The 50,996-nt window shown below is 43.5% G+C and overlaps 1 protein-coding gene and 1 long non-coding RNA gene across 9 annotated transcripts in view; one reads left to right on the top strand and one right to left on the bottom strand.

Moving 5' to 3' along the window:
* Window positions 1–215: 215 nt before the first annotated feature.
* On the top strand, window positions 216–31,171 carry MAPK6 (mitogen-activated protein kinase 6). 3 transcript variants are annotated; one of them, XM_075100349.1, is made up of 6 exons: window positions 216–424; window positions 21,988–23,199; window positions 23,935–24,079; window positions 27,157–27,321; window positions 27,976–28,177; window positions 28,793–31,171. In XM_075100349.1, exons 2-6 carry the CDS (start codon window positions 22,645–22,647, stop codon window positions 29,889–29,891), a joined length of 2,166 nt encoding a protein of 721 aa, XP_074956450.1. In that variant the 5' UTR covers window positions 216–424; window positions 21,988–22,644; the 3' UTR covers window positions 29,892–31,171. The 3 variants fall into 3 exon arrangements, with proteins under 3 accessions (XP_074956450.1, XP_074956448.1, XP_074956449.1); XM_075100347.1 differs by lacking the exon at window positions 216–424 and adding an exon at window positions 15,870–16,010; XM_075100348.1 differs by lacking the exon at window positions 216–424 and adding an exon at window positions 16,238–16,374.
* Window positions 31,172–41,780: 10,609 nt separating this feature from the next.
* The window catches only part of LOC142060301 (uncharacterized), a 15,514-nt gene continuing 6,298 nt past the window's right edge, over window positions 41,781–50,996 (bottom strand). Inside the window, exons 1-5 of one of the 6 annotated variants that reach the window (XR_012661694.1) lie at window positions 50,733–50,996; window positions 49,698–49,761; window positions 48,266–48,340; window positions 43,922–44,016; window positions 41,781–42,773 (exon numbers count right to left, since the gene is read on the bottom strand). The exon at window positions 50,733–50,996 is cut by the window's right edge and continues 6,298 nt beyond it. This is a non-coding gene — a long non-coding RNA (uncharacterized LOC142060301). The other 5 variants (XR_012661693.1, XR_012661692.1, XR_012661695.1 and 2 more) reach the window with 5 other exon arrangements.

The following is a 50,996-nucleotide window of genomic DNA, read 5'->3' as shown; positions in this document are numbered from 1 at the left end:
TTCTTTGGGGACCAGTTTGCCCACTTTTATTCATGAGGGAATGAAAACAAACCTTCCCACTCTATAGCTCCTAATGCTCTTTCTGTATTGGCGGCCTATTTTTCCCCTTAAGGACAGGGAGGGACTGTTGAGTCACACACAATCTCGTGCCCTCCTCCTCTCATTTAAATATTAATGTGATGAATTATTACTAGAGTAACAGCTGTGCACTACTCATATCACAGCAACATAACCTTCCCCTCCTCATCGGAGCACAGCTATTCCTGACTTGCATTTTCTGGTCGACCTTTTCACTTCTTCTGGATGACTTTTTAAAAATTACTTTGTTAGTTCTGGTGTGGTATCATTAGGATAATTGTTTGTTCTGTTCTTTCTGCTTAAATATTTATGATACTGAGGAAGTCAAAAGATAGCTTCAGTAATGGTAAGTTAAATGTCTGTGTGTATTCTCCTGGGAGATCTGTTTGTTTAGAGAGGAAGAAGTATAAAGGATTAAGATCAATCTTTCTAACTAACACTTACAAACATATCTCTGTCTTTGAGAATTACCAAAATAATAATATATTGTGTTTTATATTAAAAAAATTGTATATTAGTCAGCTAGTGTCTCTAGATAATTCAGAGGAATACCTAACATTGTACCTAGAAGTACTAATGCATTGCATTCTCTGTAGATAAAATATTGTAAGAGAGACTGCTAATAAAATCATGAGACAACTCTGTGTATACTGCTGAAAATAAATATTTGGCATCAAACAAAGATAGGGAAGGAATATGAAGGAAAGAGAAAACACCATGAGTTAGCTCAGTACAATTTGAAATACCAAGGTAAAGCATTCCCAGGCAGATTTGGAAATGTTAGTAGATGTTAAGTTTTGTGGGTAAAGGTCCTCCTCTGCTGAGCACCTTTTGCAAGGTTCTTGTGTTTGTGTGTGTGTGTGGTTTACAAACCCACAGGTTGTTTCTCCTTGAAAATGTCACTCATTGGAGCACTTTAATGCTGCAGAAGGCGCAGCTGGGTTTGCTGGTTTCTGGACCACTGTTGTGAAGAACTTAATGCCATCAGGAGTGTGTAGAAATTAGGTTTACTGGATTTGCTCAACTGCTCACATTTAGCCTTGGATGAAACTTTTAACTCACTGCTCTTGTCACTTAGAGGGAAAAAAAAAACCTGAAATGCTTTTACAAAGATCTTAAAATTAAGTGTCCGTATTATGCTTTGAAATTTTTCATTTTGAAATTTTGTTTTAGTAAATCAGTTTTCTTAAAGTCAATCAAAATGCTTTCCATTTGAATAAAATATTCTTTTATTGCTTGTTGGGGTTTTAAAAATAGCTAATAAATATAATGGGGAACCTAAAAAATTAATCCCAATTTTAAAAATGATGCACTACTTTTCCCACTCCTAAAGAAATCAGTAGGAACTTTTTTCCCCAATCAGCCTTTCCAGTGATGAGAAAAAGGGCCACAGGAGGCTCCTACGGCCTGAGAACTCTTCCCATTCGAAATCAGTGTCTAACCCCATGCCCGGTTTAGGGGTTGGAGAGAAGAAAGAGTAAAAAGAGAGTACTGAAAAATGTGTTTCTAAGTCATTGACTGCTCTGATGTAATGCTGAAAGTAGCGATGTTACTTCCTGAATAATTTTTTCCACTTCATTTTTTTCTGAACAAGTACTTGGTGGAAACAAAGAGCCTGATCCTGACTGTTTGTAATTCCCGCTGTAGTCAATAAAAGTAAACTCATGGATTGAGACATGCTCAGTACCATCTATATACATATATAGATATATGTTGAGATTTTTTTCTCCTCTGTGTTCTGTTCCTCCTAAAGTTTCTGGGAGTTGAAAATTATCTTTTTTTTTTTTTCTCAATTTACCATTCACATCAGGGATTTTTTAATTCTTATGCAGGTTACTGTATTGCAAGTTATTTGGCAAAAATGCTGCTTTTATAAAAAGCTGTGATAAACTTGAAGCATATTCCCCAGATAAAACCTCATTTCAAACAGTCCCTTCAGATGATTATCTGCAGTGATTGTGAATGAACCTTGTAGCAATCTCATAACAACTGTCCTCATGGACGGAAGAGAAACCTGCTGTCAGAACTACAAATAATTTATGTAACCCAATTTAAAGCTCTAACAAAGTGTTCCCTTGTTAAGAGGATTGTTATACTTAATGTGTGAGATGAAAATACTTCTTAAAGGTCAGGAATGCACAGAAGATAGATTAGATCTCTCAAAAAGACAAAAAATAGGTTTTTACCAGAAATTTTTCCTCCATCAGACATTTAACTTGGCATTCTTGGAAGCTTATATAAGCACAGCTGTATTCCTGCAAATGCTGTGTTTGCTCTGCAGAGGGAGAGGAGCCTCAGAGCTTCTCTTCTGCACATGGAAAAATATAACTGAAGACAGACTGGGGACTCAGGCTATTTTTTGCGACCACTGGCAGCATAAATGAAAGTTTGTGTTAAAGAACACAAGGGCAGATTCGGAGATCTATTTCCTAGATTCTGCCTGCCGCAGCTGCCAGCATTATGCTGAAGTACCCCAGGTGGTTTGTGTACCTGCTGCAGCTCAGACTGCCACCCCACAGCAGTGGGTGCCCAGGGCTCAGCCCAGCCAAGGTCCCACAGGTGGCGGCAGTGTGGGAGCGGGCGGGCTTGCTGATGTGCAGCAGCATTAACCTGTGCGAGCAGGAGTGGTGGGACTGAGCTGTCCCTTTCTGAGGTCTTCTGCTCGTGACTGTAGCTTGGTAAAGGTCCTGGGAACAGACCTGTCTGTTGCTGTATGACGGAGGGGTGGGACAGACTCTGGTGAGGCTGGAGACGGGGGCTCCAAGAAGTACTTCTAATCCAGGCAAGCCATCAGGGCACTGAGTTGTGCACTTCTGCTGTTGTGACCTGGTTGCTTATGCTCAGTCAGGAGTTAATGCTATCTTCATAAAACTGGCCAACAGAGCCACAAAACCTGAATTTGACGTATTGGAAAACAGCTTTATGAGACCCAGCTTTTCATACTAGGATCTGGGGAATGAGGCAGGTCTTGAAATGCTTTTCACATAGGATACAGTGGAAATAGAAAGAAATTACAGCCTCTGTAACCATAAGAAAGTCAGGCTGATGTTGCTATTGTCCCCATCCCCTGCAAACAATCACATGTGGTTTCTGTCCATCCCTCTAACCAGCCAAAAACTGAGATTATGGACAGGCTGATGATGAAGATTACTTAAACACGGAGCTCCTCATCTCCTTCACTGTTGCATTACCCTAATTCCTGGGGTCCCTTCCTGTAACCCCGGGTCTCCTGCCCGCCCCTTGCATGCCCTGACACCAGCTGCCCTGCAGCCCTGCTAATGGCAGCTGCAGTGAGGGCATGCAGGGCCTGTGCCCAGGATGTAGAAGAAGCAGCAGGGTTTGGGTGGTAGGAGAGGCTGTGTGACTATGTATCAGAGCAAAATAATAGGAAGAAGGTTTGTCCTGGAGAGTGTGATATTTTCTTACAGTAAATGTCCTCTTGTTTTCCACTGCTGAGAGCTTTTTCCCAAAAGACCTTTGCAAAGGGGAAGAGAAGCATGAATAGGGCTCTCTGCATCCCAGCAGTGAGTACCCAGCGCCCCTGTGGGGCTTCCCTATGCCCCCCCAGCAACCTCTCACTGACCCACAGGGAGCACCGACAGGGCCATATCTTTCTCAGAAACTCTCTGGTCCACTTTTTTTTTTCCTAAAGCATTCCTGTGTAGGAAGACCCTTTTACCACCACCTTCCCTGACAGCTAGCAGCTTTCCAGCCCTGGGGCGGAGAAGGTGTGAGTGTGCTTGTTCCTTTGTACAGGTAGAGGAGTGGTCATGGAGAGGGGCTGTACGTGCAGGGAGCAGTGGCATAGCAAAGCAGCTGCTTTGTGGCTTGGGCAAAGCTGGGAAGCCCTTGTGTTGGGATGGCTTTGGTCTCTCAGTGCTTGCCTCATTTTCAATAGACCATGATTTTACTGACAGCTAATTCTTTGGATGGAAACATTTTTATGCCACGTATATTTCCAAATCTGAACTTTGCTGGAACATTTAGCTCAAATATTTTGCCATTTTACAAGAACCAGGATGGAGAAGAGCATTAATTTTGTCCTACTTAAAAACAGGGGCGGGAAAAAAAGTCTTTAAAAGGCTCTTGCCTGTTCCAGAAGAGGAGGGCACTCTTGAAATCCAGAATCAAAGATCTTTGTGGAGAATCTCTTGATGTCTATCAACTGGAGACCTCAGATTTTGCAGACTGGATAGATGTGGCAGCAGATAAATTCCCATGCTGTCTGTCGGTCCTGGGTGTGCTCCAGCCCAGTCAGCTTCTGAACAGAAATTTTCCTGTGACTGCATCCACAGGCTGCTGCAGGCTGTGTTGAATTTGGGCACCTTAATTGAATATAAGTGGACCATTCCTCCCATGCACTGCTTTTAGTCGTTCCTGTTGGCTCCAGTTAAGAAGCTGGAGGTAGCTACCTGACTCATGTGCGGAAGAAAAATGGACCTATGAATAGGTAGGAAATTTTTAAGGAGTAGGTTGGAAGAAAAAGCTTGTAAAATTAGATTTAAATTGGAAAGGAGAAAAGAAAATAGAAACTGGGAAATGGGAGGAGACTTGGAGAAACTAGGTGAGCAGCTGAGAGGGAGTGGAGAGGCTGGTGTGGAGGGTGTGCAAACACAGCTACTTGTGGGCTTCTGGTGGTGGGGAAAATCAGAACTATCTGGACAAAGCCCAGAATATCTTCCAAAAACTGAGAATTCAGAGCTTTGGGGATCTACACTTGGTGCAAGAAGTACCAATCACTTTGAAAAGTGCGTTGAAGAGTTGAACAATGGAATAAAATACCAATCCCTTGCAAAATTCAGTTCTAGCAACGTTAAATTTTGCATCTGCTGTTAAGGGCTACTGTGACCTTGGTCTTTGTGACTCAGTTCTGGAAAATGGAAATTATAATAGCCTGACATTCTTGCAGATTGTAGAAATTAATTTAATGGGTATTTGCAGGGCCCTTAAACCCCGGTGGTTCTGTCCTCAGATCAGGGCAATATGTGATGAATAAGACATAGGGCAGTACACTGATTTTATTTTTTCTTGATATCCAATTACTGGTAATCAGGTGAGCACTCTCTGTCTTGTGCAATGAATGAAGCAGAGGACTGAGCACTTGTGAGGAGAAAAAGGAGTATCTGCTCATGCAGTAAAGCTGTATCAGAGCAGATAGGGCTTGTTCTGATTGCTGTGATTGTCATGTCACATAGGGTTCTCTTCAAAGGTCACAAAAGTTTACTAGCTGACATTAAAGCCCATATTCCTGTGTTCTCCTGCTAGATGAAACATTAGAGCAATGAGGAAAAGAAATCTTCTTGTTCCTCTCTGTGAAAAGGTTCAAGAGTTTCCACTACTACCCAGCTGTTTCACTTCATTTCAGCAGTTACCACATGTTCTTGGTTGAAGTTTTCCTACTTGCCAACAGTCTTGAACGATTTACCATCACCTAGCAATGATTACATTTGTATTGTTTACTAACAAGTATCATTGGACCTAGGATGATAAACATGGGGTACAGGGTAGTACTTTGATCACAAATTGTACATGTAGTACTTGAATCATTTTTACTACAAGCAAATGAATTGCCTTAATTATTTAAACAGGGATATTATCACAAAGCATAATAATCTTGCTTTACTCTCTACTTCTAGGAAGTATTTAGTTAGTCCATGCAGCTGTGGAAATACCAGCTTGGGTAGTCTGTCAGGGAAAAATAAACAGCTGACATCTCGAAATCTTTGCTGGGTTGAAGGGAAAAGCACCAACTTGGTTTTGATGACTATTGTGCTCTCTTGTGAAGTCTTTGCAAAGTGTCTCTGACAGATAGGCTTGTGAGTATTAAGTCCTCCCTGGAATTGCCCTTGGAACAGGGTGGTTTGGGCAGCAGTAATAAGACTCCTAGTCCAGCCTTGGCAAGATGGTTCAACTCTGATAGCAAGAGCTCAAACTTCTGTCCATCCTTGATTTCTGGGATATACCTTTTCCAAGACAGTTTGTAGCTAAAAAGCCTGTTTGTCCTGGAAAAGTTAATATCAAGGACAAGCTGAGATGTTTGTGAGCTGCAGTCTTGCCCCTCTGGGCCGCCATTTCAAGACACAAATCACCAGGAAGGGTCTGCCCACTGTTTCCTGGTGGCTGAAGCCTGATTATTCATTGCTTTGGGTGGCCAAGTAAGATCTCCCACTGCGCAGCCTGACCTTGTCCCAAATAGTCTCCGACTACTGAAGACGAGTGGATGGATTTGTGCACCTAACTTCGGTGACAATGGATGCAAGGCAACAGAGGAAGGTCTTTCAGGTAGCTCGTGGTGCTGTGAGCCACTGGGGACATCAGATTCTAATAGGAACCACATGGCAGCTCTTGCTGTCATCCAGGGCAATGCTGGAATAGGTCGCAGAGCCCATGTAAACACTATGATCATGTTGGAGTCTGTTGAATTGCAGCAATTATGAGATCTAAGTATTGTAATAAGAGTTGGTCCAAAGGTTGAAACTCCTCTTCTTTGAATCACCTTGATTGCTTTTGTTTTGGGAGTGTCCAGATTAAACAGTAAGAAGAAATTTGAGATAATGGTTAGCAACTTCTCTTGTTTACCAAAATAGGTTTATCAGCAAACTATTTTATTTTAACTGAGGCTTAAATGGTTCTCCAGTGTTTCATAAAACACAAAGAATGAGGGAGGAATACTTCTCTTCTCATAAAATATAGCTTTAGAGGTATGTGGTATCTTTTAAGTTTTGGTTTAACAGCTTTTGACCAAATGCAATTGAAAACTGTTTAGAGATATGCTAGAGATAAGAGAATGCTGATGCACTAAGAAGCAGGTTTCTCTACCTCTTTAATCTTCCTTAAGTCCAGCTCACTTGCAAAGTATATCTTACTATTCAGATCATGAAAGAACCTCTAGACATAACTGCACAGTGAAATGTTCACCTGTATGAGATAACTTTCTGGTTTTAGGACTGCTTCTCAGTGGTTTCTCAGCACCAAGATATCCTATGGTGGAGGTATTTCTGAGAAGCAGCCTGCATGAGCCCTGTACAAAACCAGCGTGTCTCTGTGCAGGAGGCTATCCAGTGGTGCAGTGAATAGGCATGTGAGACACATTTCCTCATAGGTCAAGAAGCAAAAAAGATATACAGGATTTCTTTCCAAGTGCAGAAAAGAATGAAGTCTGGGTTTACAGTCTGGGGGGGTGGAGGGAGTTATGCTTGTGGTCATTAAGGACAGTTGGATTTTCTCTTGTACCCTTCTCTCCTGCAAGCACACAGGGTGTGAACAGCCACTAACAAGTGGATTTGCTTTTACGTCCTGGAATGCATACATGGACAGATGTATTCCATTTCTGTTTGCATAGCCTTTAACTGATAAAGTTTGGGATGGCCCAGTTTCAGCACTGTCACACCTCTAATAGAGGTAATAAATCTTATGTTTCCAAAATAACAAAAATTCAGTCAGATTTCATGTCTTCAATAAAAAAAAAAATTGTTCTTTAGATTTACAGAAATTTAGATCATGGGTAAAATCAGTTACTCAGTACAAAAGCTCAGAAAAATTGTTATGTATTATTTACTCCTTTCATAGGTAGGAGCACTTCTAGGCTGTTCTGTCTGTCATGGGAATGGATAACATACAAATGAGGGGCAGAAACCATCTACTCCTGAAAGCAGCAATGCCCCTGAAGTATGGTTGCGAGAGGGATCAAATATGCGATTCTCTGTTAAAGTAAAATCTCAGCAGAAGCCTCAGGCTAGCCTCCCCAGTGCTGGGTCTGCAGGAGAAATCACTGTGGATGGTTATGATGATGCTGCTGTGCAGAGGAGTGGTGTGCTTACACACTCTTGCACTTCTAGTGCCCAGTGCAGAAAGGAGATGGGTACGATGCTTAACTGCATGTCCCCCGTAATGCTTAAAAGCAACGCAGGAACTCAAATGAATCGTGGTCTGGACCAAATGATTCAAAAAGCACATCTGCTGGTGAGGTGCACTATTTCTCACTAATACTTGTAGTCTTCTATAACTAGAGGAACTCATCAGTCACCAGCAGTGTGAAAGCGCGGTGAGGTGCTTGCTGCTGTTATAAAGAGGAGCAACTTAGTATTGGGGGAGAAGGCTGGCGTCACAGCATTGAAGCTAAATCTGTTAAGAGTTTTGCCATGGACTTAACAGAGCTGAGAGTTTATCCCTATTCCAAAGGAAGCATTTATTATGGGATAAATTACTGGGTTTTATCTTCATGGAAGCTGATAGAAAAAAAATGTATTCTGTATTACTATTGCAAAGAGGAACAGATAGTTCTTGGGATCAGTTGAATAGATACAGATTAACCTCTAAGCAACTATTATTGGAGTCCATTTAAGTAGTTTGAGTTGGAAGAGCCTTTGCTGAAGCTAATGGGAAATGCCAGGGTAAGAAGATGATCCCAGTGTTTGGCACCAGTCAGAGTCTGGAGAACCTCCAATGCCTGTGTTGGCATTTATAGCATGTTAGGAGGGGAAAGCTCCTCCTAGAGAGTAAAAGACAAAGCAGCACATTAGACAATTCTGGTCAGTTTTTCCTCTTCAAAGGAAAATTAAATTTTCCTGGTTTTCATTGTAGTGTAGTTGCAAACAAATAGACTTTTTACTTGAGCTGTAATAAGATAGAGATCTTGTGTTTCATAAGCCTGATACTCTCTGCAGTAAATGATGCTTCTGTGCGTTATTATTTTTCTTCCCTGTGTAGTAGTCAGTGATGCAAGTCTCTCTTCCTGAGCACTTCAGATAGTTGCCCTCTGTGAAGTGGCCTGAGATCTTGCATCATTTCCTGTCATCTGTCCAAAGCTATTTATAAAATGTCTGCTGATTCTGGCACATAGGCAAAACCCAGTTTTCATGAGAAAACAAATAGTTCAGAAATGTATTTCCTCCCAGCAAGTGTCTCAAAACTAATGAGAAAACCTGAAATGTCCTAGAAAAATCTTAATGAAAGCTAAGATATAATGGGATTGGGCAATATAGGGGTTTTAATAGTCCCATGTATTTGTAGTGGAAAGCTTTAGAAATAGATGGTGCAACATGCACTGAGAAAAAGTTGCAGGTTATTAAAGGGGAGTGGTTCCAAAATTTATTCATTAGCAAAATAAAAACTTTGGGGTTTGATGTCTGATGATATAACAAATGTGATTCAAGGTAGCTTTTGCAATGCTGAATATTTTCCATTTAATTTGATGGTAGATGTTTTACAAAAAGTTTCTACTTGTCAATATTTCTTAGGTTTTCCATCTCTAGCTTCAGGAGGCTGACTGGGGTAGGAGTCTGGCAGGGACAGTAGGAGGCACTAAGCAAAGCATTGTGCTTCCCACTCAATCTGCTGTTTATAAGTGCTATTTTGGGAATCTTGAAAAAGTGTGTTGGCCACAGACAAAATGCACCCTGAGCAACAGCACTCACATCAGCTTCCCACTGGCCTGCCTTGACCCTGCTGGCACCATGCTTCTTGTCTCTTTATCTTTAGCCATCCAATATGCTGCTTGCTTGTGGAACAGCTGCATCCATGAGCTTTGCCCATGCTGGAGATCTCTGTGTAGGGCAAAGCGAATGGAGGATGGCCTTCGCCTAAGCAGTCACAAAGACACAATTTCTGAATGTGTCTCACAATCCAGCTTGTTTCATCCTGCTTTAACAAACTGCCATAAAAAGTACCACAGTGCCTTAGGTGGCCTAGGTGGGATTGGAGTCCATGTCCCACTCATGAGAGCCTCTACAGGGTACAAATCTAAGGAGAAGTAGAGGTCTGAGACTATTCCACTATGACCAGTTAGTACTGCTTTCCCAACCCCCAAGTTTCTCATGGCAGCAACAGATCATCTTCTTGATGGCTGACAAAGATTCACTTCTGGCCATGCCATTCATAAGTAGTTTATTGCTAAATAATATTTGAAAGTGTTTGAAATGCCTCAACTCACTGCACTGCCCTTCTCCCCCTGTAAGCTTGTAGATAACATTTGTTGCTATTAGATATGTAAAAGTTGTGTAGCCTCAGGCTGCTAGAACAGTGTATTAGCTGATGCCCATGCATTTGTATTGAGCTTTGCCCCCTGTAAATATATTTCAAGAGGATTCTGGTGTTGGTGAAAATGTTAGCAAATGTGAGTCCCTTTTTTTTTTTCCCTGTAAATGACAAGCACTGCAGCACCAGCTGTATTTACAATTGCACAGCAGAGGCTTTATGCAGTAGCAAGCAAAGTGCTGCATGTAGGAAGGTTTACTGTTCTATAGGAATGAATAAGAACAGTTCTACATAGCAATATGAATAGTTCTGCAATTAAATGCAATACTTCTACAAAAATGTATAATTGTTCTACATAAATCCATCATCAGGCCTCTATAACTTCTGCTCAAGAGCTGATGTATTTTCCAGTAGGGATCCAAAACCAAATGCGTTCTTTGCTGAGAGCACCCTGCCCTGCTTCCAGGGCATCTATCCACATTGGAGTACTCAAAGTATTACAGATACTTAAATAACACCTGTACTGTAACGTGCTGCCTTAAAACTCTAGCAGCTCTGCAGCCAATGCAATAACTAGCACAGAGATGCCTTAGATAATTGCTCTGGTGCCACTTCAGTGGGCAGACATGTTTTCCTAAATGCTTCAGTTGAGGGTTTGGAGGTGGGGATGGGAGCGGTGCCTTCCTGCAGGTCTGAACAAGGGAGCACTGTCGCACACAGAATTCTCTTGTACTCTCCCTGAAGTACTGGGAAAACCATTTGGTGCTACTTGTTTCCACTTGATCCTATGCTCTGCCCTGTCAAAAAAAACCCTGTTCCTCTTTCTGTAGCATATTTTTCAGCTGTAGATTCATTCACTGACTGGATCTACAGCCTGGCTCCAGCACACCTCCCATGACCCATGCTGGGAAGTTAGAAGCAACTCAAGAGCACCTGAGTGTGAAAATGTTGGTACTAGCCATCCTTTAAAAGGTGATTCAGCCCAACACATACTGCCTTTATAGCCTACCTTGGTAAATTTTATTACATGTTTGCTATTCTGTGCATGAAATACTGATAGCTATCTCTCTGCAAGGTTAACTAATGAATTAATGAAAGGCTGAGAAACCTGGGAGAGCTCCAGCCCTACAAGTGAATTTCACACAGAGGGCTGATGCTTCCAGTGATGACCCAGCTACAAGGCAAATTTTCTAAGCTTTCCTCTTCTCCCACTATCGCCGTGGCTTTGCCAGCTCCTGCTTTAGGCAGCTGCTCTGTCCCTGTGCTAAGTGCTAGTTAAGGCATAGAAAAAGCAGGCAATGGAGTTGCCTGACTTAATAAAAATGTGTGATATTAAGCAGGGAGCCTGCCTGCAGCTAGCTGTACCAAAGTGTCCTAGATTGCTGATGGTCTACCAAGGTGGAATAATGACTTGTTCTGCTTTAAGTGCAGATTCACAGAATTTCCAAAGTATGTTACAGAACCCATTTATTTCTAACCTCAAAGTTGAACATTTTCTGTGACTTTCTTTTTCCGCCTTCATTTGCCCTTTGTACTTTGCTGCCTTTGATTTGAATTGGTCTCTGTTAATAGTCTATCTTTTCCAGTCTTTCTATTGTTTCACACAGGGATGAAGACCTTAGGGTTTGCCTTTTTGCTTTCTCCTAAGTACCCTAATATTCTCATAGCTTCTTTCCTGATCAGGTGTAGATGGTACAAAGCTTACTCTAGCAAACTCAGTTCCACCAAGCAAATGCACATGAGGTGACAGTATGCTGCCTGTGCCCAGCTAGCTTTGGCTACTGCCAAGTGGACTTTAACTAAAAAAGGATTTTGACACAAAAGTTTGTTAAAAGTTTTTAAGATGGCAACTTCTGTGTGGTTACTTGCTAATAATGCTGGCATGAAGTATACTTCAGGATTTACTGGGAAAACTTTAAAGTCTGCAAACTCGGCAAGCATTCTTTAGGAAAATGTATTTGTGTTAAAAAAACCCACTTTGTCACACATGGAAAGGTGTAGTCTGACCTTTTCCAGGAACCAGAGGTGGCCAAGAAGTGAAGCTACCTGAGCTGTTGGGTTGAGTGAAACTCAGATTTATCTCGACTATTTGTGCTGAACGTGAGCACGATGAAACTGTAAGCTGGGAGAGCAAGGGATTTGTAAGGGTTTTGCTTAACACCTGCAGAGAACTAGGCTAATTGGAGAAGGCAGCAGTTAAAGGAGACCCAAAGAAACTACTAAAAACTCTTGGGAGTTGTGCCAGGAAAACCAGATCATACTTGAGGACCCAGATCACCCTGCAGAACATACGTAAGCAGAAAGAGGCCAAGGAGGAATCAGAAAATGGGTGCTTCTTGAACGTCTCTCCTTTCCCTTCTAATAAGTGGGATTTTCCCCTCTAAACTCATCCCTATCCTCGTGCAAAATGAATCCTAGACTTTGGTAAGAAGCATGGTCAGTCCTTAGAAATGTATCCTAGGATACCTTTCCCTTCCTCTTGGAAGTTGCGGCAGGAGTGGTCTGGCGGACACCTCAGGTACTGTCTGCTGTCAGTCTTCCCCTGTGTGTCTTAGCAGATTCGGCTGCCCAGGGGACTGACCTCACAGGACAGACTAAGAACCAGGTATCAGGTATTAGATACCTTAATCTTCACTGGGGATGAAGGCTGCTTGGTATGAGGTACATACTTAAATTCAGCCTCTTCTGAAAATACCTGGAATCAATAGAGAGAGCTGCATAATGCCAGAAAACAAAGATTTCCCACAGAAAAGCACAGCAAAGCAGTGAACTGAGACAAAACCTGGAGCTGCCAAGTCACCTTGGGCAAACTTTTCAAACCATCTCCAAATCTTTCTTCCTTTGCCAATCATAATGGGTGTGGACACTTAAAAATACTCATTCCCTTTATGCCAAAAGTAAGATTCACACACAGGACTGAAACATTACATTGGTATTTACTGTTTGATCTTTTTGGATATTAAAAAAAATGAATCATTACTTCAGTTCTAATTATTTCTTAATCACTGGGCTTTATGACACTTGAAGTCCAGTTCTTTTCTTACTCTGCATTTTACTGACAGTTAATATCTGCAAATGTTTTAGAATAAGTTGGTATCATATAGCATATCACCCACATGCTATGTAATTGCATTTCTATGGGGAATGGGAAAAAAGTTCTACACAGTAATTTATAGTCTAATCAACAGGATATTAAAAATCTGAGAACAGATTAGCAATTTGTTGGATTAGATAGCTATAAATTGCCATGTGACGCACAATTAAATACTGAGCAACTCTCACACGCATTGTAATTCTACAAATAGTGAGGCTGAAGGAAAGTAACATTCCTGCACCATGCTCTTCCTTGTATGATTTTCTTCTAGACTGAAGGTTCTCATTCACTAGACCCTATCACAGACTATGCTCTTAGAATAGCAAAAAAGAATTTGGAGAAAAAAGAAAGGGGGGGGGGGAAGTAAGTAGCTCTTGATTTATTAATTAGGAACCCAGAAGAATGGTGGTACATCTGGACTGTGTGAGATTTATAAGTGAGCGTGTGCTACCCAGGTGAGGAAGCTTGGCCCTTACTGCAAGCCTCCTCCATGTTCCCTAAACTACTTTTCAAACAGTCTGGGCTGCTGCAGAACAAACTCCGTGGATGTGCAACTTCTCCACCTGACTGAAATGGCAATGTGGGTATTGGCAAATAGTCCCAATGGACACAGTGGGATGATGGGCTCTCCAGGTGCTTGTTGCAAGGCTGTAATATAAAAATTTTCTTATTGCAGCTTGTTTTTTTGTCTCTCATAATGAAAATACTTTGTATGGGTGGAATGATTCTTTAATTAACTAAATAGCTCTGGATTTATTCATGCAATCACTGCTGCTCCTGCCTTTTTTTGAGTCCCAAATCTCTTCCTTTAATGCAAGTAAATACGCCTCTGTGGCTTGGCTCTGGTTGCTGTCCTAACATCACCTCTTCCAAATATGCTCTCCTGCAAGGTTTTTTTATAGACCATATTTAAATACAGGCCTTCTGGAGCAGCCAGTGCTGTAATCTTCCAATTCTGTTTTGCTGGGTGGGCAGAAGAATTGCAACTTCGTTTCTGACTTTTCTCCACTGTTGGCAGCATGGTTAGCTGCCTATAAATTAGCAAATATTGTAATATAAAGTGTCAGTTTGGTTACTGACTTTAGAGAAGCTGGGTAGGGAGCTCCTTAGATGTTGAAGTATGACTTGTTTATTAAAACAATAAAGTTATGTGATTTAAAAGTGCAAAGGTCAATTGGATGCTCCTGTCCAGATGGCAGCAGAGCCTTAGAGCCCTATGCAATGTAACTTCTATCCTAGTAGTAACTACAAATAACCTCTGTTTAACCAGTAGAAATTAGTATTAATTGTTTTAACTTCTTCTGAGTCATCTTGTACTGAAAAGGCAGACGAGGGGTCTAGGGAAACCACACCCTGTCTTGCGAGTTGTACTGAAACTTTGTTAGTGGAAGCATAAGGCTCTTCTGGTGCCTACAGGACTGGTGTTTTCATGCCTCTTTCTCTCTGCTAAGACTGCTGTACAAAAGTCTCATGGGGAAAAATTTAACATTTTAATTATTTTGCTTTATTTTGTTGTATTAGTTAAGGGAAAGTAGATTTTTACTGTCTCTGCCTATGTCTGCTAGGGGAGATGCAATAACAAGAGAGAAATCCTTTCTGGTGTCTACAGGGGTGATAGCAATGGTGAGTAGTTTGTAGATGTTTGCGGGGAGAACATTCAGATCCCCCGAGGCACTAAGACTGCGGAACATCTGAGCCAAAATGTCCCCTTTGGAGAAAGAAAGCCTGCCTCTGTCATTCTCGCCTTCTGCCTTCCAACCGTGTTTTTGTTTCTCTGCCATGAGGGATGTTTAAAGCCAGGATGGCTGAATTGGACCTACACAACCACTTCCCCGCCTGTTGTTGTTGGACCCGCACACGCTGACATCCGCAGGAATGGCGCTTGCCTGGTGGCGACAGATGCTGGGCCTCCTTGTCCTCTTCCTCCCCGCAGCTGTCGCAGGGCCTGTAACCTGGGCATGGAGACATGGCCCAGCTCTCCTCCCTGCATTCCCCCAGCTGCATAAAACCCACGTTTCCCCTGTTCTCTGCCTGTGGGGTTTGTTTTGGTGTGCTGTGTTGTAGCCAAGGGAAATGGTGAGGAAACCAAGCCCTAGGCCTTGCCAAGCAAGGCACTGTCAGGCAGGTTTCAAAAGCTTTAAGTCCGGGAAGCTGTCATGAGGCAGCTGAGATCAAACAGGAGAAAGCAGCAATCCTAACTGAGGCTTTGAGTACTAATGCAATACCAGAGGGCCACCATTACTGTCTGTAGGCCTCTAGTCCACTTTACCTTTGGCGGCAGTGCATGGCCTCTGCACGCACCTCCACTAAGCCCGTTTCTTTGAAGCGTTTGACTCAACTGGACTTTGGGACTCGTGAACTCCTCCGGCTAACTGGCCGTACAGCTACTGGGAGCCACCGTGTCCCATGAGGGCAGGCTCGACTGTGAGGTGACGGCTCAGCGGGAGCGTGTCCCACCGCGACCCCCAGGCCCACCCCGCTGCGGGAAAGGGGTCGGGTGCGCCTCTGCACTTGAGGCTGCCGGCCCGCCGACGGGACGGCCCTGGAGGGCAGGCAGGCCTCGGGGCCGGCCCGATCTCCCACACCGACACCCGGACAGCGCTCCGCCGACCGCTAGCGCCGCCTCCCCGGCCTTCCTTCTCGCCCGCCCCCCTTCCCTGAGGGCCGCCCCGGGCCCCGCCCCGCGGGGGCGGACCGCCGGCGGCCCCGCCCCTCCCTGCCCTCCGCGCCGGGTTACATGGCGGCGGTGGCTGCGGCAGCGGTGACTGCGGCGAGGCGGGAGGGCGCCGGGCGAGAGCCGGTGGTGGGGCCGTGGGGCCCGGCCGTGTGAGCAGCGCAGACGCCGATGAGCCTGGGAAGGCCCGTGAGTGCGGCGGGGCGGCGGCGGAGGGAAAGGGGGTTCTCAGGATGCCGCACGCGCGGGCCCGGCCGCGCCGCACAAAGGCGCTTTGTTCCCTCCCGCCGGACGGCGGCGGCGCCCCCCGGTGTGGCCTGCTCCGCTCCGCCCCGCCGGGGCCCGGCCCCTCCGCACTGCGGCGGCCCGGGGACAGCGGCGGCCCCGGGGCTGAGGGGGGCGAGCGGGCGCTGACAGGGCGGGCTGGGGGCGCTTCCCAACGTTACGGCCCGGGCGGGGCCCCGCCGGGCCCGGGGGTCGCGTCTCCCACCGACGCGGAGCCCGTGGGGCCGGGGCCGGCGGGCTGCGTCCGCGCCCTGAAGGGCGTTTGAAGGTAGGGCGCCTCCGCGCTGCGGCGGCCCCGCGGGGGCGCCGGGTCCGGTGGCTGCGGCGCGTTGAGAGGCGGTGCGGTGGGGCCGAGCTGGCCGCCCCCCGCTGCGGCTGGCGGCGTGGCGGGGGGTCCCCTCAGCCTCGGCGGTCGCCGGTGCCCGGAGGTGGTGTGCGGGAGAGGCGGGACGCTGGCGGGGGAAGTTGGTCGGTCCCTGCGGGGCGCGGGAGGAAGGATGTCCTTCGCCGGGCCGGCGGCGGGCCCGGCCGGCGCGGAGGGAGCCCGGCCGCTCCGAAGTCTGCGGAAGTTTTGCTGCTGCATTCGGAGCCGGCGGGGCCTGACCGGCGGCTCCTCGGCGGGGTTCGGCGCCACTCGCCGCCGCCGTGCCGGGAGACGCGGGGACAGGTACCGCCCGCAGGCCGCCCCGCAGCCGTCGGTGGAAAAAGTGACTTAATGCTTTTCATAAGTAGCTTGAAACGCCCGATGATAATAGCTTGAAGAGAGGCTGCTCGAGTCTCAGAATTTGGGAGAACAGGTACCCTTGGCTAAGTAGGCGGAATGCAAGCGCTTGGCTCCTGCGTGAGGGGTGTCTCTTTCCCTGGCTAATTCAGTGCCATTTTGTATCGGCCCGGTAACGGTGAAGTTAATTGTGTCATGGAGAAAGAACCGGTGGTTGGCGTGTTGTCATATGGCCGGTGCAAATGCTGATAAAAGCGCTGTTGCCAACAAGCTTTAAAAAATATATATATTAATATCTATATGTGTATGTGTGTATATAAAAATAATATTGTGATAGCATGATGTGTTTATAAACTAGTCAAAAATTCTAGAAAGTGGTGGCTTAAAATAGAGGTAGATTTTAGCTTGGTAATCAGGTTCAGAAAAATGTGTGCTGTAAAGCTAAAAGGGGAACTTTGATTTCAGCCTCTCGCTCTGGCTCAGTCCTTGCTTGTTCGGTTGTTATCTTTAATTCAGTCTTGACTGGTTAACTGTTCAGTGGAACAGCAGACGGTAGCAGATCTGCTGAGGTGCAGAAGGCTGTGGTGGGGGAAGTTGATGGTAGGCTTCCTCAGTGGTGAGTTTTCATTGACCAAACCGTTTTTATTTATGATACCAAAAAATGCAGTGGGGTTTTTTGTGTGCTCTTACAGATCCTCCAGAAGACTTATAAACTAATAGTAACATTTGCTGACTGCCAGCACAGAGTTCCCTAAACAGCATGGGGAGCAAGTAGGAGGCATTAGAAAAGCGGCAGTTTCGTGAGCTGGACGATGACTCACTCTGCCTACTGACTGCAACGTGGCTGATCTAAAAAAAAATACTTCTGTGCCCTGTATTTTTATAGTCAAAGGGATAGTACTTAGCAGGTTGTATAATATGTCATTAGTCATTCTTGGTCTTTCTCTTGTGAGTAACGATTTGATCATCATGTGGTCTGCATAATCAAATTAACTGATACCCTTCTGTCTTATTTGCAGTTCTGAAAAAGTAAACGTCTCATACCTGATGGTGTTTCAGTGTACATCCTGTTTCCTGAAAACTGTGATAAATCTATGTGCAGAAGTTGAGTGCGAATAGAAGGGGCTGCTTGCATAATGCATGAAGCTGGTTGTGCGTGGTGATGTCTGCCAGCACTAGAAATAGTTTCAAAGACAACAGCCTTTCTGTGGGTCACTTCTGTTGCCCTCTCCTGAGAACTGATCTGTTTTAAAAGCATAGTTGTAAACCACTTAGGAAACTAGTGTCTTTGTGTTTCCCTCCTTCAACTTTGTGGGACGAAGGAATAAAAGTACCACTTAAAAAAATGGCCGTTTTGGAAAGGTGACAGTTTGCCTAAATGAAAACATCAGTACCTGTATGAATAGCCTATTTGGCACAAACTAGGGTGATAAATACCCCTTTTTATACTGTAGTCCATCATGTGTTGTAAGTGGTTAGAGCATGTTGCACACAACTAGACAAATTTGTAATTTTTGTTTATTTAGTATGTATTTTCAAGACAGAGGGTTGGACTGATGGTTATGGCTTTCATTGAAACTGGAGATGTATAAACTTAACAGGTGTTGATGTCATTCTTCATAAGTATTAATGTTTAAAAAAACCCATCCCATTATTTTCCAAAGTTAAATGACTATAAAATGCAAAGAAGAAAATCTGTACTCTGAACTCATTGTGTCTTGAGAAAAGCCTTGATTTCTCCTAGTGGATTACCGTTTAAGTAATTATCACCTTAGGCTGAAAGTAAGTTTGGGCTTAACTCTTTATTTTTTTATCCTTCCTATCTGCTTCTGGTCCACAGGACTATTTGTCTTAAATGTCTGATTACCGTTAGTTTGTGAATGGGGAAACTAGTTTAGCTGCTTCCCTGGCCCCCAGAGCATCACTCAAGGCAGGGGCCATGGTCCTGGCAGAGGGGCCAGCTCTGGAGTGATGGCAGTGAAGGGGCTGTAGCACATGAGCTAAGGGCTGTGCTAGGTGAGAGATCGAACTGGCATAGTGACAGAAGTGCGTGTTTAATGTGAGAGCACTTAATGTGTGGGGTTAGTTTAGAAGTGTATTTTGTTTTTTAGCCAAGGATATCTGAACCTGCAACAGCATTTCTTCTGTTACGTTTCCGAAGTAGAATTCGCAGTGGCAGTAGATGAAAGATCACTCTCATTTACTGAACCTTAATTTAATTTGTTTTAATAGTGGGGGTGTTTTTGCTACGACAATCTCTAATTGTCCTCACAGTACTCATGTGAGGTACTGTATCTGTTTGGTAGATAGGCTGCCTCCTGGTCTGCTTTCTAGGGCTAGATCCTGTTTTGAATGATGGCTGGGCCCTGCTTTTTGTGGGTTTGGGATTAAGTCATCTGCTCATAGTTACCTAGGGGGTCTGTAGCAGTGTCAGGTCAAACTGAAGGTTGTAACGGGTTGCTTATGTTGTCGACATTTGTTTTCTTATGTAAATCACTCTGACTCTGAAAATCATTATGTACCTTCTGAAAATGTTGCAATTAGTGGTCACCTAGTGGAAGGATGTAGTATAAGCTGATGATTAAAAGTGCATCATTTCAGGGATGCAGAATGAAAATCTTAAGACTCCCACTTCAGTAAGCAAGTGGGCCATAACTCCCTTTCTACTGCTCTCATGTTGTAGTACTGCTGCTGCCTTCTTTTAGTCGTGGTGGTAAGGGGTAGGATTCAAGTTACAGTGAAGAGATCAGCAGATCTTGCTCCTTGCTACTGATGAGCATCTTTCTGTATCTGCTCCCGTGCTGTTTAATGACTAGCTAAAAGAGAGGTTCCAGATGTGTCACCCAGCTGGTACAAACAGATTCTGTATGGCTGCATGTTGAAGACATCAGCAATGTGAAACAATAGGCCTAATTATGGGGAAGAAGACAACTAGTTTTAGATGGTCCCAATGATATAAAATACAGCTTGTTGCATGGTATTTGAACAGAAGTGTTGGACCTTGAGTTAACATGAAAATTAAAGTGTGACTGTAAGCTACAAAAATGAATTTCTATAACAATTTTTTGAGGGGGAGGGTGGGGAATGAAAGGGCAATGGTCTGGAGTGATGTAAACTTTTTTACAGGCAGCAGCTCAGAACGAGTGAGACTGAAAATGCTGCATGTGGATGAGAAAATACTTTTAGGTTTAAAAAGAGTTAAAAATAAAGAGGCTAGACTTCTAGTTTTTATAATTGTGAGCAAAGAGTTGGGATTGTCACTGATGCTATCCTAATTAACTCTAGGATGAAACTTATATTTGTTCTTCAGTTAATGAGTATGATAAGAAGGGGCCTCACACTGATATCTTAATATGGATATAAATTCAAGTTAGTTTTGGGAAACGTAACAGTGTTACCTCATTATGTTTGTAACTAAGGTTGTAATAACCCTTGTAAAACACTGTCTAAAATTAGCACTCTTGGCAATGTGTGAAGAAAGGAATCTCAAGGCAATAGTTATATGTGCTGAGTAAAGAAAGCTCTGAAGATCATCCTATTGGCAACATACTATACCACATCAGTGGAGGGCAGCTCAACACTTTTCAGTGTAGAAGTACTACGTTTGGTGACCTTTATTTAAAAATAAAAACCCAGCAGGGGATAGCATGTGTTTCCTTCTTTCCTGTGTTTGTCACATGGCTGTACAAATACCGTGAGGCAGGTGGTGTGTGGCAGGAGGGAGCAAGCCAGGGCACTGGGGTTGTGCATAACAGTCTTCTTTCTGTTTGCCATTGTGCCTTTCTGTGTTGTTTTTTGGTTTGGGTTGGTTTTGGTTGTGGGTTTTCTTTTTTTTCTGCATGCAGTTCTGATTAGTTCAGTGAATTGAGACCATTATTTAGAATATGTTAATAATTTGTCAGCTGCTCTTGCTGCCCTGTTAGGAGACTTGTTTTGCCTGGTCCCAGTTGTCCCACTGAAGTGCTAGCACGGTTTGTAAGGGAAAACACTCATAAAATTAATTCTCAAGTGTTGGGATAGTTTGGAGAACTTTATGTTTATTTAGAATGCTGGGTAAAGAGCTGAAGTGTGTTAATCAAAGAGAAGACATTTAGTGGTTCAATGTGACCTATAGCTGTTGGGCAAGAACATACAAATGACTAGTAATGGATTGCCCAAATCTTACCACACTGCGTAAGGTATACCTTTGACTCTTCTCTTTGTGGTGTCTTTGAGCTTTTAAAAGAAATGAGGATGTGGTGCAAAAATGCAACATATGGCCTTTAGGACTGCACTCTGCTGCTGCAGACAGGAAAACTTACTGAGAAAATTACCACTTTTGTTTTCAAAAATAGTAGTTGCATTCATTAGACTATTAAAAAATAAATTATGTCTGAAAGTGCCCATATGTTAGGGGAAATGGTTATAGACTATATCAATTACTGTATTAAAGGTACTCACTGTTAGTTTTTCTCTGTAATCTAGATTGGATATGTGTAGAAGTAATTAATAATATTTGTCTAATATGTAGGAATTACCCCTGTGATTCCTGTAACAATGACTCTAGAGAGGCAAAACTATGATTTGAGATGTTAGCAAACTTTACCCAAAATCACAAGGATTTAAGGTTTTTAAGTGGCACTGGATGGGTGTAGTACATTCTGGGAAGTCAGCAAATACTGGGAGGGTACAAACCTTACCCTTTTGCCATGAACAGTACCCGGTTATCTCTTATTATGGTGAAATATTTAAAACCCTGACTTCATCTTTGAGTAAAAGTTTAGTGGAAATAATTATTCAAGAATTTAGTGACTGAGGTGAAGGATATTATTGTTACTAACTAGTCTCTTAACAGCTGTTTTGCAGAATTACCAAGCTTTTTGTGGTATTCCCTTCTTTATTAAGAATCAGTAGGATTTTTCATTGTGTGCTTTATTCTCAATAGATTTTATTTAAAACTCTCACAATATATGTTTAGAAAGGGTGGAGGAAAACTGACAATCGTCACCAACCACAAGTATGAAAAGTATATGTAATTTCTAGTTACTTTAGCTTTTGTGATTTCTTATTTTGTAACTGGACACTAAATAAGTTGTATATTAAGGACAACTTAAGGAATTGGGGGAGAAGGAAGACTTCTGTGTGTGCTGGAATACTGATGTATTTTTCTCTCCTTTTCAGGTTGTCACGGAGTAAAATGGATGGTAGCTTTGATTGTGATTGTGGTGAGCTGGAGCCACCTGATCATTAACAGAAGGCATCTTTTGTAAATCAAGAGCTGCCAGTTTCCCATTTAACTAGACTGTAAACAAAGGAGAGAAAAAAGAGGAAGAAGGAAAAAAAAAAAAATAGTGCTTACCAGCACCATAGAATGACGCTGCTCAGGACCAGTCCAACACTGAATGTATCTGCACTGTGAGGAGGAGGATGTTAATAGAAGCCTATTATGTGCATATTTATTCACATTTTTGTTAAATGTTAACCAGTTAAGCACAGTAGAGCTGAGTGCATAGTATGTCATTTCATTCCATTTGAGTTTCTTGTATTTTCTTTAACATCTGCAGAAATGCTGCACCTCTCTTGAACTATGAATGCTGCAATCTTTCTATCTTATGCTCGGTTTGCGTTCTAGAGATTACAGGCTCTAAATTCAAGGGGACACAACAGGCCTGGTTGGCTCACAATGAAATGAGAGTGTCAAGAAACCATCTTGCAGTCAAAGCCGAGTGTTTCTTCTCCCTTTCTGTAAGACCTTTCCTTCAGATACCAGTGGAAGTGTCTCCGTGTGTTTACAGAAGTTTAGTAGTTTGAGGAAAAAGAAACTTAAAGAATTCAAAAATGGCAGAAAAATTTGAAAGTCTCATGAACATTCATGGTTTTGATCTGGGCTCTCGGTATATGGACTTAAAACCACTGGGCTGTGGTGGAAATGGCTTAGTTTTTTCTGCTGTCGATAATGACTGTGACAAAAGAGTGGCTGTCAAGAAAATTGTCCTTACAGATCCCCAGAGTGTTAAACATGCTCTACGTGAGATCAAAATTATTAGAAGACTTGACCACGATAACATTGTCAAAGTATTTGAAATTCTTGGTCCTAGTGGCAGCCAGTTAACAGATGACGTGGGCTCCCTTACAGAATTGAACTGTGTTTACATTGTCCAGGAATACATGGAGACAGATCTGGCTAATCTGCTAGAACAAGGCCCTATACTGGAAGATCATGCCAGACTTTTCATGTACCAGCTGCTACGTGGGCTCAAGTATATTCACTCTGCAAATGTTCTGCATAGAGATCTCAAACCAGCTAATCTTTTCATTAATACTGAAGACTTGGTGCTGAAGATTGGAGACTTTGGTCTTGCACGGATCATGGATCCCCATTATTCTCACAAGGTATGTGAAGAATGAGAATATTTAAGCGTTATGCTCACAACCTTGCTTTCTTAAAATAGCATCTTTCTCCCTTTCGCAGAGGTAGATAGCCTGTGGAAGGCCTCGTTAGCAGGTGGGACATCATGTTACGGATCATACAGTAGAACTGGAATGTTTGCAAACAGAGTAAAACAGATCTCTGGGTGACATGTTTTGTCTCAGATAGGACTACTGCAAGCATAAAATTAAACTTTCTTTTTTACTAGATGTGTTTAGAAAAGCAGGGTTTTTTTAACAGTGAATACAGAACCTGAGATAAAGAGCAGCATTTAAAGGCATAACTATAGAAGCCTTAGATAAGTTTATAAGTGGTGCATTCATAGTGTGCAAGTGTGGCGACTTCCTGGGATTGATTCAGAGATATTGTTATCCTGGTTTAGATGATGTTTCATCAGACAGTTCATTATTATCTCTGCATTTATTTGATATCTGGTAATAAGGAAGTTTTGCTGCAGTACCTCATTTGGTTACTAAATGCTGTCATACCTCTATATTCTTGTTGTTCACTCATAAAGATATTGCTGTTCCATTTTAAAATGTAGAAAGGCTTATAAGGGGCACATGATACTATCCTTAGGACCTTGAGACCAAAAAAGTCTTGTAGCAATGCATGAAAAAACTAAGAAGCAAGTAATTTTAAAAAGTACATCTTAAAAATCTTAAGTAGGCTTTTTTCTTTTTAATTAATTTCATTAGGGCCATCTTTCTGAAGGATTGGTTACTAAATGGTACAGATCGCCCCGTCTTTTGCTTTCTCCTAACAACTACACTAAAGCCATTGATATGTGGGCTGCAGGTTGCATCTTTGCTGAAATGCTGACTGGGAAAACCCTCTTTGCAGGTGGGTGGAATAAAAATGTGTGTGTATACTCCTAAAAGAAGCGGTACTGCTTAATTATGTTCCTAAATAAAGGTTAATTCCCATGGCTATTATCAATAGTCACTGACTATCAGGATGTACTATGTTGTTATGTGGTTATATAAGCAAACTATAAATGGATGTATTTGAAAAGCAGGTGTTTCAATTTTGTTACTCATACTGGTGTGTATTTAGATAAATATCACAATTTAATTTGGTACTCACATACATGGTAGGTCTGTAATTTGGTTAAGCTAAATTTATTGGGTGCCCAAGAAGTGTTCTAAATGTACATATTAGTGAATTCAGGTACCCAGGGAGTATTTAAGGATTATGAATGCCCTGAGTATCTTATTCATAAAGGTTTTTTTAATATAGTCAGCCTAATCCCTTCTTGCTTCTTTGTATCTTAAATTATGGAAGTGCAGCCCTTCTTCCCCCATTCCCAACTTTTTTGTCATGTAAAGACTCTTTTGACCTGACCTTTGTTTCAGTGCTATAGGGATGTTTAAAATTTAGTGTGGCCTACCAAGGAAATGTGTAACCTCCAAGTCTTTCTGGTAAGATAGGGAGCAGTACTCTGGTCTTGTTGGGTGTATCTACGTTAGCGCTTTGGTTAGGATCAGGAGCAAATTCTTGAAGCAAATCACTTCATGGGCAACCTGTACCTTATTGCTGCTTTAGCTCAGTGCACAAACTGGAGTCTTTTTAGTTAAACTGCCATTTGTATTGTAGATCACCCAATGTACTCCACCTGCTGATAGGCATTTAGTCCATGGGAGCAGATGAGCTAGTCTAAAGTAAACCCCTGAAATACTTACTTTGTGTGCAGCCTGGGGCCTCAGCAGCTGTCTTACTCAAGCTCGCTGTTGGATTTGCTCCTATTGGTCTAAATCACAGATAAAACCTCTAAGAACTGAGCTTGCATTTCAAAGTTCATGTTCCTTTAGGTACATGTGGACTAAAAGCACACCTCTGCAGTAATTCTTAGCTATGTATGTCAAGGTAATGAAAACGAGAGCTTTTTCCCATTAAGTACTATTAATGCAGTACTGTCACCTTGAAATAGTTATTTTATAGAAATCACTGATTAATAAGCAAAGAGGCTTTCTTAACTTGCAGTGAGTTGCTAACTCTCTGATTTACTATCTATTGGAGTAACGTCCCCAGTGTATTAAATGCTCAGCTGATGAGAGATCTATTAGGTTTCCATTGCACCAAGTGCTTCTACTGGAAAATAGTGAAATTGTGGGAGAAAATCTATGGGTATCAGCATTCAGCATAGATTGATTGCAATGGGTAGCATTTTGGCTTTTTTTTTTAGAGTAGCATTGATATTTGCCAAAAGTTTTTATTGGTCTAAAATCTGTGTAGTGAGTTAGTTTTAAAAACTCAGTAACCAAAATCCTAAGCTTATAGGCTTTTTTGTGTCCTAACTGCATTGTGTAGATACCTAGAAAAATATCTCTAGATGTGGATGTGTCCCTCTGATAATTCAGCACTGCCATAGTTTTCTGATCTAAAGAGTAGACTTCTTAACATCATGCATTTGGAAAGTAAAGTGGTTGGAGATATGACAGTTAGGCTGTCCTGAGACTCTGAGTGAAATCCTTTTGCAAAGGTGTTTGGAGGGCTTGATTTGGTGAATTTGTAACTTCTTGACTACATCTGAACCACCCCTTAGGAGTCCTGCTATCTGGAATGGGAAGGGAGAATGCAGATTAAAATTGCAGAATACCTGGGATGAGGGAGGGAAGGGAAGTTGAGGCAGAGGAATCCGGTAGTGGTTCCAAACAACTTCTGTAATTCGTTCTTCTAAAGAAATGTTTTTAAATTCTTATTTCATTTATAGTGGAAAGAAAGCTGATTAATTTTAGGATGGATAGGACATGAATTAATGATACAGCAGAATCTGTTTTCCAGTAAATTGCAGACAGTATAATGGCTGATAGATTATATTAAGTAATTTGTAATAGTCTGAAGTAGGAGGACAAAACAGCTTTTTCAGTCCAGCAAATAAGTTAACTTGAGGCAGGAATGATTCAGTTGGGGAGCGCAGGTCTGGGTCAAATTTTCTGTAGTGACTTTGCCTCAGCTTTTCTTTAAGTCGTTTGGCAGATGTGTGGTAGGGTGTCCAGTGCAGACTGTCATGCAAACTGATAACATATAGATTTTGAGATAGTACAATCTATTTCTGGCCCCACTTATTTTTGTATTTAATGCCACATGCATCAGTTATTGCTGATGGTTGCCCAGAGCTGTTTGGTGAAACACTGGCATGCAAATAATCCTACATAGTTTTATCTGTTAGTTGAATCTCTAGGGTGCTACATGCTTCTTGGAGCTGAACAATAAAGTGAGGTAGACAAGCTATATTCTGGGTACTCCAGCTTTAACACTGGTACTGAATATAGATGCTGTTTGTTATTCAAAATTCACCTGCTGTATGTAGTCCCAGGGAAACTTCAGGTAGTGCTAAGAGTGTACTATAATTTCAATCATAATACAGCACTTCTTTTTATTTTCCTAAACAAGATTACACTGCTTAACTGGCAGGTGATTTTTCTCTTGCACCTGACAGTAATACAGGGTTTCAGAGTAAAATAAACAAATGGTTGTGGCCTGTAAGATCTCTTGCCGAGCTAAACCACTACTGTTTTTATTAATAAAGGACATATAATTCAAAGTGAGGTCAAATCTTGACTTCATTAGATGGATCAGTCAAAAGGGGAGGATTGCAGTATACAGTATATAATAAAAAGATAGTCTTGCTGTAGAGTACCTCATCTATGGTGAAAACATCCTTGCAAAAGCTTAAGGTTAGGTTGCTTTATCTTTCTGTAGCAGCTCTGTAATTCTTCATACGCTACAGCATTTTTGAGAGCTCTTCAGATTTATTATCATTCAAACTTGGAAGTTCAGCCTTGCCTCTGTTGTAGGAGATAATAGTCTACTGAAAATAGCTGCTCAGAGCAGAAAATTTTAACATGCCTTTCACATACAGAGATCAGAAGTGTGTGAAGTTAAACCGGCAGCTTGTATTTTCTCTTGGTGTTTAGGTGCACATGAACTTGAACAGATGCAGTTGATTCTAGAATCAATTCCTGTTGTACATGAGGAGGACCGTCAGGAGCTTCTCAATGTAATTCCAGTTTACATTAGAAATGATATGACTGAGCCACACAAACCTTTAACTCAGTTGCTTCCAGGCATCAGTCCTGAAGGTAAGTAATTCAGAAAAAAATACTTCCTGTATTGCAAAATCATAAAATAGTGAACAACTTTAAGCGCGCATGTGTGATTGTTAAAAGCAAGTTTCAGTTAGAAGAGTCTGTGCGTTCTCTGAAGGAGGATTGTCTTCTGCTGTAATACAAAAAATGTTGCTTACATGACAGCTACTTGCTAGTCTATGGAGAAGAACTGTGAATCTGTGCTGCACTTGTTTGTACTGGGAGACCGAACTATTCTATTTTGAGATACATGCCTTCTAAATATAAGGGAATATTGGAGTGGAGTCAGTATAAAACAACTGTATTTCAAGTCTGTCTTTTAAAAGAAAGTCCCCAAACCAAACTAACAGCACTCTTTCCTGATAGCTGTTGGTGGATACTGATCCAGCATGAAGCATTCTGTCTCTTAGTATTTTTTCCTGCTTTAAGCTGAATTATTGTTGATCTTAGAGATGACCTCTACTCTTCTACCTTTCCTATGGCTACAGAATGCATGTTTGGCAGTATAGTGTCAGTAGCTGATACTTCACAGGTAGCTACTTTTAAGCAAATGTATACCTCTAGAGCAAACCACTGTACCTTAATCCTAAATTCTAGATGTCTGAAGTGTCATTTTTCTACCATTTTAATTATAACTTTTCTCTGCAGCACTGGACTTTCTGGAGCAAATTTTGACATTTAGTCCCATGGATCGATTGACAGCAGAAGAAGCTTTGTCCCATCCTTATATGAGCATTTATTCCTTTCCAACGGATGAGCCTATTTCAAGTCATCCTTTTCACATTGAAGATGAGGTTGATGATATTCTGCTGATGGATGAAAGTCACAGCCATATTTATAATTGGGAAAGGTACATTTATCACTTACTGTGACATGTAACATAACTGATTGGTTGTGTACTTGAAGTACTGTTGCTTCATGGGCATCATTTGCTATCCTGTTTGTTTCTTAAATTGACCTGAGAATAAACTTCTCCCTTATAGGCAGTGCATTGTCATTGGGTTGATAATTCATTAGACTGACTTGGATATGTTGATGCATTCTAGAGGTGCACTCAGGACTCCAGAACCTAAAGTTAACATCTCCATTACTTTTCCCAAGTATTTATCAAAAAAAACCTTTAAGAGAGTTTTAAGTATGATTGTGTTGTCCAATGCTTAGCTCATATAAGTAGAAATTTACAGTAGTCAGTCAAAATCACTTAAATGCACTTTAAAGGAGTTCTTTTAAATGGAGTGAGCTGTTGTACATAATTCTGGATTTAAATCTTTCAGATGTGCATATGAGGATTACTTTATGCCAGATTAAATAAAAACCTGGAAGAGGTACCCGATGGGATTGAGGAAAAGCTTTATCTGTGTTGAATTGTCATTGTCCTGTATGGGAATTTCTAAACTTTTCTAGCTCCCAAGACAGAGATAGTTGACTTTTTTCCGCTGCTAACGCTTAGGAAATTGTTTTACAGATACCATGAAAGTCAGTTTTCAGACCATGACTGGCCTATTCATAATAACTACGAAGCTGATGAAGTTCAGCGTGATCCAAGGGCTCTTTCTGATGTTACTGATGAGGAAGAAGTGCAAGTAGATCCTCGCAAATATTTGGATGGAGATCGTGAGAAGTATCTGGAGGATCCTGCCTTTGACACCCACTTCTCTACCGAGCCTTGCTGGCAGTATTCAGATCACCATGAAAACAAGTATTGTGATCTGGAATGCAGTCACACTTGTAATTACAAAATGAGGTCGTCTTCATACCTAGATAATTTAGTTTGGCGAGACAGTGAAGTTAATCATTACTATGAGCCCAAGCTTATTATAGATCTTTCAAACTGGAAGGAACAGAGCAAAGAAAAGTCTGATAAGAAAGGCAAGTCTAAATGTGAAAAGAATGGGTTGGTGAAAGCTCAGATAGCACTTGAGGAAGCATCACAGCAACTTGTTGAAAAAGAAAGGGAGAAGAATCAAGGATTTGACTTTGATTCATTTATAGCAGAAACCATTCAGCTTAGTTTACAACACGAGTCTACTGATGTTGATAAATTAAATGACTTGAATAGCTCAGTGTCTCAAATAGAGTTGAAAGGATTAATATCAAAGTCAGTAAGCAGAGAGAAGCAGGAGAAAGGAATGGCTAATTTGGCACAGTTAGAAGCTCTGTACCAAACTTCTTGGGACAGTGAGTTTGTAAGTAATGGGGAGGAGTGCTTTCTCATAGACCAGTTTTGTTGTGAGGTAAGGAAAGATGAACAAGTTGAAAAGGAAAATACTTACACCAGTTATTTGGACAAATTTTTTAGTAAGAAGGAGGATGCTGAAATGCTAGAAACTGAGCCAGTAGAAGAAGGGAAGCTTGGGGAGAAGGAGAGAGAAGAGAGCTTTCTCAGTAACAGTGGAGAACTCCTCTTCAACAAGCAGCTTGAGGCTATAGGTATTCCTCAGTTTCACAGCCCTGTTGGTTCACCACTGAAATCAATACAGGCCACATTAACGCCTTCTGCTATGAAATCATCTCCCCAAATTCCCCACAAAACGTACAGCAGCATTCTGAAACATCTAAATTAAAACACTCAGCAGACATTTCTTTTATATTCGTGAGATATGTTTGTCTTTTTTTATTACTAGTGTAAGTAATTTTTTACTTGAATCAGATGGTGTAATTTTGGTATGGATTTCAGTAGTTTTCTGTTTACCATTGTTTTTACAATCCAGAATTACTTTCTATATGTTAGTTACTTTTGTTTTTAAACTGGCATGTCGTTTGCACACAAAATTAAAGAATAGAGCAAAATAATGCAAAATGCAGGAGGTAACAAAAAATGCACTAAACCGAGAAAAAAACCCAACATTCTCTCAGTAAAACAGTGTCCATGTTTTGCAGAAAAAGAACCTTGCCTTGAAATTTACACAGTGAGACTGTACATAATTGCATGAAAATATCTATTTTTCCCAAAACATTTTTTTCATTCATGCGTATCTTGGAGTTTTTCATACTGTACACATTTCTTAGACACATGATACCAGCAGCAACTGAAATGAATGCAGAATTTGGTACGCATGTGTTATCTACCTCAAGGTAACAGCAGTATGTGGCAAAACATTAACCACCCATAGTGCTTCTCATTATGCACTTCTATTTAGCCAGCATTATTGTAGTAGTTATTCTTATTGGAAATCATTCAATATTTATAAATGTTCTGATATGCATTCTTTATAGTGAAGTGTTAATATGCAGCACTTTTATTTATTTTAGCAAATAAGTATATTTCTGTAATTATAGAAAGTCAACTTAATTTTTGAGTTACTTTTCAGATAAAAGTTTTTGTTTAGCACTATGGTTTTATTGCCTACATAGCTGGATATATATTAACATCAGCTTATTCTGAGGCTATCCAATACATTTTTATTTTTATTTTTTAGTTTTCATTTCAAGTAAAGCACTCACTGTGTATAGGAATTTGTAATTGGAGGTGCTTGATCTCTACAAAAGAAATTAGGAATCGCTTTATTATCAAATGCTCCTAGAAGTCTTAATTGTGTTCATTTTTTAAAAAATTTTGTAATGTTAGTTGTGTGCATGGAAATAATTAAGGTACAACATTACTGTAGGTTCAAGTTCTATATGGTGAGACATTTTGTTTTTACTGTATGTTTTTACTGAATGATTCCTGTCCCACTCCCAACCCCCCTCAAAAGCAAGCATGAATAAAACTAGGTTAAATATAGCATGTAGCATCTCGGTCTTCTGAAAATTTGTTTTACCTTCTGATTTTTTTTAAATACTGGATGTATCATTGGCTCCCCAGTTTAAAATGAAAAACAAATAAAAACATGGCCAGCAAAAATTACTGTTGTCTTTTTATGCTTTGTATGATGAAAGATAAAGAGGCTCTACTGTAATGCAGCTGGCGGTATTGTGAAGGCAGGCCTGCTTGCCTGTGCTCCCTAATACAAGGTGCTCAAGGAAGCATGAGAAATTGTCTTGCAGCCTACCCTGGAAGTGCCGCTGCTGCGATGCAGCAACCTGGAAGGAGACTTCAGAAGTACACTCCTGTCCCAGTGCCTATGGCCTGTATTTAAGAAAAATCTTGTGTAATGGTACAGCTATGAAAGCATAAGTGTATGGTAGTGTCAGTAACCATTCTTGATGAAAGTATAATTCCAGAGTATAAGTGAGCATTACTGTTTTACCAGGTTTTTTATATAGAAGAGTGTTAAAGTAGAAAAGCCACTGCCAGTGCATGTGAGTACCTTCATGTCACTAGCAGCCTAGAGTGAAAGTAATCAAGCGGCTCCCTCAGCCAAGAGCTCCTGTCTGGAGCACTTTCAGGAGCAGGACCAGGTAACTCCTATAGGATGTTTCAAAATGTGCGGAGGGCTTCTGTTGCAGCAAGCCCTAAGAACAGTATGTTTTTCCTCTCCCAGTTCTTCCCATCAGAAACATTCCTGAGGGAGCTAATTAGCTGTAGGATATAAAGCCACATCTTTTGGCAAACTCCTACAACTTTTTCCATGGCAGTGTCTTAGCTCCTCCAATTTTTTCCATCGCTCCTCCCTTGCTCCTTTGGCAGGTGGCACAGCTGCAACTCGCTTCAAATAAGGAGCTGCCCCTTCAACAGGGCACAAAATGGTGACTTGGGGAGATGGGACACAGAGTATCTCCTTGGGCATGGTGTGTGAATGTTTACTTAGCCACATCAATTTCTACGCATGGGGCTGTAGGGAAGAGGAAGTGGCTGGTTGCCCTCTCCTAGGTGAGGGACTGTTTTGAAGTGGTGTGGTAGGTTTTTTTTCTGATATTGGATGAGAGCAGTGGGTAGGAAATGCTTAGGAACTGGAAAAAGATTCAGCTTCAAAACATTTTGTGCAAATGAAGTCTTCCCTGCCCACCCACCCCATCCCATCTTTAAGAACACCAGTCAAACTCAGCAGTACTTAAGAAGCCTGTAATGGTAGAAAGGGAACATTTTGCACTCAAAAAGGAAGGGGAGAGCCAAGTGTTGAGCCTAAATCCAGCATGATGCTTCACCGCTTCTAACTTCTGTTTGTGTTAGGGGAGCAATGCTGTACAGGCACTGCTGGCTGCTTTGGTGATAAACCCTGCTCTCATAACAGGCTTCATCCACAGATCATTGGAGAGTACAGCTAGGCAGTCTGGCTTATTAAGTAGAAGTAATTCCCTAGATGGAGATGATTAAAGAAAGTAAAAACGCTTTGTAAGGACCACGCAAAGTGAAATCTACTGCCAGAAAATGAAGATACTGTGAGTGTGGAGTTGGGTTCTTCCTTGGCAAACTGCAGGAGTACTGCGTTAGGAGAGCAATCTGCAGAAAGTGCAGTGTTTCACAGGGTGGAAGGCGGTTTCTGTCCCATGCTCATCAGAACATCCCTGCAGGAAAAAGTAGGATGGTTACAGATGTGGCCCTTTGGCTGTGATGGAGCAACTGAATTGTCTTTAAAAACAAATTATGGAAGAGTCTTAAATTATAAGCCAGATGAAGGGACTGCTGGTGCTTGCCAAGTAAAATGGAAACCCCTTATTTAGCAAAAAAGCAAATAAGAAATAAGGGTGTTAAACGTCTTTTAAAATTACCTTTTCTCCTCTATGTGGTCTTGGGTTAAAAGGCAACATTTTAAAGTATGCCTAACAAGAACTTCAGTTAGAAGAGGTGATGTTTTTACCCTTACTGAACAGACCGGGACAGAGCTTGTTACATGTACTGTCATCACATAAGAGCTAATCGTTGCAAACTGGCACAACGCTGAACAGTTTGTTCTGATCAGGAGTTCTCAGTCATGGTCAGTTAACTTTCTCACAATTGTATTTAATTTTAATTAAGAGTTGCTATCTATAATATCAGCTATTTATACAAGACTTTGCCCACGTTGCTGTTAGTGGTAAAATTACAGCATGAGTAGCATTTAGCTAGTCTGTGCTTTGAGCACAACTGGTCTGCTGGGACTGTAGGTTGGACATCAGGTTCTGCAAACCAGCCGGGAACTGGGGCAGCTGGGAAGTCCTTGCTGCTGCATCTTCTCCATCCCTGGTCAGCAAGACAGCCTGCATCTGCAGCAATAAGTCCGCTGCCTACAGCTACGTTTGTATGCTTTGATTTACTTTGTTTTCCTGACACCTTGCTATTGCTTTTTCTGTGCTGTAGAAAGTCTCAGAAGTGTGTCTGGTACATACACACATTTAAACCCTTGCTAAATTCTCACTTTGGTCTGGCTTATTGCCTGGAGGCATTAGTTCACAGACAGTTTTTAGTGCTTTTTTTTACGTGGGTGGAAGGCTTCCTCCTGCAGAGTTTTTCTTCCATATGCAACTAATGTTGCTCTGGAGCTTTTTTTTGCTGTTTTTTTTTCTGTCCCCTTCTGAACTCTGCGACAGTCACAGGTAGCAAGTTTTTCCACATCTGGACTTTTCATCCCCTATTTACAGGGGGGTATACTACAAAACGCAGAATTGTAGTTAGGGTCCTGAGGAATTCAGTGACGTGCTGTGGTGCAGATTATTTCTGGGTGTCAACAGATACCCAGAACTAATTCTGCTCTTGCAAGTCTTCTCCCCTTTATTTATACTCATGTTGCCTTTCTGTTGCTGAGATTTGGAAGTGCTTGTCAAGCCTTCAGTTAGGTTTTACACATAATTAAACAATAAACTGTCCTCCTTCTTCCAAAGATGCAATCCTGAGCAGCAGCAGCCCTCAACCAATTTGTATCTTATTCCTTGAATTATTTCAGTGCTTACAAAATCCCACAAATTCCTGTTTGTTGTTCTGCCACTGTTTGCATCAGACTTGAGCTGAACATCCTGGGAAGTAACACTGCAGAGTACTTAGTAAAAAGCAAATAATCCAGATCACCACTAGCACCCAGCACTCGGGCTTCCATTCCAGTGTCTCTATATTTAAAGTGGTTATCTGCTTACTCTGAGCGCTATTTGAGAATGCCTTAAAATATTGACTGCTGAAAAGTTCAATGACTTCTTTCGACTGAGAATTAGCATCACTGATAAGGTGATCTGCATGCACCAGACCATGTGTGGTGGCAGCTCTGCCCTGGTAGCTGGTGTGGATGTGGTGACAGCTGGGTATGGTCACACTCTGCAAATAGCTGTGTCAATGGCTGGCAGCAGCCGTCACATAATGCCATTCGCGTTTCTCTGGGATCTGCCTGTCACAGCCTGGCTGTAAATTAGCCCTTCTATAGTGAACTCCGATAATAAAATTCCTCTTGTAGTCTACGTGCTGGTCTACAGCAGCCAAAATTACTTTTAACCTTTATGTCACCCAGCCTGGATGTTACGCCTGGTGTGAAATACAAAAGTGTGCTTTTTGGAGTTGGGTGCATGACAGGAAACTTATGACTTGTCTGGCTTTGGAGCCAGTGATACCATTGCCTTTCACAACCCACTTGCCCTCCCCAGCTTTGGTTCCCTTGTTGATAAAATAAAGGTCCTGGGCTGTGATTACCTACGGGAGCAGAGGTGGTGTGGCAGGGCTCCTGCTCTGGCTAGTGCAGCCCGTGCTGCCACGGGGGTCCCTTGCCACCCCCTGGGATGGAGGGCTGCTTGCTGAGCAGGAGCAGTTTCCCTATATGGAAAGGGACGTGGGGAAGGCCTTCTCCTTCTGCATTAGTGGGGGACTTGGTTAATATACCCTTACTAATAATACACTTGATTGGTTTTTCTAGGGTAAGGAGTCATTCCTAAATTGGTGGGTGAGGGTTTGTTGGGGTTTTTTTTCAGTTTTAACGTTTGTTTCCTAATTGGTAGAAGGCTGATATACTTTGTCTTAATTTGGTATAGTTCCACATTACTTGTGCCTTTACTTATGCTTTTGATTTTTCCAAATTTCTTGTAACTTCTGGTTTAGGCTTATTCTGTTCTTCTGGTAATGATGCATGGCTGAGTACCATCCAAGGCCTGTGAGATGTCTGCCTGCCTGCTTGGTTAAAGATTACTGGCCCCTCTCAGAATAGATGTGAGGCCTAATAAAATACAGGCTTCCCTTTATATCAAAAGTTTGCCTTGTTCCTCAAGCCATACCTCAAGGCTCAGGTGCTGTGCAGCATGGAGGCTTCTCTGCCACACTAATCCCACCATCGCTGGTGCAAGGTAAGATAAGCCTAGTCATTTTCCTGTGTCATAATTTCCACAGCATCTTCCCAAAAAGGTATCGCTACACCACAAGTGCAGCCAGGGTAGAGTTTCTGTTTTACAAGATGGTTGATCCTTAGACACACTTTTAATTTTCAGCCCAGGCTTCAGCTATGGATACTCCAACCTGGACTCTGGCAATAAAAGGACATTTTCTCATTCTTGTTCTTGGGATGCCATTCAGGTTGAATTGGAGCTTAAATCTTCAGTGCTAGAGGCTGTAGAGAGACAATGTTTCCATTTAATATCTGTCTTGAATTTGATAATTTTCAATCATTTAAAGTCATGGAACTGAATAACTGAATGACAGATTTATTGTGACTTCTGTTTGTTTGGATATAGATTTAAAGAGTACAGTTCTTGAAATAGCTGGATAACTAGCAGAGGCATTTCTAAAGCTTATGATTAAGAAAGCAGATGGGTTTGGTTTTTATTTTGTGTTATATCTGCCTCAGATTTTTTCTGCTAATTCTACAGAGCTTCTTAGCAAACTTGATGTTGACACATATTGAAAGATTAAGTTACTTCTACATGCTAAATTATCTTTTGGGCTCTTACGCATGATATTTCACTGATTTTCCATGATTCTTTATTTTCTTTTTACTTGCTTTATGCAGAGAGACCCTCAACTGTTTGAGTCTCTCAATTTTACGTAACACCTAGCCCTGTGAAGGAGCAAGGTGCCAGTCTATACAGCTGTTGGAGTGCAGAGCATACGGCAATGTCCTCTGGGTATTGCTGGTGCTTATATCTGTATTTCTATTGACCTTGCTAACTGCATCATATACAGCATAGCTTTCCAGTGAGAAAAGGTACAAAACCTCACTGTGACTGGCTTAGGGACCTGTACTGAGTGAGGAGACCATCATCCAGGGCAGAGGAAATCCAAGAGTAAGGCAAACCCTGAAATTTAAGTGGACCTGTGGCAGCCAGTGAGCAGCTCTCAGTTCACAGCTGCACACCAAGAATTCACTGCTAGCTAGGGAGCGCATGGAAGAGTCTGGCTGTCCAAACCTGTGTGTTTCTCACTTAGGTAGTTAACTATTTCCTCATTTCTCTTGTCCTGATAAAAGCATAATAATGTCAGCAATGAAGCAGGTTTTCTGGTTTTTCATCCATCATGCAGCAAAATGCATAAGCACATAGTTACTTGAGTGATTTAGTGGCTGTGCGAATTCAAAATGCCTTAATGTGAAGTGGGTGGTTGGCCATGGTGGGGGTTTGGGGTCAGTGGCAGGCACCAGAGAGGAGCTGGGGCACAACCACAGGAGAGGCCAGCTCATCCTCCAAAATGCTGGCGCAGTCCGGGGAGATTTCCACCCTGCCTGCCAGGAATTACAGTCTGTGTTGGCATGGGCAGGAAGAAAAATATGATGGGAAACAGGGAGATTAAAATAACCCCAGTGAAAACAGGATGTTGGAAAGCTGGTAATGGAGCAGGGCTGCAGGGCTGTCTGTCTGTGGAGGGCTGTCTGTCTGCAGAGGGCTGCCAGGAGCAGGGAAGCTCTCACACAGGGGCTGTTTGGGGGGAAACACCCAGTTCTCACTTGTTTTTGGGCCCACACCAAACTCCTGAGGCAGAGGCAACACAGCTTTGCTGGAAGCAGGCTGACATCTTTTATTTCCCAAAACATGACTGATTATGGCTATTTACACAAATGTGTTCACTCACCTTCTCTCAACACATGCCTGCTCTCTTTTTCATCAGATGAAGATCATAAACCATTCCCTACAACACATCAGCCTGGCATCGTATTTATTTAACTGATATGACCCCACAGGTGCTGCCAAGCAGCAAAACGAAACCCTATTTCACTCACTGGGGAGCTGTATTTCTCCCAGCTGATCACAGCCTGTTCTCTGAGCTGTGGTTCATGGCTTCCTTCCAGCCTAAAACAAAATAAAAACCAAACAGTGTTTTTCTCTTGCTAACTGGCTCTTCCTTTCAGGGCCTGACAGCAGCAGTTACCGATGTGGATTTACAGCAGGGGTGGTGGGTCCCTGCAGACAGGAGAGCTGGTTCCCATCACCAGTAGCCAGTTTGTGAACCATCAGAGTTTTTTGCTGCAGCTGGTGATGGGCTGCTGGCTAGTGCTCAGCCAGCTCATTGAATCCTTTGCACACCCATTGCTGAGGTGTTTCTTCTCCTTTGTGAGCAGGGAGAGTTTTGGTGCCAAAGGCTGGTTTCTGCCTGGGAGAATGTGGTGGGCTCACAAAAGGGCTTTACATTGCAAAGTCCCAGCCTCCAGCACATGGCCATGCTCTGAGGCAAGCATGAACTCAGCCTTTACCCCATAATTTATGAGTTCATTGAGCCATTAGAAAAGACATACTAAAATCTCTGAGACTAAACCAGACTAGTTTATTCTTTAAGGTAAAATAGACATTCCTATTTTCCATGAGTCCGAACTGCTATCCACTTATTTACCGTCCATGGTCAAATTTAATCTTCTATGTATGCTGCAAGTCACCAGTGTTTGTCAATGACATGCAGAATCGGATGCAAACAGTCCTTGGGTGAGAAATCAGATGGGCTCTGGTTATCCCAGAGCAATTCTTCTTGGTCATCTGGTCTTATTCCACTTGGGCATTACAGCTTAGATAGGCATCAGTCTTGTCTCTGTGACCTTTCAGCAGAGGAAGGAAAGCTCTGGAAATGGCAGGCTCCCCAAGCTCTGCCCAGCACGGTGCTGGTCTTGCAGCAGTGAAGCTGGGTTCTGCTGAGTTTCCCTGGCATATCTGAAAGTTACTTTTCTCATCAGTGTTGCAGATGATTTGGGTCCTTAGGATGACAGCATGACTAGTATTTCCTATAGCCGTGGTCTCTCTTCTTCCATGCTCAGAGACACAGATTTGCCCTTCATGTCCATAAAAAGTCAAAATACTATGTTCATCCATGAACATCACAGATGTTCACTGTATCACTTGACTTTTATGACAGGTGAGAAATAATAGAAGCTGATGGGCTGCTTAAAGTGAAATAGTTAGCTGGAGTTAGTGGCCTGCAGGCCCTGGGAACACAGAGGGGTTCAGTTCCCCAGAGCAGAGGGGTGCTCAGCTCATTTAATGACCAGCCCCAGTACAATTTTTTCCCAAGCAGAAAAAAGAAGATATATTTTTAAGCTCAACTACTTCACTGTTGCAGGATTTGACATAAATTTTGGTATCTGCAGGCAGTGTCACATGACATCTGGCTTCAAATCCACAGAGCCAGAGCTGGGGCGCCCCCAGCATACCAGGGGCTAAAGTCGGGGCACCCCTGTGGCCAGCCCAGAACACAGTTCAAATTTATGTTAGTTTTAAATATTTGGCTCTAGAAATCTCTCCAGGCACCACTTTAATCCAATTTACAGTGTCTGGCTCAAGTGAAGTATGAGAAGAATTTGCTTAAGCTATTTGAGCGGTGATGTGTAGCAGAGGGGAGCTGGGCAGGCAGGCAGGGCAGCCGCCTGGCACCAGGCCCCATCCCCTGGCACTGTGGTGGCCCAGCAGCCAGGAGGTCTTGGGCAGCCTGGAGCTGGGAAAGCACCGCTCCCCAGCATGGGCACCCTGCGCACCACCAGCAAGGACAGAACGGCAGCAGATCGGTAGCAGACCACCTTGGTCCTTCACCGTCTTCTCCTTAAAATATTCAGGAAGCTGCTGTAAAAACCAAATTGGAGACCCCACTGCTGGTGCCCTTGGGTAACTTGCCAGTAGGGCATGGTGCCTCCAGATGTCAGGGTCCCCCATTGCCATCTCACTGCCACGCACCTCCCCAGCCCCATTGCCTGCCCAGCTGAGCTCACAGAAATTTGGGAATGAGATCATTTTCAAACAGTTTAAGCCACCTTCACTTCCTGGTGAGGGAAAGAAAGTCTCAGAAGGCTCATGCTCAGATGTTAACTGCTTTCCTTCTGCACCCCTAAGAAAATTGTGTGTTGTCTTTTCCACTTTACAGCAGGGAAAACGGAAGATGGAGCAGTTAAGCCTCAGCCTGCTGGAGCAGGGTGCTGGCTGGAGTGGGACAAACTGGGCTCCACCAGATGCTGGAGTTTGAGAAGCCTTAAGGTAAGGAGAAAAAGTCATTTACAGCTTTAGCTCTTACTTTGTCCCTGAAATTTATGCAATGTCCTGGCCATTTATAGAAACTAGTGAACCATATCATCTGAATATGGAGCAGTTGCAGGGAGAATTGGAGCAGTGGTGGTGATTAAAGGTAGCGTCAATGAGAAAGCAGTGGGAGAGCTCAGAACTGCTCCTTTCAGAGGGCAAATTGTGCCAGTGCCGGGGAGCGGTGTCATTTGGCAGAGGTAGCACATCCCGCCTGGGGACAGCGGTCTGGCCATGCTGCCTTGGAAAGGTGAGTGAGGCTGCTGAGCTGTGCTGCAGTATGCTGGCTGGCCTTTGCGGCGTCAAAGGAGCGGGGCCCGCTGGGACGCTTGCTGCAAGGCTGGGGCAGTGCCCAGCATTGGTGTGGACAGTGCCTGCGGTGCATGCCATGCCCAGCCATGGGGGCAATGCTGGAGGGCACAGCAGCAACCACATCTCTGCCTGGACTCTCAGAGCTGCTCAGCATCCCCCAGAAGCCCTGCGGGAAATCCCACCAGCCCTACCTCCAACAGGATCTTACTGTGAGTGTTCGTGGGGTTCCCTCACCCAGCCAAAGTCAGAGAGGTATATTGGGAGCATGAACCCGGGATGCACAGCTGGCTGCCCCAACCAAGTGACTTGGTACTGTCGTGGTAGTTACCAAGACTGCTCTCTATTTCGCTTGTGGCATTTCTGTCCCTCTGCCTGGGGCTCTGCTACACACAGTTGCTGCTCCTGTCCTTCCCCTTCGCTGAGGAGTGATTCCTGACCTTGCTTTCAGAGACAATGTGGAGGGGGAAAAAAGAGGCATAAGTTTTGGTTCAGACTGAATGGAAGGGAGGGAAGATCAGTTAAGCCTGCTATTACTGAAGTTGTGCTGTTTACCATGGTAGTATTCATGACATGGGCCAACAGAGAAGTCTCAGGGATGGCATCATTGCTGCAAGGTGGGATCTTCCACTTCACTGTTTTGGAGTTGCTCACACCGGGAAACCGAGATGCGACCGGCATCCAACCGCTGCTTAAGGGCTTGTTTGCCGTGGCCATGGTGTTGGCTGGCAGTGGCTACCACAGTACCTCTGCCTGTGTGGGCAGGGACTGCCTTTCCCTGAGAGCTGTGTTGTAATGCCATGATGGGGCTGTAACATACAGACCCCATGTACATCCATGGCCCAATACGCAGTGCAGTGCAGTCTTATCCCAACCCTGTAGTAAAGCAGTTTGTTCTGGCATATGACAGGAAACAAACATTTTCATGGCCATGGCAGAGCAGCGTGAGCTGGCCCTAGGGCCGACTTCTGCAGTCCTGTGGCTGTGCATCTAAAGTGGTTCAACTGCCTCTGGTGCAGTTGTACATGTATTTTATGGCCATCATCACCATCTTTCCAGCCTTCCCCTCAGGGGAGGGCTTGGGGAAAAATTAATTCATTAGAAAATATTGTAGCACGAATGCCAAGGTAAGCCATTTTATATTGCTAAATAGTCAGTTCCAGTTAATGGGTTATTTTTCCATTTCTGAGAATGACACAACAGTCACTTGGGTGATGTCAATAGCGTTTCCGCCTGCTGTAACAGCCTGGACTTTAGGAGGCTGGCCAGGCAGTGCCAAGCTGCTGTCTCTGCTATGTTAGCAACACATCCAGAGCATTACAAATGAAAGTTTCCAAACATGAAGGCAGCTCTGAGGGAGAGGAAAATTTCCCTCCAGCAAAGTGCTCTGCTATTGTCAGAGCAGTGTGGAGTGAAAGCAAAAAGGATTTCAGGACCAGCTTTTAGCTGCCTGTTGAGGCTCTGATTATAAAACGCAGCCTGAACGCACCATGCCTGAACCAACCCCTCCCCCTGCCCAAACCTTAAGCCAACGGATTTAAACAAGCTCTTATGTAATATGGTTTTAGTGTTTCCAGTAGAAATAGGTGTTCTAAATATAAATGATTTGTAGATAAAATAGGCTTATATAAAATGCTTTTACATTTATATAACCCTACACTGGCATTGCACCTGACACCTCCACCAGCCACGAGCCCGGCAGTGGGGGGAGTGTGCACAGTGCCAGAAGAGCCCGGTTCAGGTGCCAGCCTGCCAGGGCACAGGCTCAGGACTGTGCTGGTGTCTGCAGTCACAGGCCAAGCCCCATCCTGTCCCTAACCCACTAGCCAGTGCCCCTCCAGGGATGGTGCCTGCTGGAACAGGCATGCTTGGGTTGGCACTTCTCACGTTGAAGTCCCTTCCTGCTCCCTGCCAGGGGAGTCACTCACAGAACAAATCACAGGATACTTCTGTGGTGTCCCCATTAGTGTCAACCTCTGGGGTGGTGGGGACACCCCCAGTTTCTAGCAGCAGTGCCATGGTAGTGGTGATCATCCCAGAAATAGGGTCTTCTGAGCAGAAAACAATGGTTGCTACGTTACAACCTTTATATATGGGAAAGATGATACTTAGTCAAATCTTGCACAACAGCCTTCAGTGTATCACATCAACTGTTTGCTCTTAGGGGGAGGACTGATTACTAAGTATTTTTAGCTACCAATATGTGTACAACACATGCATAGAATTATGCATAAATATCTAGTGATATGAATAGACATGCATATCTTGTTTATACACACACATATATTTTCACATATATGAGAAACAAGAAACATTTTTCAGCTATGGTGTATTTTTACAACAGACCAATATGATTTATATCTCTCTGCCATTAACATTTCCATTCAAATAATGCGTTATTTATGACCATACCAGAGAAGCTTTTGACAACGTGGGAAGATGCTTTTTATTGTGAAGCCAGAACTGACAGCAGCCTCTATTATTTCTGGTGGGACTGTCAGTTCTCCAAGTAACATGACTTCATTTTTAATCCAGGTCTGTTGGAAAACATTTGGTCCATCCTGCTTTTGCCCGTCACAGAAGGCAAACTTGCCATAAAGAAATGGTACGTCTGACCTTTGAAAATGACTGTTGCCCTTTCTGTCTTAGTCTGTGCTCTATTTTTCATAAAAGTCTGTTTCTGTGGTGTGTTATGGGGGAAATGAGCCATTCATCTTTGTCTCTGCTGCCCTCACTTCTGCTGGGGGAGTCACTTCCTGCAGGCACATGGAGAACACTGGGTCAAGCAGCACTGGGGCATCTTCTAGAGCTGGACCTACAGCAATTCATGAGTCACTTCCGTTTTGGAGATCAACAGGTGTCTGTAGTACAAGTGCTTCTGACCCCTGAAAGTTATTAAATAAAGTCATGCACAGATAAAAAGCAAAAAAAAAAAAAAGACCTACAAAGTGGTCACAGAGTGTTTTATGCCTCTCAGCAGTGAGACCACCTTAACAGACCTGCCATAGAGGCTATGCTTGAGCCTTCAGATGCAGCAATGTAGCTGGGGTGCAGCAGCTTTTTATATTTAAATTAATGGCTGTCATAAGTACATGGAAGGATTTTGGGAGTTTAAATAGGAGGTGTCTATGTAAGGTACGGTTGTGTGAAGAAACAGAAAGAACATAGAGCATGAGCTCCAGAGATCGCCTTTTGCTCAGGAGACTGAGGAGACTGACAACATGGCTGTGTCGATGCAGCATTTCAGAACAGGCCTGCTGCCATGGCGGTCCCTCTCCTCTCCCTTTCCCTTTCCTCTCCCTCTTCCTCTCCCTCTCCATCTCCTCTCCTCTCAGGAGATATGAAGTGTTTTGGAGCTTCTGGGGGGGGTCCACAGACCTTTGTAGCCAAACAACCTTGACACAATATGCTTAAGCTCAGATTTTATTCACTCTTTTATCAGTTTTTGTCTCTGTAGTTTGAGTTTCACAGCCTGCCTCTGGCTTTTGGGCCTTTACCTCCCTGTATGGTCTGTTATTGCTGATGCACTGGTGCACCCCTGCTGTTGGAGGCCCTGAAGGCTCCTCAAAGCAAAGCTGAGTCTCTGCCCAGCTGCCTGCACAAAGATGCAATCCACTGGTAAAACTCGCCAGTCTAATTATAGTCCTCCACAGCACAACTTCACGCACATCCTTAGCTTACAGGAAGGGGCTTAGCATGCCTTATTCTTCTGGAGAGGGCTATAGATGGGGCTGAGGCTATGCTTTCTGTGCGGGATGGGTACCCTAACTTTTCTCCCCATGGCCCAGTGCAGGGTGAGCTGGCAGTGTCCTGGGGAAGGGCATGTATCACAGCGAGGCAGGGGCACGTGGCGCACAGTGGAGCTGGAGCATGCTGGTGGCACCAGATCAGAGAGGGAGGGTGAGCCCTCCTGTAACCCCCAGAAAGAAACCTCTCCTTGCCAGCACAGCTGTCTGGGTGCAGCCAAGAAATACCTATGGTCTCTGTGGCAGTTTGCTATAGGGAGTTCAGCAAATTGTCTCTTTCCTCCTACCTTCCCCTGGTTTAGCGCAGACAGGTCGGATGCTGCTGGAGCGGGCAAAGCAACAGGCTGTCATGAACACGGTGCTGAGCGCATGGAGTTTGTTCCTTCATGAATGAGGAAAGAAGATAGAGCAGCATAAGTCATTGCTATGGTAATGGACCACCTTCAATTTATGATACCTCTAGATTGGCATTGAAATATTCTCAGTGCAACCAAGGTAAAGTTATAATCTGAGAAATAAATATACTCCTGTGTATAATCAGGGCCACAGAGAAACTTTCTCTCCCTGCCAGATGATGTGCCAAAAGCAAGTCAGGAGCAAAACTCATTTTGCTCTTCATACAGTGAAGTGCTGGCTTCCAGGTAAGGCAGCAAAGCATGAAGAACTGATGACCCTTGGCACAAGTTCTTGGTGCTGGCATTGTTGTTTAAACGGAGGGCTCTGTGGTTTCCCACCTGCTGTGGCAGTCAGTAAGGCACTGCCACCCTTCTGCCAAATGCGGCAGGGCTGAAGACCGTGATAGAAAAACCCAGAGCTGCAGAGAGTGCCGTGAACCAGTTACACCCCTGAGGCTCCTTAGCGATGGTTTGATCTCAACAACAACAAAAAAGTATATTACATATATAATATATACCATTATATCTACATATATAAAATATAGCATTATATGTACTATAACTTTATATTATATATACACATGCATATACATGTATATATAAACTTATATAACATAAATATATATGTATAGACATGTTATTTATGTGTCTGTGTATATATACATACATGTATAACGTCTATTATACATATATGTATATGCATAAAACATATACATATATAACGTGTCTGTGTGTGTATGTATACTCATATATGTATATATAGAATCTATTCTCTGTGTGTATAATGTATCGAATAGGTGTATATATACATATATACGTGTATATATATGTACATAAATAATGTCTATATCTACATATATACGTATGTATAGAAAATATATAGATATACATATATAATGTGTCTGTGTGTATGTGTATATGTATACATATATATGTATGTGTATATAGAATCTATTATATATGTGTATATAGAACAATGTAGACAATGAGTCTATACATACATATATAATGTCTATATGTACATTTATGTATATTTATAAAAATATATACATATACAAGGTATCTATGTATATGTATATGTAATACACATCTATACATATGTATGCATATTTGCACACATATCTGAACATATATATCTGCACATATATATTTTGCTCTCTACAACTACCTGAAAGGAGGTTGTAGAGAGGGGGGGTGTCAGTCTCTTCTCCCTAGTAACAAGCAATAGGACGAGAGGAAATGGCCTCAGCTGCGCCAGGGGAAGTTTAGGTTGGGTATTAGGAAAAACACATTCACCGCAAGGGTTGTCAGGCATTGGAACAGGCTGCCCAGGGAGGTGGTGGAGTCTCCATCCCTGGAGGTATTTAAAAGAAGGGTAGACGTGGTGCTTGAGGATATGGTTTAGTGGTGGACTTGGCAGTGATAGGTTAGCGGTTGGACTTGATGATCTTAAGGGTCTTTTCCAACCTTAACGATTCTATGATTCTATATGTGTATGTATATATACATACACACACTGGAAGTGAAGCGTGCCTTGAGCAGAGCACTCGCAGGCTGTCAGCAGCGACCCAGGCAGTGGCACACGGCTCTTGTACTGCCAGTGCTTGATCTTTGAGGAGTTCAGCGATGCTGCTTAACCCTGGGCCTTTGCAATGCAAAGTGATTCCCAGTACCTTGATTCAACATAAACCTGCATTTACACTAATGACGCTTTCCTCCCATGCTTCCAGCTCGTGTGAGCACAGGCAGAAGCCACTGTGTTTTCGGCACCATGCTTGGGTAAGGTGCTGCAGAGCCCCAAGGGGTGATAGTGGCCACGTTTCCCCTGTCAAAATCAAGGGAATACAGTGTTATTTCCCACTTTACAGCCTTGACAGTTTAGCATCCCAGTATACAGCAGTACATAGCTGGTCTCTCTTCCGGAGGTAGCTGTCACTTTTCTCTCAGGACTTTTAAAATAAGGTTAAAAGGCAGCCTGAAATGTCCTTGCAATCATGTAGCAAGCTCTTTCCCTATTGCGACTTCCACTTCCACGTCATTAAGGAAGCTAAATTTCACTTACAGTGATAGGCCCAAAAAAACTAAGCTGTCACTGAAAACCCACCTCTTCCCCTTGTACTGTTTTGCTGTATTTCTGGGAAGATGGCAATTAAAATGCCACTTTATTTTTCCAGTAAGTTTGAAAAAACTAAATGCTAAGAAAGCTGCTAGAAGATTTTTGCTTATTTTTCCTATTTCAAAGCTGGGTGATAAGGCACTCAGCATGAAGATGTACATAAGGCTATGAGCCACGCTCACTAAAACTTAAGCCAACTTAAGCACCAACTCCTGGCAGCAGCCCGTTGCAAGCCTCAGCCCATGTGGGTCAGCACCATTTCTCCAGGCATCTCAGAGACTCTGCTAGAGGCCTAAGTTTGACCATTGGGTGAGCACTGCTGGGTGACAGCTCAGGTTACTTAGCACACTTTTCCTGCTGTGTTGTGTTAGCTTATTTTTACTGCTCCTTCCCAGCTTTCTTTCTATTCCATACCCCTGAACTACAAAGAAATGCTATGTATTTGCTGCAGAAAGGCAGGGTGCTAGAGGGAACATAGCTTGCAGCAGCACCTGTAGGACCGGTTTGAGGGCTTCTGTTAACAGCCTCCGTCAAGTACGCATGAAACCAAGGAAGGGGAAAACCTCTGCTGAGCTGGAGTCAGAAGATGTCATCCTACCCCTGCATGCACTAGTACCATCAGCGCTGCACTGCCTGCCTACCTCACTGACAATGTCAGAGGGGGCTGTCTGAAGGGTGCAGGAGGGATTTGCTCCCAGCCTCTGCAGTGCTGTGCTTGCAGCTAGGTAGGTAGCACAGGGCTGGTGACTAAACTCTGGCTTTAATGTCTAAAATGGCAGATCAGAAAAAGATATCATTTTACTAGCAAAAATAGTCAGAGGAGTATTTTTGCAGATACGAACCGAGCAGTTGCTTGGTGGCCAGGTAGCAAGTGGCTGGGAGAGGTCTGTGTGTTGCTATGGAGGGTGCTACTGAATTCATGCTCATGGAAAGCTGACAGCAACATTTCTGAGCTAGATAGACATCTCCGTGGAGAGGAAGGCAGCTGAAAACAGAGCTGACCCTTGTTAAGGGAGTAAATCCTATCTGGTTTTGCAAGAGGCATGACATGCATACTTCTGTTAAAGTAACAGCATAAAGCACCAAGAACAACCACTGGAAATTTGGCAACATCCGTTTTTCAGTGCTGAAAAGATGCCAGCCCACTCAGGCAATGTGGGATGATTTTAGGAGCTGAAAGACAAAAGATGGAATGGAGCAACACCCTTATGCTTTTTATCTGCTGTAGTGAGAGGCTGGCCACCATGCTCTTGTGCTTTGCTGCCATCAGGGCACTGGCCAGGCTCGGTCCCAGCACACCCAGCTCAGGCGCGAAGCATGTGGGATACGGTGCCTCCATTTGCAGATGATCTCTTCCTTGCCAAAAGGCACTGCTTGCCCTTGACCAGCTCAGCTTGCATTTCCATCAGCTCCTAACACAGCACCCGCACTGCAGGACTCCAGCCTTATCTGCTGACCTGAGTTTACTGAATAGCAGAAATTTAAACAGCTGAAAATGCAAAAAGAGCAACAACTTCAGCTCATGCTTGACTTTGGCTGATTTGGTAGTTTCTCCTGAAGGGTGAGCTGAGGGCTCCACTTCTGGAGCAGACTCCTTACTGACTTCCAGGAGCATCAGCACCAGCAGGGCTCGAAGGGCCCAGCCCTTTACCAGCTTTGCTGTGGGGGCATCTGGGGTGGGACCTCTACCCGCAGCAGGAGCCAGAGGTACAGGCTGGGCTGTATTCATGGGCCTCCTTCACTACATGACCTTCACCTCCCATTCTCTGAGGCATTACCTAAGGAATTTAGATAAATTAATCCTTTGGCACCATCAGTCTTCCACCATGAAGACTAATGAGTTATATTAAGATTAAATCCCATCAAGGACAACACCAATGTCTTTGCTACTCAGCACTTTTCAGGTCCTTCCCAAATCGCTACCGCAGTGCTGTGGTTCACACTGTTCAGGCTCAAGGGGCTCAGTGGCTGCTGAGCAGCCCTTGGGGCTGGACCCACGCTGAGCAAGAGGGAGGGCCAGAAGGCCTTGGGAGGCATCTTCCAACCTAAGTTTCCCTGCGGTGCTGTGATACCAAAAGCTTTCTCATTAAAATAACAACAAACTGAAAAAAAAAACCTACCCATGATAGATGAAGCTTGTCTTCTGTTGTTGTTTTTATGTATAACATGGTCACAAACAGCACTTTCTTCTGTACCTATCTTATCAGGAATAAAAGTGACAGAGAAAATGCATAAGAAAAGAGTAATTTTCTAGCAAAGTTGATGGCATAAATGAAAACCTGTGACTTGTGGGGCTTTTACTTGGACTTTCTCGTCTCTCCAGCTGAAGCCCCCGGGAGCTATAAGCTCAGCCACACTCACGACAGGCTGCAAGGCCAGAAGCACTCAAAATTCACAGTCACTTTTGAAATAGCAGCTGCATGAAAGCAGCTCTAAAAAGAAATGAAGACACAAACCTACATGACGCTGAAGCATCGCACAGCTGAACTGAAACCCTCGGTCTGAATCTGCCTCTTGAACTTTGGGAAGATGGTCTCAGGATTTGGGTGCAGACTTGTGCCTGAACTTTATGCCTCAGCCACCTCAAACATGCAGTTTAAACTGTTCAGTAATCTCTGATCTTTCAGGGTTAATGATCAGATGCAACTTTGAAGCAGCTGAACTTGTGAACCAGGATGTGTTGGGAAAGGCAGAGGCATGCAAAGATTAGTTGTTTCTCAGGAGAAGAGTGTTAGCTGAAGTGACAGGGAGGGTTTGTGTTTGGTGGGGATTTCACTAACACGGGGTCTGTGGCTCCACACATCCACAGCAGCCCCTGTGCTTCAGTGTACATGGGAGCTCAAGCAGCTTTTCCATGCTCGTATGGTGCTGTGAAATCAGCAGCAGGCATAAATCCATGGCTGCTGCGTTGTGCTATGTGGGGTTGGGGTTTTTTTTTAACCTTGTTTCAGTTCAGCTGAGATCAAACTCAATCGTTTATTACAATTTTTCTGCAAGGCAGCGCTTTTGTCACCTTGCAGCTGCTTACCCAAACCAACCTAAACGGTCACCTTGTGAACCATTTGGACACAGGTGGAGGGTGCCTTGCCTCAGACAGCCCAAAACTCAAGTCTGGGAGGAGGCAAGCAAGGGGCAGCTCTGCAATCCCCACTCCAGGCTGCGTGGCCATGCCAATACCCACTTCCGGTCTAATGCCGCTCTGCACCAGCTTGCTGCCAGGCTGCGGCTACAGCGTGCATGTCGTGGTCCAAGCCAGGACAACCCCCACTTTCCTTCTGGTTCTTTGTGCCCCTCATTCCTCCTAGGCACAGCAAATACTTCCCAAATTACTTCAGTTTTACACATTACTAGGATACTATCTGGGATGGAAGCCTAAGCAGAGCAACTCTAGTGGGATGCAAGATGTGTTTGTGTGAAAACGCATTTCTAAAAGAGATAAATTTTAAAATTGTGTGCTTCTCCAGAAGAAGGTATTTTCTTCTCCTTTCTCCATTACGTATTTTAAAGCTGAATTATATAAGGGTTTAAGTATTAATATTTTAAAAGCCATACCTGACCAGGTATCATGCCCATCCTGTTACCTCCACAACAAATCTAGATTTCACCATGAAGCAACCTGAACAAGAAAGGTAGCAGCTTTAGGGTTCAGAAAACACTCATATTCATTGAGATTGTTGTATTAAGCTTCTGTGTTGTCTTTCTGTTCCTTTCACGCCTTTCCTACAGTGCCAGGCATCCTACCGCCGCAACGCGACCGTAACTCTTTGGTCAGGCGTTGATCGTCTCCTCCCAAAATGAGGAGCTCGCGCTCAGCCTGGCCGTCGATGCCCTTGCACTTGGGCATTCCCCTCACCGCTCAAAAGCTGTTTAAAGGCAGAGCTTCCTCCCGATGAAGGGGTGCAAAGCCGCAGCCTCGCACAGGCAGGCGGGGACGGCAGGCGGCGCTGCGCGGCCGCGCTCCGGCGGCGCCTGCAGAGGTGCCGGCGCAAAGCCGGCAGCGACACCGCCCGGGCAGGAGCCGGGGGGCCCGGGCAGCGCGGGCCCAGCGCGCGGCTCCTCGGGACACCGCGGCGGCCCCGCGCGCGGCGCCGACAGGGCGCAGGCGGCGGGGCCCTCACGGCGCTGAGCACGCGCAAGGCTCGACTGTTAAACTGGTTCTTATACACATCCTTAATAGATATATACAAGAGTAATATATAAATCTATGTACATATGCATGTATTTGTAAGTTGAATAGTCTATACATCATATGCATACACGCATGTACACGTGTATATACGCGTATATATGTGTATATGCAAGTGTATGCGTGCACATGTATATAATTTATATACATACACATGTATGTGTGTATATACACACATATCTGTATGTATATGTATGTATATGCACGCGTATGCATATAATTTATATACACACGTGTATAAGTCTTTAGATGCACAGAGATGTATGTGTATATGCATGTGTATGTATAGAATTTATATACATATACGTCTATATGTGCAAGCGTGTGTGTATATGTATATACATTATGTTTGCATGCAAATATACATTGTTTCTACATACAGTTCATGCTATTTATTTCACCTGTCCAGGAAAAGCAGCCTGTGGAAGCGGGCTCCTGCTCTCTCACACCAGATGCACACCCCTGCAACCACCGCGGGGAGCCGGTGCCCTGCGACTGCCCGAGCCGAGCCGCCCGCGGAGAGGCTGCGCCAGGGGAGGGAGGGAGGCGGGGGCGGAGGGGAGGAGGGATGGAGGGACGGAGGGAGGCAAGGACGGAGGGATGGGTGGCGGCTGCAGCCTGAAGGAGGCCATAGTGCTGGAAAGCCCGATCCCAGGGAGGCTGGT

The sequence above is a fragment of the Phalacrocorax aristotelis genome, chromosome 7 (genome assembly GCF_949628215.1).
Source record: "Phalacrocorax aristotelis chromosome 7, bGulAri2.1, whole genome shotgun sequence".
Taxonomy (NCBI): domain Eukaryota; kingdom Metazoa; phylum Chordata; class Aves; order Suliformes; family Phalacrocoracidae; genus Phalacrocorax; species Phalacrocorax aristotelis.
Note: the sequence above shows the minus strand (reverse complement) of the source record. Positions and strands in the feature narration are given on the sequence as shown.

What these genes read in the sequence shown, in the direction of transcription:
- MAPK6 (XM_075100349.1), top strand. Translation starts at nt 22,645, where the DNA reads ATGGCAGAAAAATTTGAAAGTCTCATGAACATTCATGGTTTTGATCTG. An exon ending in ATCCCCATTATTCTCACAAG is followed by an intron (nt 23,200 to 23,934) that starts GTATGTGAAGAA and finishes TAATTTCATTAG; the next exon opens with GGCCATCTTTCTGAAGGATT. An exon ending in CATATTTATAATTGGGAAAG is followed by an intron (nt 28,178 to 28,792) that starts GTACATTTATCA and finishes ATTGTTTTACAG; the next exon opens with ATACCATGAAAGTCAGTTTT.